Below are 72,089 nucleotides of genomic sequence, written 5' to 3'. Positions count from 1 at the left end.
AAAAAATACATGTACATGGTTTAAACAGTCAACTAATTTTGTAAGTTTATTCTTATGCTTACTTTTTTTTTACAAATGACAAAGTCCCTCACTTCTAGTTTTATCCTTTCAGCCACTCTGAGTCTGTAATAACTACAGGCCTCTAAATAACATATCTTATTTATATTTATTTATTTATTTATTTATTTATTTATTTATTTATTTAATGGCTGCATTGGGTCTTCGTTGCTGCACACAGGCTTTCTCTAGTTGCAGCAAGCAGGGTCTACTCTTAGTTGCAGTGCGGGGGCTCCTCACTGCAGTGGCTTCTCCTGTTGCAGAGCACAGGCTATAGGCGCATAGGCTTCAGTAGTTGTGGCACACGGGCTCAATAGTTGTGCCTTGAAGGCTCTAGAGCACAGGCTTGGTAGTTGTGGCACATGGGCTTAGCTGCTCTGCGGCATGTGGGATCTTCCTGATGCAGGGATCGAACCCATGTCCCCTGGATTGACAGGCGGATTCTTATCCACTGCGCCACCTAGGAGGTCCCTAAATAATATATCTTTATTGCTACATCTCACTTTTTGTATTATTTTATTTGCTTCTTCAAAAATATTTGTTCATTGCATGAAATCCAGGCTTTGTTTGTTGTTTTCTCTTTTTACTCTGCTGTCTGTAATTGAAACATATAGGGAAAGCTTTGTAAATATATTATACAGTATAGGTATTGGTGGTGTCATGGCTCATTAAAAGATTTAGTTATATTTTAAATGATTCAGTATTAAAAACATACACATGTAACCCCATGCTCATATTTTGAGGGTGTCACTATGACATACACTCACACAAACAAACACTACATGGAAGCAACTGCACTGTGATTTTGTAGAAGTATCTCCATGGGGCATATTTAAATACATTTTCCCAAACATTTCTTGAGTCACCCATGTGTGTTAGTGACTGGAGAGGTACTAAAAGCTATCCCACAGGTGAAGACAAAACCCTCCCCTTGTAAAATAACCTGAAAGGATGGGGCAAGGAACAGACAACTAAGCGATCAGTTGGAAATGCAGTGCTTTATGAAGTGAAGTGACAGAACCACAGGGAGCTTTCTGAGAGTAAGTGGGGCTTCTTAACTGGGCAGGGTGAGCTGTGCTATGACTGGTCCTGGAAAGATGAATTCAGTAGCTTCAGGTTCCGCATTCGCTGATACGGAGGGCTACATATAAGAAAGGAGCATCTGTGGATTTTGGCCTCTGAGGGAATTCTGGGACCAACCCCCACAGTTCAGCCAGGACAGAGAAAAGGAAGGGATTTTGGGTTGATAAAGCCTAGGCAGAATTTTCGTGGAGATCCAAGTGGAGAGGGGAGAGCCCTTGGGAGGTAGATCAGAGGCAGGAGCCAGAGCCCAATGCTTGCAGCCTCTCAGATAGGCTCCCTTTTAGCCAATGTTGCCTCTCCAGGGAGGCTGACTTCTTGCTGGTTTGGTCTGGCTCCAGGTTGTGCAGAATAGGAAACAAGTCTTAGAGTAATATTGGCAGGTTCTAACCAACATGCCATGCTGGGAAAACTAGTTTTGCTCTCTGAGACTGAGGTACTTAGAACACAGTTTTCAGGCTGTGCAAGGTAAGACATATAAAACAGAAACCAGAAGGAAGGAAGACTCCCCTTCCCTGCTCATCTGCTGTATGCAAGACACCAGGACGAAATCCTGTAGGTACATTATCTCCCTTTCTCTTTGCACAAACACGCAGGTATGCTCATGGCTCCCCATTTTACAGACGGGGACACTGAGGCTAACAAAATTTGATCAAGATCACGCAGCTAATTAAACGGGGTGGCACCGATATTTGGGGGTGTTCCAAGCTGAGATTGTTTGGGCTTAGTTAGTTCTGGGGTTCTGGGAGGGAATTTCAGTTTCTGCTGTAGTGCAGGAAGATTTAGTGCTTTCCTGACATATGAACTGGAGTCGATGCACGCGGGGGATGGCTAAACATTTAAGTCGTCTCCCACTATTAACTCTCTGGGCAAGGAAACACGCGTCTCCATTTATACTGCGAGCCTTGGCGGTCACGCCGAGGCGGCCCTGGAGTATGTGTGTCTCCGTGTCCGTGGCAGGAGGCCACACGCCATGCCTAGGTGCGCGTTAACATGACATAAATGTTAATGTCCTGTTCGAAAACCAAAGCCTGCGGGAGAGAGGAAATACCACCCCCGCCGTACCCAGGGCCCGTGTTTGGATACTGCAGTCTGTATTTTGACTCCAGAGTGTGATGACTAGGTAACTTTTCACAAGGATTTCATTTTTTCCCTGTCAAGCCACATTATTTTCAGGGTGACAATAACTTGGCTGCAAATGAGCTGAAACCATCAAGGTGATAAATGAGTTTCTGGGGCAGGGAGGCATCAGCCTGGCCCGCGCGTTGCAGGACCACACACCTCTGTCCTCTTCCACCTTCTTAGCAGAACAATGTGGCACAGATCTCCCCGTCTCTGCAGCCCCCAAGGCCCCTTCCCTCCAGACTCCTGCTTCTTAAGGCAATAGAGAACTGTGAGCACTTGACTTTGGAAAACATACCGTATTTCCCAGAGTTAGGGAAGCAGGGAGAAAGATTTGATGTTTTCCTCTGGCTGTTAGCAAGGGTCTGATTTATAAAACTGCCTTTGAGACAACCCCTCACTCAGTTTATTTTCTCTGTCAGCCAGGTCCGTCTCTGAAGTGGGGTATGCCCCTGGTCAGCTCAGTGGTCAGCCTGCTTTTTTGAATGGAAACTGAAGAGTTATGTCCGGAAGGGCCTGGTGAGCCGGTGTGCTGGATTTCTGGTCAAGAAAGATGATTTTCATTACTATTTTACCAGGGAAAGTAGGGGTTGGGGACGGGTTATGCCCAAGTTTTATATACATAATCTTATTTAAACTATTCTCATTTAATTTATTGAAATCAAAGCTGGATTAAGTGATTGACTAAAGGCTTCTCCCTGAGACTTAGCTGCCAGGCTTTGAGCCACGAGCTGTTGTACTCTGAAGCATCTTTCCCTGGCTCCTTCTTTATTTTTGTCCAGGCCTCCGTGGGTGATAACACCCATATCATCAGGAAGTACAGCAAAAAGTCAACACTCACTGTCTTGCATATTCAATAGCGAGGAAACGCTCAGGAGCAAGGCTTTGTGGTGATAAATGAGTGTAAAGCCTTTTAACAGTGTCTGGCTTGGCGCTATAAGCTTTCTCTTTGCTATTATTATATTGTTCATGGTATGTAAACTGTGGACTTTAGGTGATAATGGTGTGTCAGTGTAGGTCCATCAGTTGTAAAAAATGTACCCCTCTGGTGGGGGATGTTGGTAGTTGGGAAGCTATGGCTGTGTGGGGGGCAGGAGAGCAGATGGTTACTCAGTTTTGCTGTGAACCTACAACTGCTCTAAAAATAGTCTGTTAAAAATGTTGATAGTATTCAAAAGCAACATTGAACAGTATTACAGAGATTATATACATATATAAACCCATGAGTGCATACCTTCAACAAGCATTTGCTCTTTCCCTTCTGTGTTTTATCCACAATTGCACGCACTAGGGAGATTCAGTCTGAGAGATGCTGACATTGTAGTGACAATAGCAGAGAAGTAAATTAATAGTTATAACACACCCTGATAAGCACTAGGAGAGAAGTAAACATTCCGCCTCTTTTAACCTTTCTCTTCCCGGCTTTCTGTGAATTCACACAATAAAGGCTTACAAGACAAAAGCTAACCTGTTAGTTATTTGTTTTGATTTCTCTTCAATGCTGCACCTGTGACCTTAAAGCTCTAGGTGACTAACTTCGGCCACTGGGGAAGCTGAACTGGCTTGCCTTGACCTTTCATGACCTACCTTGAGGCTAAATCCAAGCCTGGGGGAACAGACATTGGTGTGGACAGAGCCCTTGTTCAGCTGTGTTTATCAAGAGAGGATCACAGGGGTGTCTTTCTGCAGTGCAACTTTCCTTCTGTGTGCTTCATTTTTCAAGATGCTTGAAATCATTGGTGCATTTATTGCTTTTACTCTAATCCATCTTTTAAAATATTGCATGTCTTAGTGTCGAGTGGTAGGAAGTGACTCTGCTCTAATAATTTTTTTACGGTAAATGAGAGTGGGAAACAAACTGTAATTAGTCACTGATATTTACCAAACTCACTCGGTGAGGGGAGCAAGCTGGATCAAAGTGGACGAGCTACCAGTTCTGACCCCAGGTTTCTGGAATGGAAAGGAGCAGAAGATTCAAAAGTCCAATTTTTTTTTTTTTTTAGCATTAGCAATTTTAAATCATTTTTTAGTTTTTAGTCTTTCTGTAATATAGGTTATATATAAGATGTGAATTTACTTTTTTAAAATTAATTTTATTGGAGTATAGTTGCTGTACAATATTGTGTCAGTTTCTGCTGTACAGCAAAGTGAAGCAGCTATACATACACATATATCCCCTCTTTTTTGGGTTTCCTTCCCATTTAGGTCCCCACAGAGCACTGAGTAGAGTTCCCTGTGCTATACGGCAGGTTCTCGTTAGTGATGAGATTGGGATTGACAAACATACAGGAAAGCCTACTTTCTGATTCAGCACTGGCTCCTAGGCCACAGTTTACAACTACTATTGATCTGTCCGTGGTCCTTAGTGTTGCCTTGGATATACCACTTGCTTTGACAAATCCTTATTTTCTTGACTGTAAAGTGAGAATATTAGCCTACATCAGTGGTCTTCAACCCTAGCTCACATTAGAACCCCCTAAGGGGCTTTTAGGAATGATGATTCTCAGGCCACCTCTCAGACAATTGAATTCAAACATTTGGGGGGCTGGGCTTGGTTATAGGCCTTGGTGGGTTTTGACCTGCTCCAGGGGACTTTCATATGCAACCTACATGAAGAAATGGTTGGAACAAGCATCCTAAAGGCCCTTCTACCTCTCAGAATCTCTGAATCGATAAAGTTTTTCAAAGGCTAACTCCACTTATAAGAATGATGTTTCCCTTGAGTAAATTTAAACAAATCAGTTTATCTTGAAGTTTTTTAATTTTTTAAAAATTTTATTTATTTATTTATTTATTGGCTGTGTTGGGTCTTTGTTACTATGTGCAGGCTTTCTCTAGTTGTGGCGAGCAGGGGCTACTCTTCATTGCGGTGTGCAGGCTTCGCAATGTGGTGGCTTCTCTTGTTGTGGAGCACAGGCTCTAGGCTTGCAGGCTTCAGCAGTTGTGGCATGTGGGGTCAATAGTTGCAGCTCATGGGCTCTAGAGTTCAGGCTCAATAGTTGTGGTGCACAGGCTTAGTTGCTTCGTGGCGTGTGGGATCTTCCCAGGCCAGGAATCGGACCTGTGTCCCCTGCATTGGCAGGCGGATTCTTAACCACTGCACCACCAGGGAAGTCCCTTAAACTTTTTAATTCATGTACACAGGTACAGATTGAGGTTGTGTTGTGTATGAGATCCTGTGGCAGCTACTGTTGGAAAAATGTTGATTCCCCAGGCTGACCACAGAGCTCCTGAATCAGAATCTAAAATCCAAAGCCCTGGAGCCAGACCAACTACATATTGTAGAGCCCAATGCAAAATGAACATGGGGACCCCTGGTTCAAATTATTAAGAAGTTTGAGATGGTGGCAGCGGAACATTAAACCAAATGCAGGGTCCTTCTGAGCATGGGACTTTGTGAGACTCCATGGATTAAACCCCCAGGAAGGTGGTCCAGCAGAGGAGTTTGTTGTCAAGAAATTCCCCAAGTCATTCTGATGATAGGTCTCCAGAGGTTTAGAAAACTCTGTGGTGAGGAATTAAAAGATACATAATTTGTATTCAATCCTAATGCTGTGGGGAGAACCGGCTAACACAAATCAATGGGCTAATCAGGCACCTCTGCAGGTAAGGGTCAGAGACTCACCTGAGATATCTTAAATTTCATTTTATTGGAAATGTTCAAGAGGAAATTGGATAGAAGCAACTCTTAGAAGGATAAGAAAATGCTAGTGTGAAAGTTCGATACTCCCTAAAACTGGCCCTGGGATGCCATTTGGGATTCAAAGAGCTCTATGAACTGGCCGTACTGGTTAGAATTCTCTTGCTTGCGAGAGACAGAAAACCCAACCCAACTCTAAGGAACACTGCATTGGCTCACATACCAGAAAAGGCCGTACGGAAGGCTGATTCCAAACACACTTGGCACAGGACTTGGTTCTCTCTGTTCTTGACTTGGCTTTGGTCTCCTTTTATTGGCTTCTTTCCGAGACAGATTCTCTCTTTGGTATTAAAATGCTGTTGCTGCCACTTGAGACTTTATGGCTGGGTGGTGAGGTGGGCAGCTTCCTTCCTCCAGACTCAAACTGGCTTCTCCTAGTTAGCAGTGACCCAAACTGTTCCCCATGCTAATTCCTCACTCGGTTAAGCTAGACGAGGGATGGGATGTATTAATTAGTATACCCCAGTAAGAGCCTGATGAGGGGAAGCTATTCTCCCTGTTTTCTAGATAAGGGAATTGAAGCAGAGAGGCTTATACTTGTCAAGGTCATAAAGCTGGTAAGAGTGAAGCCTGGACTTTAAACCTAGGTATCTAACATCAGGACCCACATTATTATCCACTTAGCTATCTTAAAATTTCTGATGAAACAGACACTTTGCTTTTCATGGTTTCTTCTTATTCATAAACTTAGCGATCTCATAATTTTAGCACATCTGTCGCCTCACATGACTTATTCTCTACCCTCTGATATTTTGGTGGAATACCAATGCCAACTCTGTAACGTTTTGTTTTTCCTGTTTCAGATTCCTTATTGAAATAATATAATTGACCTGATTTGACTTTGTTTGAGCTGAGCTTTAAATGCTGGGCCTCTTCATCAGCTGCTGGCCAGCTTATTATGGGGGGTTGGAGTCTTCTCCTGGTCTAGCGCCCTTTGTCAGATGAAGCTGTTCATGATGACATAAGATATAGGCTGTGTCTCCTTCCCTTCCTCCTTGCCTACCATTTCTCCACTCCCAGCTGGAGTTCAGGGCATGGCTATTTCCTTTGAAAGCAGATACTAATGTATGATGTACACACATGTGTGCTGAAAAGTATGTTAGGGGACAAAGTAAAACCATGGTCTAAAGCTGGTCCAAACACAACAGTATGAAGATTCAAGAAGGGAGAGGTCTCATCTGGCATGCTCTTTGGAGATGTAGCCATAGGGTAGGTCTTGAAAATGAGTAGGGAAGGTGAATCAGGTAAAAGAGACTTTAGGAACAGGGCCAGAGGGTAAACAGCTTGGTGTGTGATTGTTATAGACATTGGGATTTGTCACTTCTCCACTAAAGAGACTATATTGAACAAGCACTATATGCCCAAGGAGATAGATGATAGATAGGTGGTAGATAGATAGATAGATAGATAGATAGATAGATAGATAGATAACCTCACACTTCTAGAAGCTGACAATTTAGTTAGAAAAGGAGGGAGAGTTATTGTGTACAGACTGCTTACTGCTATGGGTGGGGCAGAATGGGCTTTACATTAGTTCTGAAGTCCTACAATTTAAGCTCAAGCACTCCTTGTAACAACTTCTTTGTCTTTCCCCAAGGACATTTGGCCAGTCCCCCTCCGGTCAGTTCAGGCCCTCTGAGAAGCAGATACCGTGATGGAATTCAATTTGCAAGATTTTTATTGAGGGAACATTGAGAGGAATAAGGGGAGAGGGCGGAGGAGAAAGTTGAGGACCTTAAGATCATGGTGCAGGTCTGACACTTGTGAAAAGAAAGAGAGAATGAATTGGGAAGGCAGAGCTTCAGGTTGAAGGGAAGTCTTGAGCAGACACAGCACACCAGAGCAGTCCTGCACTCAGCAGGAATGCCGGATCCAACACAGCCTGAGGAGGGTGTGACCTCGCTCTGAACATCATAAGTGATCCTGAAGTCGTGGGAGCTGGAGGCGGTCAGCAAACTATGTTCCTCGTGGCAGCTTCTCTCTTAAAAAGAGATCTCCACGGCCCACCCCATGGCTGTCCTGCACCTTCAAAACAATAACTCGTACTTAGATTATATGCCATAATAGTTTAATTATTAATACATTTAGTCCTTTTTGCATGCCTGCCTAAATATTGTTTATATCTTTCAGCTTACTAAATTTATCTCCTGGAGTACAAACACCATGTATTATTATTCATTTCTGATATTTCAGCATCTAGCAAAAATACAGTAGATTTAAAGTAGATATTCAGTAAATACTCAGAAATGAACGAATACGTGATCCAGTCAATGAATCAATAAAGGACTTTGAGTAAAGACATTAAATGATTGAAGCCGATCTTTTCAAAGGTTATCCCACTGTTGCCATAGTTTTAGTGATGCGTGGAAAGACTATGGACTCTCACATCTGACAATCTTAGACTTGAATCATATTTCAAACTGCTTATTAAGTTTGTGTCTTTGGCCAAGTGACCTGGCTTTTTCTGAGTCTCAGTTTTCTCATGTATAAAATGAAAATAGCACTTAACCTCGTGCTTTTGGTGGGTGTTCAAAGAGATGATGCCCATAAATGGCTGGTACAGAGCCTGGCATCCAAGAGAATGTCTATTAGTGTTGCTTGCTTATTTCCTTTCTTTCTAAGATCGAATCACTCAGTTGCCCACTGGAGAGAATGAATGTATTTGCCTGCTCTTCATTACGAGGAGAAAGGCAGCAAGCGGTAAAACCAACAGTGACTTCCGTAGTCCAATATTTGATATAATAATAACCTGATGGAGTATTTGCTGGATATACTGTCTTTTAATCCTCTTAATAGCCTCCAAATAACTGATGTAACAAAGTATGCAGTAGTGCTATTCCCATTTTACAGAGGGGAAAACTGAGGTTTAGGAGGTTAAATAAATAGCCTTAAGCTACATTTCAGTGAGTGCAAAATTTTAGGATTCTGATCCAAGTCTGTGCTGAGTCTGAGCTCCTAACCAGGACACTGGCTCTCTAGTGATGCACAAGCAGTTAGAAGACCCTGAGGATGACCCCTGACCCAGAGTTCTCTAAGGGTGCTCCTATGATCCCAAGAAGCTGCTTGAGGAGGCTCTAACACAGATAGCAGGATACCAGGCAATACCATCCAACGAGAGGAGGGACAGGAATGTGCCTACATGTTCCCCTTTTGTTAGGGTGTTCTGCCCTCTGCTGGTTGCTTTTAATCCCTTTATACACTTGGGTCATTAAAAATGCCAAGTAATCACCTTTTTAGTTAGGTCTCCTTGGTGGTAATCAAATTATTTTAAATAAGAATACTTCATAATTTGTGTTTATAGTTTATAAATATGTGACAATTTTGCAGGGAAATGTGTGTGCTCACCCACAAAATTATAAAGCATAACACAATGCCTGTCCCACAATAGATGATAAGTAAATACTGCATACATGAATGACTCAAAACTCACATGCAGGAAAAACCCAAAGCAGTGAAAGAGTTGGATTCATTATCAAATTAAAGCGATAGGAAAAATGAATGGCATAGCTACAAGGGAAACTTAATAGTGTGGTGCAGGGAAGAATAACTACTGTTAATACCACCACTTTTCAATTAAGGAAACAAAGGCACAGAAAGGTTACATATCTGGATCAAGGTCTCAGCCAAATGAGTAGCCAGGTAACTGAATTCAACTTGGCTTCCAGCGAAAATCAACACAGCCCTGCCCTCAGGCTCTAGGCTGATAAAGACCTTGACCCCAAAGCCTAAAATGAGTAGTGGGGTCATTGATGGTCCAGAAAGTATGAAAAGGAAGTGAGAGTGTGTGCTTCCTCAAGAGTAACCATGTACAAGTGTAGATGGGGGTGAGGAGCTGCAGGAAAGAGAGCTATATGAAGTCACCCTGTCACTCTGACACACGGTTTATAAATATTGTTTCACGTAAGTCTCAGAAATACCAGAAGGGGTAGAGTTTTCTGCACCAGCTTCAGATGAAGAAACCAAAGCTCAGAAAGTGCTCCTAGGTTGAAACTTGATGGTCACTTTTGTCTCAGAAACTGAGAAGTGGTGGTCCCCCTTATGCCAGACTTGGGAGCCAATAACAAAAGCATCTGAAAAAAGGCAGCAGCCACAACTCTGAGATGGTGAGCTTGCTGGATTCTAGGACCAGATCTAACTCAGCACTCCGCAAAGCTTGAGGTGTGCACAAAAACCTGGATTTTTGGCTGAAACGCCAGCTTGGACTCATTAGGTCTGGATGGAGGCTTGTGGCTGTGCTGCTCTTACGATCTCCCAGGTGACACCGATTCTGCTGGCTCACAGACCACACTTTAGTAGCGAGACCCTAAGCACTCAGCCTGGCATCTGGCAAAAAGTTGATGCTCCCCATTTCTTGAATGAATGAATGAATGGATGAATGAATCAGTTGATCAATCAGCTAATGCTGACATTTCAGCAATTATAATAAAAATCAGGAGCCAACAATCTGTGTCTTCTTTCAAACCTGAATTTGTTTAGTTAACAAACGATTGCTTTCTCTTATTTTGGCCTCTGGATAGTCACACTGAGATCTTTTCATCTGCTTTCTAGTTAATAAAAGTCATTGGCATGGTGACAGGAGGCACTGCTTCCCAGGCTGAGATATGTTAGAGGCAACACTTGTAAGTAAGGATATCTTGAAATATTGCTGAGAAATTCTGACACTTGGCCTTTAGGAATTTTCTCACTCATTTTTCTGCTTTCCTCCCTTCCTCTTTGCTTTCTTTCTAATATAAATGAATGTGAAACATCTGGATTTTTGTGATTTCTATTGTCTCTTGTTTCCCATCTCCATACATGGCACTCCAGGGGACAGGATTGCTCTTCTGAATGCAGCAGACCTGTTTCTCCACCCCTCATCCCACCCAAAACCCAAACACAGAGAAATTACTCTGGAAGCGATTCTGGCAATTTCCCCACTCAATGTCAACTAGCCCACTATTTCTGCATTGGGTGTGCAAATTCATCACCCACATCAGCAAAACCGGGAGGCCGTCCGTGGGTGCAGGGACCTGATGAGCATTTTATTACCTTCAACACAGCGCTTCCTGGCCTGCCTGGTTAGCATTTTGGTGAACACTGCTTGGCGCTAATGAGATCATCCCAAACCTCTTTGCTCTCTAGCTCCTCTGGGGAAAACAAAAAAGTGCTGGAGGAAGGGGAACGAGGGCCCTGTCCGGACAGATGGCATCTGCTTTTCTGAATTTTCATATTTGTGCCATATCTTTTGGATTCTAAGAGGCTCAGAGAAGCTAGGGAAATGTCTCAATGCCATATTGAGGATGTTTTCCTCTAATTTCAAATATTAAAGGGAAAAATGGGTATATATACATACACACATATGTGTATAAAATGCCACATATATACAATCAGTTTAATAAAACCAATGTTCTGATTGAGTGCTTTGAATCACGGTCGACAATAACAGTGAAATTGGCAGCCCTTCCATACTTCTGATCAGTTACAAAGGGGAATTGGGTCCTTCTCTCTATAATAACAACAATAATACTTTCTATATCACAGTATTTATTAACATAAAATAGTATAGAATTATATATTATTATTTATTAATAATAATGATTACATTATTCTAAAAGTTATTTTAAAGGTTATAAAGCCATGGTATTACAGCAATTTGAGGAAGGAAAAGAAAAAGAAAAATCATTCCCACTCCTGTCATTTTAACACAATCGTAGTGAGTGTTAAATTTTATTTTCTTCCTACCATTTCATTATGCATATCCTATTTCACAGGTGTGCATAGAGTAACTTTGTAATTTTGTGTCCTCATTTTTTTCACTTACCATTTTCACATACCATTATAAGCATATTTCTATATTATGATCTGATATTTATGCTGATTAATTTTAATAGCTTTGTGATGTTTTACTAAGTAAGTATAAACAGTTTACTAGCAAATCTACTCTCTGGTGTCTTTCATTAATATTCAAAAGTTTTCAAAGGTAGAGAAATACCTCTGAAATAGGGCCTAGACTTCCGCTCTGAGATTTAAAAGTGTTCTCTTGTACATAGTTTAAAACCGCAGGTAGGCCAGAGTGAAAAGAGGATGTTAGTTGACTCGGATTCTTTAACTGGCTCAACCAGTCATACTGCTTTCCACATTCTGCCTCATGTTAATCTTCAGTGTCTATGAAATCAGTGACACCTATTTCTCTTACCTTAAAGTGCTGTGGTGCGGACCCCAAACGGGGAAGCACATTTAGATCTTGAAAGCACATATACAACGTATCACAATGTCATTTGGTTATTGTCATTTTATGCTATTTCTGTAAGGCTCTTGCAATGCCCTTCATCTTGAAAAGGCAGGAAAGCCTAGGCAGCTACTGGAAAGTACCATTATCAACAACAAAATTCAAAAGCAAGCAAACAAACAACTTGGCTAGCTGGGTCCCAAAAGAATGTCAGCATAAGCTATGGTGGGCTTTGACTGCAACTTTTGGGGCTGCACAAAGGTCACCTTCTCTTGGACCCTCAGATACTCTCTGCCCCAGAGTCCAGCTTTCCCTCTCAGTCACATTATCACTTGCACTCCATGATCCTTTTCTAGTTGGGGTCCTGTCTCTCTTTATCATAGGCTTGAGTGTCATTTAATTGCATTTCTCTTTCTTCTGGTTTAGGCTAGAGAAGACTTCAGATGCGTGAAGGCTGTGTAGAAAGTGAAGGCAAGCCAAGCTACATGGCGTTAGAAGCAATCACTTGTACAATTAAAGAATCAGATTTTTACACTGCTGATAAATTCTGACATTATTATGTGCAAAATATCACTCTGTTTCTCTCTGATCTCAGCAAGTATGAGAGAGTCAGAAATAAAATCTATCTTACCACTTAGACATAACCACAAACCACCAGGCTCAATTAAGTGTGACATACCAGTGAATACTGTTATACCAAGAGCCACAAAGGGATAAAACTTAGTGAAAAAACCATCGATGAAAGTAATATACACGACTATTTGATCACAAAAATAACAGCAAGGTGGTTACGGTGTAATAGCATGTTGTGTTACATCTTTCTTCTGCAAATGCACACAGCACAATCTGGAGCATCAAAGGAAGAATTAACACAAATGGAACACTGCCACTCACAACTGGTTTCTCCCAGTAAGACATTATTCCTTTTTTTCCACTTGTTGACTTTCAAGATTATTTTGCCAACGTTTTCAGAGAATTACTTGTCTCACAAATGCCTTCCAGTAAGTCAAGTCTCTTTTCTTTCTTTTTTCCCATTCATACAGATTCATAGGCCAGCTGTCACTTTTGTTACTTTTGGCCCCAGGTACAGAGATAATAAAGCTCCTTGCATCTCCACGTGCTCCTCTTATCCCCAGCCTGCCTTGCAGTTAGTTTGGGCCATGTGACCATTTTTGACCAATGGACTGAGAATAGAAGTGACTGTTAAAACCTCCTCCATCCCTTTTCTCCCCCTGCTGCAGCAACTTGTGTGTGTGTGTGTGTGTGGAGGGGGGGGGGGTCATGCTTTCCTGTCAGAGATTTCAGATTGAAAGAAGTATAACATAAGAAACAGCTGTTGAATCCACATCCAACTGTGATACAAGTGAAAAATAAACTTTTAATGTATTAAGTCACTGAGATTTTATAACTTCTCTGTTGCAGAAGTTAGCATTAATTAACCCGACTAATATAGCTTTGCAACAAAGCAGGTTCAAATGCCCAAATGGTTTGGGTAAGAGACACAGCTGCATATCTTGCCAGTATTTCACACATCTCATTAGAGAACTGTGCCTGCTGCATAGATAATTTAAATTCAGAGCTCAATTATTTTCAGGAGATTGTTTTTGTACCATGAATTTTCTTCAGTGGCCATAATTATCTCTTTGCCTCTTCTTAGAATGTTTTAGTCCTGTATGTGGTCATCTTTACCAGGCTGTTAGAGTCTGAATAACTGACACTATGTGATTAGTTTTTATCTCCAATGTGACATGAGCTATTAAAATGTTCTGACAATATGTGGTTGGTGCCAAATATATGGCTTATAAATGAATGAATGAATACGTACACTCATTTCAATATCTATCTCATTTTCTGAAATGGCAATTTAATGATTAATGTTGCTGTAAGATACATAGCCAAGCATTACTGAGGCTGATGTACAATCGGAAGAGAAGAGGCTGCAGAATCATAAGTTCTGAGTCTAAATCTCACCTCTACAAGACCAGCTGCAATACTTTCTACAGGATTTCTCTCCTCTATCAGCCTGTTCTCCACTCCCCCAGAAGAGAAAATGAGGAGATATTTCATCGGGTTGTTGTGAAAATTAAATGTATGAAAGTACCTGAGATCTCATAAGATACACAGTAAAGTAATTTCTCAGTAAACACTAGTTATTCTCAATAAACATTATATTCTTAAGCTGAATCACAGCCTGGTCTAAGAGATTAAAAAAAACAACGATCCTCCAGTTCAGATGACTTATGGCATATGACCGCCAGATGGCACCATTGAGTCAATAGCAAAGATTTTCCTGGAAGGGGAGAAAATGTCAATTCTGAAAGTCTAAAAATGTATATTTATCCAGTGTGATCACAACACAGATAGTTGCTAAATATTATGAGATCTGCGCTGTATGTTTTCATTTTTATTGCTTTCTAATATTTAGAAAATACTTAGAAAATAACTCACCATTGGCACATTATCCCCATCCCCATCACCATCATCACCATCATCATTATTATGAGTAATGGAAATGGAGACGCACTTTATTTTTTTAGTCCAGGGATGTTTGTCAGAGAATTATCAGGCTTTCACAAAGGGAAAAAGAAAGTTTCAAATTCCTTTTCTGGAGGACACATAGATATTTCCAGAGCAGAAGAAAGGTCCTTCTCATAAAGACTGCTCCCTGAATGGCAGGAAGGAGAGTGAACCCCGCTCCTCTGGGCAGCTGAAATAGATGGTGAGTGGATATAGTCCTAAGGCATGGCTGTCATTTGTCCTGAACTCTGGGTCTTCCCAAGAGGGGACTTTCTCTTAGTCCCTTGGAAACTCTCTCCCCTCAAAGCCCCAGGCTCTGGACTCCCCTGCCCCACAGATTCTGTTCCACCTCCTCCATCTCCTTGCCCATTGATCCAGGTTGACAATCATTTAGTTCCATCTGCCTCTCTGCCCTGTGAGCTAGTGAGGGCTTCAGATACCTGTGGGCTGAGGAGGAAAAGGAGGAGTGTGTCACTTCATTTAAAAAAATTGAAATATTTTAAACATTTAGAAAAGTATGAAACACGACATCTGTTTACTCACCAAATGTTATCTTTCCAACCATTTATTGCAGCTCTTTAAAAAAACACTACAGACAGCTAAAATTTCCACCCACCATCCTATTTTCTTCTTTCTCTCTACATCGAGAACTATTACCAGGGATTTGGTAAGTGTCTTGTAATGCACATATTGATTTTTTGGCTATTTATTTATATAATGGCTATCAGGGTAATTCTGTACTGTGCACCTATTATTTTTTCTGCTTTGGAAAGGTAGGGAATGAGACAGGCAGAGGTAGAATCATTCAGTATTCCCTTACCCTTCCTCCCTCCCTGTACCCAGAGACCTATGCTGTGTCTGTCTGACCCCATCTTCCTTTCCTATTCTCATTTCTCAGAATGCTGCATGGAAAGGTGCATGCGATTTAATCTCACAGGGCATACATGTAGTCCCAGCTCTGCTATGAGTGCACTGGAAGACCTTGGCCAAATGGCATCATTTCTCTGAGCTGCATCAAGTTATCTATATACAATGTCTGAAACGTAACACTGTTTTCATGGGGATCATTAATTTAGTCTATAATCACATATGGTAGATTTTTATTGCAATTGATGTATTTCTAGTGCTTGGCATTAGAAATGCAAACTCAAATAAAATAGTATCTCTAGAAAAAAAATCCCCTTCTTGAGTGGAAAACAGGGATATTAAAAACAATGACTATCCAATGTGATCAGTATTATAATTGAGGTGTTTATTGATTGCTGTGGGAGCCCAGAAGAGGAAAATGTTAGTTGTGACCTTAGGCATCAAAGAGAGCTTTATTATTGTGGTTGTTTGGCTTTGATTTTGATTATTTTAAGGTGACAAACTGAGTTGTGCGACACAGATACAATACACTGGGGGAAAAAAGGAGAGTGGAATCAATGTGTATATGGCACTGATTAATGGCTGGCCCCAAACATACCCAATCTCATTTCCTTTCTCATCTATCCATTTGTATCTTTTCCCTTTCTTTATCCAGTGCTTATGCTGTGCTTGGTATTCAGAAAATGACATTTTATCCCTGTTTTTCAGATAAGGAAGCTGAGACTCAGAGAAAGAAGACAAAACATCCAAGATCACAGGCCATGTAAGGACTACAAGCAAGTCCCCACACCCTCTCAAGGCACCTCCAGGGTCAGGAGGGGTGAGTAGGGATGGGGGCTTGGAGGTGTGGGCTCAACCTGCACTCCCTCTCTGAGTCAAAGTTATTTGGGGACAGCTCATCCAAGTAAAACAAGATGCTGTTGGCCATCTTGGCCAGCATCTCATGGTGTGCCTCCTCCCTCCTCCCTGATGCTGTCAGCTACCCTGGCTTCTCAGAGCCCACCTCTTTTGATATTTCTATACCTCCTCCCACAGGCTCTCAGCCTCCCCAGAGGCCCACACCTTGCAGGTGGCTACACCCAGGGTCCACCTTAATCCATGTTACTTTCCTTTACACCTTTCACAGCTATTCTCATGGTTTCAGCCCCAACCTCTACACCAAGCACTAGAGCCAGCTTTCCAGCTCTCATCATCAGGTCAAAACTAGAGATTCTTAATTAGAGAAACCTTTCCTGAATGTTAGGGAGTGAAGTCTCAATGTCATATCCTTCATAATGCTAATTATAATGTTAAATTATCTAACTTGATGTGGTTATTTGTTTAAGAGCTTTCTTCTAAGTTTAGCTTGAAACTGCATATCCATTGCCCAGCACACATCTGTGCAAGTAAGTGCTTAATAAAGGTTTGTTGAAACACTCACAGGGAAAGAAAAGCAAGTTCCCAGATACTCATCTTTAGTTTATACCATATCACTTTTGTGAACTCTTAGCCCATGCATCTGACTTGCCACTTAATGCCGGACAGACTCTGCACACGCACAGGAGGAAGGCTTACATCGAAACCTGCCTTCCCCTATATTCTCTCAATGGCTAAATGCCTTTGGGCCCTCTGGTCCACTTGGATGACCACCAGCCTGGATTTCTCGTTCATCAGAGATTTACTTCTCTCTCTCTCCCTTTCCTCCTGCATTCAAATAATCACCCATTCAAGCTGACTGGCCTACTAAAATTTTGCAAATCTCTCCCCTTCCTTTCATCAAATCTATACAATTACGAAACTACTTCAAATCCCCCATTATCTCATCAGTATCACTTGCAATAGCCTTTATTTAAAGCTACTGTTTTGAGCTTGGTTTCCCAAACTTCATACTTCTCTGTATCACCTTCAGAACCCTTTTTGATATAGTTGTCCTAGCTTCATCACAATTCCACCGTTATTTATGTTATTAAAAATAGACTTGGATCTTCTTTTTAAACTTAGCTAAATGTTTGCTAAGCAGTAACATAAATGAGAACAGTTTTCATATACTAGTCATCATTTTTCTACTATGTAATAAACATATAACAATTAACATTAAAAATATGAAGTGCCACCTAAAGTCATGTCACTTTTTACATCCTTGTGGAGCACGTGACATATTCCCCCAATGCTGACTTGGTCCTTACTGTGTCCTGTTCATGTTGTAAGGGCTTGCCCCACTGTATCTAAGTGAACATCCCACGTCCTAGTTAATTGAGTCATTAAGTATGATTATCTCTACTTTACAGAATAGAACACGGCAGGTTAGGGAAGTTAAGTAGTACGCCCAGAGGTAACTAAGGGACCTGGATAAGAAGGCAGTTCTGGGTGACGGGTCCTTCTTTGACTCAGCACACTGCTGTCCCTACTTTGGCTTTTGGCCATGTTCTGTTCAGTCCTGAATACTCAGATCTCGTGTCACACCCTTCAGGGTCACCCTATCGCTTACAGAAAAAAGCCCGTATACCGTAGCACAATAGATCAGACCTCATAAGCACGGTGCTTTGCTACCTGTCCTGTCTCACCTTTCACTTTGCCCTACCTGTGCTCTCTGCTCCAGGAAGTCTCACCTGCTGGCCGGAGCTCACACCCCCCTGGGTGAGTTTTAGCTTCTAGCCTCTCTTGATGCTGTCCGCTAGGATTGGAAGGCTACTCTCTCCATGGCTGTGCCCATCCCTATCTGCCCTTTCTTACCTCTTCTCCTCTGTTAACACTTATATGCAACCTCACCTTGTTGATGATGCCCTCCTGAGAGCTCCTTCTCCAGTTCCCAGGGCGGGGTGTGTATCTCTCCTAACACTGCCTGCCTCTGCATGTCACCTCACCACAGTATATTACAACTGCCTGCTGTGTTTCCAGTTTCCTCCCAAAAGGCGATGTCCCCTGCAGGGAAGACCTGTGTGTGTTTGTTTACTCACCTCTGTGCCCGGCAAACTAAATCTAAAACGTCTAGGGTCAATGTATCAGAAAGAAATACATGAACCAATTCTAATTAATGAACATTTTCATGAGAATAGGTACTCAGCTCCACCCTTGTATTAGCTGCCCACCTAAGATAAGTATTTGTTGAAATATAATATGGAAACATCTATTGCACTTAGGACATTCTCCTGTTATTCTGATCTAATTTAAAACTAGATTCTTTTTTGAAGAACTTTAGTTGGCTTTCAGAGACAATATTAAACCATAACGTCATCTGGTCGTCTTTTTTTGTACAAAGGGGGCACTCTTTAGGCCTCTGTAGTTTGTCTCTTTAAGAACCTGACTGTTCAGCTTTCAAAGAAGCGGGCCTTCTCTTTCTGTTGATGAAGAGATTGCGCCTGAAAGCACCTTCCCGAATTCTGACTGCTCTGCTTTTGGATTCTTGCCCAGTGCTTGATAACTCTTTTTAATTAGCCCCCTGGTGATCTTCCCTCTCTCCAAAAATACCATTTTGTTGCAGAGAGACAAGGACAATCTCTTTTCCCCGAGAGATAATCCTGGATCCCCACTCCAGAATCAGATGACTGTTGTAATGGGTTTCAGAGGCTCTTGTTATTGAGACGTGTATGTAAACCAGCACTGTCCATCTCTGCACAGTGACTGCCTTTCACTGTCTGGTGACATGTGTGCGTCACACGTTCTTTACTATGAATCAGGTTAGTTTTGCAATTATTTTGATCATCAATTCATCCTCTGTGCCTTTTTTTTTCCCCCAGTAGATTTGTGTTTCCTCCACTAAATGAAGTGTTACCCAGAACTGAGATTTAGCAAATGTCGATTCCACTTTAGCTTCACTTAAAGCATCAAACTACCTCTGTCAAAACTAGTTCCTTCTGCTGAATGGGGCGAAGAGGGCATCATTTCATTCTTATTTCTGTGAAAAGAAATAGCAACTGAGCTAGAATTGAGCTTGTTGTGTAAATTTCTCTCCTACTGAGAAGCTTGTTCAGGAGGAGACAGGACTGAGCTCCCTCACCTTCGCATTTTCCGCGCTTGCACTCCCTGGGCTGTTTAAGTATTTGCTGAGATGAATGAAAACAAAGTGGTGGGTTTTTTGTCCCCAGATTTTCCCATCTTTGACAGAGGGACCTTCATAAACAAAGATCTGACCCATTGGCTGGGCCTGATGGTGGAAACCCCCTGGGACCTGGCATTGTGTACTGCTCCATTTTCATCCGTTCTTGCTCCTTACTTGGCATCTGAATCCTTTGGAACCCATACAGGGCTGCTCGAGGCCCACCTCCCAGCCCATCGTGCCCACCTTCCAACTCTGCTCTGGGTTCTGAGTATGACTTGTGTTTATCATATCCTCAGACGTCACAGATCTTACTGCCAAATGGCCAAGTGTTATAACCACTTGGCAACAGACCTTCGAGGGGTGAGAGGGATCTAATTTCTCTTATTCCAAGTCTCATTCTGGTGCCTCGTAATGGAATATGGCACAGAGTAGGTGCCGAGTCAGTCAAGTATCTATTAAACGCACGAGGAGTGAATGGAGAGGTCCACAGTCTTTTTACAATGCCCTCCCTGGGCCTCCTACCTGCGCCTCTCCATCTGCCAACTCAAACTCTTGCTCTGCTATTCAGCTCAGATACATATTGCTGTGGCAGCCTTCTCAGATCAACCCCCTGACCTTGGGTGAGTTTCCATCTCTGTGACCCTGTAATGCCTTTGCAGACAGTCCTCATTGCCTTTCACACCACATTGTGTGACTGTGTGTGTCTAAAGGTGGAGGTTTTAACTGAATCATTTTAGTTTTCCTGACTTTTGGGGCTTTACTATAGGAGGCACTGATGATCTATTGATTGAATAGATGGCCAAGATAATATGTAATGGTTTGCACAATATAATATCCTGTGAAAGTAGGAAGTCAGCCCAAATAACAGGGATCAATTGAAACACTGCTATCTGTCTGGGGAGATGAAACTCAGAAGGAAAGAAACAACACAACTCAAGGAACAGATCATAGATCTGCTGGCCCTTGGGGTCTAGGAAATGCTTTTGCGAGGCCTCCATTGATTCCCAGAGACCTGCTGGGACTCAGGTGATAATTAACAATGTGCAGACAAAGACAACAAGGGAAATGAAGCGTCTTTAAATATATTCAAAGCCAGATGTCTTCAGTAGCGATATTGGCAAGTAATTCCCCAGAAGAGATGACAGCTACTGTTAAAGGGTGCTGGGATAAGGAAGTGAACAAAAAGCTTATGTTTTAGTTAAAGAAGGCTTCACAACATCTGACTGCAAGCTATTGTTCCTGAAAAACATTGACATTTATAATATCTGATTATTTTGGTGTTCTGGAGACTGATTTCAATGCCTGTGTGTGGCGGTTCCCACACCAACAATCAATTCTCCAGACACCAGCTAGCGTCCTGCAATTCAACTCAATTTTGACACTATCTCCCTGTAAATAGCATCAGATCCCATACGTTAAGGGCTCAGTCCTACAAGTCTGCCCACACCCCCCACTTCAGATGTTAGTTTCTAGCCCAGATTGTTACCTGTGCTTCTGTTCCACTGGCTGTGAATCAAGGGTTCCCAAAACCGTCTCCTCAGGGTGGATTAATTTGCTAGAAAGGCTCACAGGAATCAAAGGAATATTTTCCTTACTAGATCACCAGTTTATTATATGATGGTGAGTCAAAAATTATCCGCACTCCGGTTGTATTAAAACTTCTGTTGGCCGCACTGTCTTATCAGTGCTTTTCGTTCAAGGCTACTGTCTCCCCAGTCACTGCTGTGCAGGTGTGAGTGTGTTACATCAGTTCATTTGTAACTGAGGTGTGAGCAAAAATGGATGCCCCACTCGTGATTTGCACAAAAGAAGAGCAGCGTGCAGTGATTCATTTTTTTTGTGGTCTGAGGTTGTGCGTGTCTGCGAAAACTTTGTTTTGAGGTGTTAAAGCATCCTCCCTATAGTCCTGATCTTGCTCCATCAGACTTTCATCTGTTTGGTCCTTTGAAAGCAGCCCTATGTGGATGCAGTTTCACTTTTTTTTCCTTTTTAATAAATTTATTTATTTATTTATTGGCTGTATTGGGTCTTCATTGCTGCACATGGGGTTTCTCTAGTTGTGGTGAGCGGGGACTACTCTTCATTGTGGTGCGTGGGCTTCTCATTGTGGTGGCTTCTCTTGTTGTGGAGCACAGGCTCTAGGTGCAAGGGCTTCAGTAGCTGTGGCACGCAGGCTCAATAGTTGTGGCTTATGGGCTCTAGAGCACAGGCTCAGTAGTTGAGGCACATAGGCTTAGTTGCTCCATGGCATGTGGTATCTTCCTGGGGCAGGGATCAAACCCATGTCCCCTGCATTAGCAGGCGGATTCTTAACCACTGCTCCACCTAGGAAGTCTGAAGATTCACTTCTGATGAAGAAGTGAAGATAGCGGTGCATTCTTGGCTCGAGGCTCAGCCTAAAACATTTTTTTAATGAGGGAATGTGAAAGCTTGTGGACAGATGGCCAAAGTGTATTGAAAAGAAAGGAGATTGTGTCAAAAAATGATGTATTTGTCTTTTCTAAAAGTTAATTAAAATAAATTCTACAGCCAGAGTGCGGATAATTTTTGACTCATCATTGTAAATGGATATAACTCAAGAGCAGCCAGATGGAGGAGATGCACAGGGCAAGGTATGAGGAAGGGCGTGAAGCTCACATGTCCTCTCCAGGTGCACCACTCTCCTAGCACCACCATACACTCATCAACCCAGAAGCTCTCCAAACCCTGCCCTTTTAGGTTTTGACGGAGCATTCATTACATAGCCATGATTGAATAAATCATTTGCAATTAACAACTGATTGAACTCCCACCTTCTCTCCTTTCCCTGGAGGTTGGGGGAGGAAGCTACTGAAAGTTCCAACCCTTTAATCACGTGGTTGGTTCCCCTGGCAAACAACCCCCATCCTTAAGTTACCAAAAGGCTTTCCTTATTTCTCTTATAAGAAATTCCAAGTATTTTAGGAGCTCTGTGTGAGAAACAAGGTCAAAGAATAAATATTATTCTTATCATAAATCACAGTATCACACTGACTATGGTATTCATAATTCCAAGAGCTTTAAAAGGTGTTCCTTTATCATTGTTTTATAGATGAGAAAATTAGACTTAATGGCTGAGATTGTTAATTTTGCCTATTTTGCTCTAGAAACATGGAATGCATGGCAATATAAGGTAGTGGTTAAGGGCATGCACTTGAAGTCAGGTTAACCTCAATTGCAATCGATTTTCTGCCCACAAGTGACTGTGTCACTTTAATCAAGTTATTTCATGTCTCTAATCCTCATTTTTTTTTCCCTACAAAACAAGACATGGTGTGGTGCCTTCCTCATGGAGTTGTTGAAAGAATGAAATGAGCTAATGGAAGTAAAGCACAATACAGCTAGCTACTATTTTGATGGAAAAAATGATAGATAAGAGTTCTTCAAACTTGTTTTGAAAGAGATAATGGGAAATCTTCAAACCCTTATTGAGATATTTGTCCAGATCATTTGCCTGTGCAGGAATGTGCATGCCTGTCCCCTGTGCTAGCTTTATGGTGAGTTTGTGGTTTTTCTGCTCCCACAGTCCCTGACCCCTGACCCCTGCTGGTCACCTGACTCCCAGCCCATCTTACTTAACATTCACAGCTAATCAAGGGGTTTAAGGGAAGGACGGGAAGGGAGGAGAGGGAAAATGTATTTTCATATTTACCTTTTTAACACTTTTTCAAAGTGCTAGGGAAAAGCCCAGTTCTGTTTTCTGTAGCCTAGCTTTGTGCCATTGTTTTAATACCTGCTATACACACAATTCATTCGCTGTTAAACTTAGTACAGAGATCACTGAAGTAGAGCCTTGCTTCAGTATCTGTAACTTGATCAAGGTTTCCTGATAATAAATGTTAGATTTAGGATTCATCCAGGAATGTCATTATGTGTCTCAGGTTATCACTAATTAATTCATCCTAAATCAGTTAAGAGATACCTACCATATGCCAGGTACTTTACAAGGCCCTTCAGGACAGGATGTCACCCCAAGCTTAAATATTTATAGTCCAGTAAGTCACATCAAAGGAGTTATAATGTAATAGGAGCTCAGAATGGGGACATTTCCAGATGTGGGGTTCAGGTGTCTTTCCATCCCTACAACCCAATACATAGCTGTGAAATTGAATGGAAATAGTGTTCCTAATCATGTAATATTGCAGTATCTTATATTGAGTTTCATCCAATAGACATGGTGTAGGCACATGAGTCAAATGAAGCTCGAATAACCAAACTTACAGGTTTAGCTCTACTTACAAACAAGTTAAGTTATAGGAGGCTGAAAATTGAAAGTTTCAAAAACAAAGTTCTCAGTTCATAAATTCAACAGTAATCCTTACACAAGACTTCACTAAATACTAGTGTTGGTGAAGTGTTGTTGGCAAACTTCAACTCTGCTCTCTGAAGACCCCAAACAGAAAGAGACATACCTTGACTCTCCAACAACAAGAAGAAAAAATGGGTAAACTTTTGGATAATTTGAAATTGCAGTGGCCATTCTGGAGAAATTTTGTTTTAAATAAGTCGACCTTAAGGGCCACTCTTAAATAGAGAGGATCTCAGACATCTCAGAGATACTGAATTGCATTCTTTGGTATGCGGAAGCTACTAAAAGACAAAATGACTCCAATAAATAGCTCTAAAAGGATTATTACAGCAGGCAAAAGAAAAAAAAAGGGCTTTAGCCATCTCAGTAGGTAGTTGGCAACCTTAATTTATTCTGTTTATATATGACTTGGATCCAACTATTCTTTTATAAATTGGTGAGTTTTGCATTATTGTACCTATCTTATGGCTTAAAGATCTGTTTGCATCTGTCTATATGTTTGTGTATGCATCTACACACGTATGTTATAGATGTGAGTTATTTTTCCACGTCTGGATGGTAAAATTAATTTATAAAGAGCTCTATGTAGTTGGTTTAAAAGCAAGTACTTGTAAAGATTGGTTAGTCTAAAACTTATAGAAACAAACCCAAATGTTTTTCAAGTTCACATGAGCTAGGATAATCTTTGGTAAATAAAAACTAGTTGAATTTGTTGGTTTAATTAAAACAGGCATGGCTTCAGAGTTATCAGCATTAAATATAATGTAGAGAAACAACTTTTAGTCTACCTGGGCTTATTAGTCAGATGAGTTCATGTTAACTCACAGAATTTGTCAGCAGAAAAATTAGCTTGGGATGATGGCTGACCTTATCTAAGGTCTCATGAAGTTTTCATGAGTGATATAAACATAATTATTGGGAATTAGTGATAAATATAAATGAAATAAGGGTTTTTAGGTGAACCCTTTAGCAAATTTTGTTTTATGGTGTGTGTAGTTAAAACATTTTCCACATCTCTTTGGTAACTTGAAGCTTAGAGTTTTGCTAGTTTAATTAAATGATGGGAAATTCTTGAATGTATAGATAATTTCCAAATATGATAAAATACTTAAACATTCATTACTGAACATAGGTTATCTACTTTGGATTTCTTATTACTAAGGCACTAGATATTTGGGTCTATTAGTGAATATGTCTTGACACATTGAGAAATTGCACTGTGAGGAAGTACAAGCTTCTGGAAATTATGGAATGTCTGTTTAATTTTACACAGAATGCTAGTGTAAGACATTCTACAATTGTTTACTTCCTAAACTTTCACTAGAAATTAAAGCTTTGAGATTTAAAGATTCTAATATATATAATTAAAATACTAGAAATAATAAGGAAGATATCTCCGTATGCAAGGAAAATAGAACGTGTTTTTGGTTAAGAAAAATTATGAGGAATAAAGATGCATTTCTGTTAAGGGAAATGAGAGTAACTTTGTCTAAACTAGAACTTCTGGTTATTTCAGAATGAGAAGGAAGGAAGTGAAGGACAAACTTAATACAGTATATACAGAAAGAGAGAGAGAGAGAGGGAAAGAGAATTTACCTTGTGTAATCAAGCTGGCTAAAACTGAATTGTTATATAAATGTTTTTTGAAAAGTAAGCTTTAACATCAATGGTGTACTTATATAAAACTAAAACTTAACTTTCCTTCACTTGCTAGAAAAACAAAGTTTTATTGGACTGTTGGTCTGTTCCTGATAAGAAATTGTAAAGGTTTTTCTAAGTAATTTGCCTAGAAAGCAAAGATCTGTGTTTTAGAAAAATAATTTCCTTTTTTAATGTTGTACCAATCAGGTCTTTGATTATTTTAAGAAAACTGAATCTTTTCAATAGTAAGAACTAAGTATTGCTAACAAGTATATAACCTTCTGTACTTTCTTTGAAATCTTTTATTAACACTTTGGTCAGAGAAGTAATTAAGTCTTGTTTCATAATAAATCTGTGTCCTATTTAGTCAAGTGTTTTGAAATCTTTTGATATTTTTGACAAACTTTCCAAATTCTGAATAAATTCTTTATGACTATGAATTAACTTTGCAATCTTAAAGAGGGCCCTTGGAACTTTTCAAAAGATGTGTTCTCTTGCCTTATAAAAAGAGAGACGTTACACTAATTAGGCTTCTTTGGACTAAATTACATGGGAAGTGTTGCCAAATAAGTGACAATAAAACTTCTTAGGTTATATTGTGTAGGTGAATGTCATTAATATAAGTTGTTTTAGAAATTGTATAAAATTCCTAAAAATCTGATATGTCCTGATATAGTGTTATCACTTGTAATTTTAGTTAGAATCTTGGGTATTACAGAAAAAAATAAATTCCCTTGCCAATTCCATTGCAGTGAATTCTCATTAGATCTTTGACAATTGGCAACTAGTAAATTGGCAACTAGTAAATGACCTTCTTCCTAATAATCTGTTACCTTTGGAGATTGCTGTCATCAAAATTGAGGCTTTCATTAAACAGACTGAATGTATCAAGGGAATGCCCTAGCTTAGTATCACATGAGGACAGAAGCAACAGAATCTATAGAGATTGTGGCACATGTGCATGAAGTCCATTTTGCTTATGCAAAAAAAAAAAACAAAAAACCCTCTTACTGTCAGACTTTTGCCATCCTGATGTTCTTGTAACTTTGCAATAGTCTACTCCCGAATTAGAGAAATTAAGATGGGTAAACAATGGCTGTCAATTAAAGAGCCAATGCTGCTTGGTTTTTCCAGCTCCCTGGAAAATTCCATTTTTTCACAGTCTCTAGTGATTGAGACATCCACTTCACTGGGCAAATTATATAAGCCTTAATGAAAACCTTGCAGACTTGGAATTATCACTGTCTCTCTCACTCTCAATCATCAGTCAAGACTACTGGTATACATCTCTCTGCTGATACCTTGCTGTCTATTGTTAGTATGACCAGCTACTATAAGTCTGTAATTTCTTATTCTTAAGACTATTATCAACAGTTAAAGAGGTTTCCCTCAATCCCAATTCAGAAGATCCTATTGGTCACAATCTAGAGCCTGGTGACTGGTATTCTGACAATGTCATAAGAGGAAGCCCTCAGCTCCATTGGAAGGGACCTTACCAAATGGTCCTGACCACTGACACTGCTGCAGAACTAGAAGGCATTGAACCTTCATGCACATCTCACAGCTAAAGAAAGCTTCACTTGATATCTGGTCTTATACAGACACTGGAGACTTCTGAAGCAAATTGATGAGAAAGAGAAACAGCTGACATTGATATAAACTGCTTCTGCCTAAGATGCCAGATCAAGGCTTCCAACTTTGGCTAAGCATGAAACCCTTTCTTCTTTTCCTTCTTTCCTTTACTTTGGCATTGGCCTGGAAAGATAACACCCTCATTTGTATCTACCAGGCCATTGCTAAGGGGAATAGCTCCTGTTTTGTATGATTATTTTTAAGTTTTTAACTTGTTGCTTGTTAAATCTTTAAAACAAACTAACAAAAACCTATACACTATAAGGTGGTGCTGGAGCAAAGCATGAAGATGATTGCCAATGTTTATGACCTTGCTAAGATATAGACTTCCTAAATCTCCTTATTATGCAAAGGTGATCTCAATAGTTTCCCAATTTGTGCACTTTTCCTCTGATGTGGGCATGGCACCCAGGAAACGTCCTTAACACTGAGGAACAAAAGACACTGAATTTAGAAAATCTGACTTTTGATCAGTCATGCTTTCAAGAAAAGATCTTGATCAAATAGGATATGTGAAAATAAATAAAGGAAACCTCATTTATATTGGAGTTGGGAAGTAGAAGGGGGAGCTCTTAAGCCCAACCACTTACTGTTGTCTGCAGACCCCAAAAAGGAAGAGATGTACCTTGCATCTCTAACAGGAAGATACTACTTTACTATCTCAGCAGGAAAAAGGAAGATTCCCTCCTTGCCTGGCAACAGCTGAGCCAATGAGAAACTGTTGCAACTCAGCCAATGAAAAGTCACTACACTTCTGAACTCCCAGTTTCCACCAATGGACTCTGTTTATAACTCCCCTCTCAACTTCCCCTTTTCCTCTATAAACAAAAGTTCCTCTGCTTTGTTTTTCCAGACTTGCCCATAGCTTTTGCTATAAAATTCTTGTCCTGAATTTCAGTTCTCTGCTATTCCTGAATAAACTCATATTGCTGGTAAAATAACTAGTCGTTTTGCTTTTAAGGTCAACAAAGTTCACAAGTAAAAAGACCGTAACTAGTAAATTTATAAATGAAGAGCTTCTTGTCTTTAATCTTATAAAGAGTGGTAAAAACCTGAAACTCAAGCTTCAGATTTCCTGTTTCACAATGCATATACCTATGGTCTTTGTGCCTTAAATTAAAACAATGACTTTAAGTCAACAATTATCCCTAATAATTACTGAGTGAAATTGAGTCATAGATTTTCAGAGCTGTGAGGTAGTATTGATGGTGATGGTGATACTGATAATGATGGTGAAATTAATTATAATAGGAGCTAATAATTATTGAGCATATGCTAAATCAAGGCATCAGGCTACCGTAGGTACATACACCATTTCATACAATCCTTACAAAAATCCAAATAGCATCCTAGTTTCAGATGAGGAAGCTGAAGCTTTGAGACTTTCCAATCATCAAAAAATAGCAAGCAGCACATCTGGGACTTGACCCCAGGTGCATTTGGGTTCAAAGCCAAGCCCCCAATAGCACAGGGTCTCAGCTTCATTAACTAAATCTCTTTTGTTTCACAGTTGTAATTAAAAACAAAGAGGTTATATCTTATGCCTGAGGTCAGTTAATGAGTGACAAAAGATGACAGAAACATAAATATTTCAACTCTAAGGTCCTACTTGGGGGGATTTTTTTAACAGTTTATCAGACACAATTTCAGTGTAATTCTCAGTCCAAATGCTTTCCCTCTTACCATCATTAAGTTAGTAAAATCCATTCCACGGCTCATTCTCATTCTTCAAGCCCCAGTTTAAATATTTCTCTATCAGTCATGACAGGCTAGGTTACTCTATGGTCAAAGAGTCTTAGTGGCTGAAAGCAACAAAGCCTTACTTCCTGGTCACGCACCACGCCCATCAAGGGGGAGCTCAGGGCTGTGCTCTGAGCACCGGTGCTGCAGGACACAGACTGATAAGTAACCTGTGATCTGGGAGGTGCCTGGTCTCCATGCAGAAGGAAAGAGATTGCTGAGCACTGGAACCAGCGTTCAGTCCTGTGTCCACTCATAACCCTTTAGCTGTAAATAATGGCATGGTCCCAGCCAACCACAAGGGGGCCGGGAAGAGGGGCCTCACTATTTGTTTGGAAGGCAGAGAGCCAGAAATACTCTCTGAATATCCTTGAGGACCTCCACAGTGTCTTCCTCAGACCCCCGCCTGCTTATTCTCAGCAGCGGCTGCATTCCTCCACGTAAGCCCACAGCTCTTTGATTATACTTCTGTCAGGTTCTGGCACTAGTTCTTCCTTTCCTCACTGTTGCTTGTCCTTGAGTCCTTCCTTATCCTGTGCTGGTTTCCTTAACCCCAACAGCAAGCTTGTAGGTAGTGCCTTTGAAAGGCTTTCTTTACTTACCACTTTGAGTGAGATCTCTTTCTTTCCGCATCCTGAGTGTCCCCAAACCAGTCAGCTCAAGTCTAAGCTTAGATCCATCCTACTGCTCCTTCCCAAAAGGAATTGATCTCCATAATGAAATTTTCACTCTCTCCTTAATGCACTGCAACAGGTTTTCTGCCTATTCTGCTCTCTCACGGTGGTTCTTTCTAAAGTTACAAGTACTCTTCAAATGACAAAGTAAATGGATGATATAATTTTCATATCTCATTTGAATTCTCTTTCAACCTGCAGAGGTAGGAGCAGAGCAGAGCAACAAGTCTGCTGCCTAAAAGCAGAAACCCAAATAAAGACATAGATACTAGGGTTCACTTGACATTTGGGGCATTAGGATTAGGGTAGGGGTTGGACCTAGCACCAGGGAGGAAACACCACACTCACAAAACTTTGCCTGACCCTTTTTCTCCCCTTGGTCATCTTCGTATATTGATGGGGATACAAGGAGCTGGATGATAACTGAGAAGCTGGCTTTTCACTGCCTTGAAGAACAATTCTCCCCCAAAACGTTCACAACTGTTCTTAGAATCTGTAAGCACTTTACACATCTTTGTCCTCAGGGTTGGGTCACCATTCCTGACTTGGGGACAATAGGATAGCCTCATTCAATGCACTATCATACCTTTTATTTTAATTGTCTATCACTATATAAGAATGACTCAAAACTTAGTGCCTTAAAACAACAAACTTTTTTTTTTTTATATTTTATGATGTTGTGACTCAGGAATTCAAACAAAGCTCAGCTAGGGATTCTTCCATGATGTGCCAGGGCTGGCTTGTTTTAGTTCACTAGAGCCAATTGCTAAATATTCAGGAATTTTGTAAACTCTGTGGCTAAACTTTTAATATCTTGAAACCAGCCATGGTGGAGATATTTACATCACAGAAATCAGAAAACACTGAAATCTTTAAAAAAATTTTTCCCCCAGAGGGCCAGTTAACCCACATCCCACTGCTTCCTTGATAGTGGTCAGTATTCAGCTGGTGATGGACTGGCCTGGAGGATGTAAGAAGACTGGCATATGTCTGGCACCTTAGTGGAGATGGCTAGAAGGTTCAGCTGAGACTGTCAATCAGAGCACCTACCTGTGGCTGCTTCAGCATCATAGTCTCAGGGTGGTTAGTCATTTTATGTGGCCACTCAAGGCTCTTGGAGCCAGTGTTGCAAGAGCCCAGACAGAAGCTGCAACACTTTTTGTGACTAGCTTCACATGCCACATTAATTTGTCAATCAAGTTACTATGTCACATCCAAATCCAAAGGGATTAGACTTCATCTCTCAATGGAGGAAGTAGTTATGAGCTAGTAGTCATCTTAGACATCTTTCCTAGATGGTAGACACACACCCAAATAAATATAATTGCCTTATTAATATCTCAGCCTCAATGTTTTATGGGCATCACTAACTCATCATGTTCAAAACTGAATTCCTATCCTTTCCCCTTATACTAGTCAGAATAAATCCTGCTAGCTGCTATAACAAACAAATCCTGGAAAGTTAAGTGCTCACCCTGTGCAATGTGGTCATGCGTGGGCCACTTCTCTATGCAGGCATTCAGGGACCTAGGCTCTTTGAATGTTATGGCTCTGCTATCTTTCACAGGTGGCTTCAATTCTTCCAGTTTCCTCTTAATCCATGTTGGTTGCAGAAAGGAAAGGAGCTTGAAGATCACTTGGGAGTTTTCAGGGCCTTGACCCTTTCTCCCCACACTTAAGACCAAATTTATCTTCTTCCTAAGGGAGACAATTCAAATCCCCATTTAGAAATTGCATCAATTTCAAAGCCCAGGTCTATGGGTAATGTGTAGTCCTTTTCATCAGACCAGATAGTACTGATGTAGCAAAACTGGAATAAAACTTCCATTTGGGCAGGGAAAAGGAGCTCCTGGATTATACTAATTCATGTCCAATTCTTGCTGAACATAAATTTTGAAAGTTTTCTATCTTGAGGGAGGGGAGAAGTTTTGACTTGAGATTCCATTCTGCCCTCTAGTAGGTGCTTTCCTGCCCATTATACTCTAAGATCACTGGTCCCACATTTTAGGGGGTTCCTTCACATATATAATTTCTGAGGGCCACATCTGAAAGGGTAAGGAGAGTATTGCCTTCATGTACTGCATCTTCAGCTTCATTCCTACTCATGAAAGATTGGTGATTATACAGTAATTTCAAGTCCTGAACAAAGTCTTTTTTCCCCTCCTATTATTATTTTATTCCAGTTTCATGTTTTCTTTGGAAAAACACTTTGCTTACGAGTTGTGTAAGCTTCTGATTTATTTCTTGTTAGTCAGTCTCATGCATCCATTACCATACCCAAAGTTCTTTCCTAAGCCGTGATTCTCGAGTCTGATTTATTTCTTTGCTTCTTCTCTGCGAGACCTCCTTCTTCCTCTAGCAGAGGGTAACTCTTACCTTGAGGTATTCTGAAACAATATTTGGGAAGGCTACATCCTTATTCAGGTCTTTGCCATAGCGCTGAGTCCTTCTATTCAAATGAGAAGATGTACTGTGTCTTTCACACAAAGGTTTTGAAAATGGCATCTTTTACACTTGAAACCTAGGAATAGTTAGCTTTTCCAACCTGAACAACTCTGAATTTCTGGACTTTGGCATTCTGATTATTTTCTGCTTGCCAACCAGCCAATTCTTTCCTGAGGTATTTTTTTCCTTTTATTTAATCCTTGCCAAATGCACCTAATACCAACTAACACACACTAGTAAAATCTGTTTATGGCCTCTTTTTCAGCTCAAGGGGAACATGATCTGTTGCCCCAGATATCACATCAACTTGACCAAGTGATTTGCTACTGTATAGCCTGGATATCTAGCCTTCCAGTGACCACTCTGTCACCTGCTAATCAACTGCTTCCTTATCATCTGCCAATCAACTAAGGAAATGACACCCAAGTTAAGTTTACTTTGTTTTGTTTAGTTTTGGCTGTTTGTTTGGTTTTGTTTTTACAGCAGCTCCCTACTTCAAGGTACCAATTTCTGATCTAGTCAGGGTAGGCTACCTTCTGTGAGAAATAACAACATATCTCACTGGCTTAACATTGCAGAGGACTGTTCCTCACCCATGTGATGGTCTAATATGTGCACGGGGGTTTTTCTTTCAGCAGTATCTCACAATCCCAGGCCACTTCTCTTCTGTGGCTCCAAGATCACCCTGGAGGCCCCAGTTGGCAGACAGAGGAAGGAACATGGAGGTTCATATGGGAGACTTTAGGGGCTGGGACTGGAAGTGCTCATATTTCATTATGCCCATGTTTCATCGGCTAGAACTTAACCACATAAGTCTACAATGCAATCTTCCTATGGGACTAGGAGAAAAAGTAAACAGATTTGCTAAATATATAGGATTGTCTCAATCACAGTCCCCAAATGGGTCCCTTTCTATATTGTGTATCTAGTTGAATAATAACATCATCATACTTGGCCCCAAGACGAAGGCCCAGGAGTAAGTCTTCCATATGGACTTCACTAAGTTCTATCCCCTTGTTATCTCTCTCCATCGTGTCCTTTTTTCTACTGTGACAACTACTGTCTTAGCGTAGACATTCATTTTGTGCCCCATGGGAAATTTTTTAGTCACCACCTACCTGGTCTGCCTACCTCCCTTCGAGACTTTGCCAGCATAAGGCCCACACTCTTGCTAGACTTATTTTAGTGAAGGAAAAATCTGACCATCTTTCTCCAGGGCTTTAAATTTTTCAGTTGCTCCCAGTGTCTTTTAGGATAAGCATTACATTTCTTAAAAACACAAAGCACCCTTAATGCCTCTGTCTGCACATCTAGTTTTAGTTTTACCTTAAAACACTTTTCTTTCCTCACACTTTGCTCCAGCCAACACCAACCACTTTTTTAAATAATTTTTTTAAAATTTTGAGATAATTGTAGATTCACATGCAGTTGTCAGGAATAAATACCCCAATCATTTTTCACTCCTGAAATCTATCATGCCTCTACATCTCCCACAAGCCTCTACAGAAAATTTTCTGACTCTTGCCGACAATTTAATTCTTGTTTCACTCTCCACTTCAAAGGGAATTCTTATTCCTTCACCCATCAGTGTTGCCTTCCTACCTACTGTGTACATATACTCACATTTGCACACAACTTGCAAAGTGTGTGTGCTGGACAGTCTACTTAGCATATAGGCAGGGACCATTTATTTTTTTAATTTCATAACCCTTAGTTATGGTTCAGGTCTTGACCCACAGAAGGTACTCAGCAAATGACTGTGGATTATTGCTTGCCAAAATTCATAATGGCTAAGCATTCAGGCTCTGGATTCTCTCTAATTGGTATTTGCACAGTGAAGGGTAAACTCAGCATCTGAGATGTTCAAACTGCACATTCCAAAGAAAAGATTGGCCCTTAACAGGCTTCTTGAAGATAACTTCTAAGCCCTTGGAAAATCCTGCCTGATAGGAGTGTCTTCTTATTCCTGGAGCCTTGAGCTACTCCAGATAGTTTATGCTAACAGTTTTATTTATGATGGGGGCCTTGGGCCAAGCTGAATCAGTTTCGTATCTGGAGGAATTAGAGACTGAGACACTAAGGTCAAATGGGTGTCCATGCCTACATGACTGACCACAACAGAAACCCTGGGCACCAGGGCTCAGGTGAACCTCCTTGGTTGCCAATACTCTATACACATTGGCACGCTTGGTTGTAGGGAGAATTAAATGCTGTCTGTACCACTCCACCGGGAGAGGACAACTGGATGATTGATTATACCTGGACTCTCCTGAACTCTGTTCTACTTGCTGGGTTTTTTTTGTTTGTTTGTTTTGTTGTTGTTTTTTTCATTTGTTTCTTTTAAATTGGGATATGATTACTTTACAATATCATGCTAGTTTCTGCTGTACAAAGAAGTGGATCAGCTATATGGATGCATATATCCCCTCCCTCTGGGACAGCCCTCTCCCACATCTCACCCATCTAGGTCATCACAGAGCACCAAGCTGAGCTCCCTGTGCTATACAACAGGTTCCCACTAGCTATCTGGTTTTACACGTGGAAGCTTTGATGACCTTAATCTCTATCTTTTTGCCGTAATAAACTATAACTGTGATCATAACAACTTTTCAGATCTCTGAGGGTCCCTCTAGCAAACTGTTGAACTAAGAGTGGCATGGCACAGAATCTGGTTTCAAAACTAATTAGCTATGACCGTGGACAGATAACTCAAACTCTATAGGCTTTAGTTTTAGGATGTGGTATGTGGGATAATAATAATAGTGCTTGTCTCATTGGAATCTTGTGAGGATTCAATATTGCATGTAAAGCATTGGACTTATATACAGTGATCAAGAAATACTAGCTGTTCTCACTGTCATAATTATCATACCTTGAGAATTTTCATGTTATTACATATTTTACAGTTTTTGTAAATATCGTCCTAAAATATCTGTATACTCTTCCATTAAAAGTAACATCATGGTTTATTTAGCCTCTCCTTTTTCATAGAACTTTTTAAGTATTTTCTAATTTTTTTATTATAAATAACATGGTACTGAGTCTACACAGTATGATTTCTATATTTAAGATTATGTCCTCAAGACATATTCCAGAGACAAAATTCCTGGGTCAAAAGATTAAACATATTAACGTTTCTTGATGCATGCTGAGAGACTGCTTTCCAAAATATTTGTACTATTTTGCGCTTTTAAAAGCAAAGTAAAATTTTGTCCATTTTCTTAGAGCCATGAAGGCATAGGAAAGAAATGATTTCTTTGGATCAAGCATCTCAGAGAAACCAATCATCCTAATGTGACCATAAATTCCCTGAGAATAAACTGCAAAAAAAATAATTTTTGCTCTTTCTGGTTCTGGAAATGGAAGGTGCCTGTTTGCACAGACTGCAATTAAGTATATTCTCCATTCACTCATCTATGCATAAGGTGAGAATCCACCTAACAAATGCATCGTAATGTAGAAAAAAATAACTTCTATTAGCAAATCTGCATCTATTAGAGAGGATTAAGAGGGAAGAAAAACATTTTTACCTTTAGATTCACAGAAGGAATTAATTCATTAGGCAGAATTATGCTAATTATATTCATGGGTAATGTGATAGTCTTGTCATTCGTGTTTGTACAAATCTAAGGCAGGAAATGAATATTTTTCCAGAGGTGAATTTTAATTTTAGCTTCTCCAAGTGTATCACTGCCATTACTGCATTTTCACCTTTCCTATACACCTCTTATAATAAAATGAGGGTGACAGGCCAAATGAAACTTGTAGCAACATACTAAACTTGTATCTTTGTGTCTTTGTATTGCAACTTTCTTAATGATTCAGCTCTCACTGATTACTGGCACTTAAGAATACAGCTTAGACATTTTGAGAACTTCAGTTGGAAGGGGAAAGCAGATGTATTGCTGAATGTCTTGAAATCACAAAATGGCACCCTGGCCACTTATGGATGCTCTTAATAAGTGGAAGACTTCGAAAGTTCATTTTGCCCTCTCCCTTAACACTTAGCAACAAAGGATACCTGTTGTAAGCATACTGTTGGCCTCTCTAAGGTGAGGGCTTCTAGGGGTGCAGTACAGAGGCTGTGTCCACCAAATGAAACCAGAAACCTGTGAGTTTATTTATCTACCTCCCCAAACATTAAACCGATCACTGATCCTTTAAACTACCCTGTCCCCAACTACTTGCATTACATGCTGCCTGTGTTCAGATTGTTCCTCCTGCCCATGTGGTCCTCTTCCTATCCCTGAACAGCCAAGTTCTAAACATGCTTTCAGACTCAGCTGAAATGTGTCTTCCCAAGATTCTTTTTTCTCTCTCCCTTCTGGAATATTCCATTTGCTCAGCACATTCAGGCTTGTGTCATAGTAATTTCTATAATTGTCCACTCTCCTCTATTAACTATCAAATTATCAAGAAAAGGAATTTTATCGGATTTGCCTTTATATTTCCAACAAAGACTCGGGCACAGTAGTTGTTAAAGGGGAGACCGCTGAATGAATAAATGAGCACTAATAGATACAACTAAGGGCTATTGTGTAAATACGCCCCATAGTAAGAAAATATTCTGGTTTTAGGGACATTCATTCCTTCTTAATTAAATACACTATATATATATATATTTGTATTTGTTGAACACCCGCTATGTCCTAGGTACTGCTCAAATCCTGGCTCTTCTTCTAATAAGCTGTATAATTTTTAGAGAAAATACTTAACCTTTCTGAGTCTGTTTCCTTCTTCCATAAAGTGGAGACAATAGTCTTTAACTTGCAAGCGTTTTGTGAACATTGGATAGGAAAAGTTACATAAAGCTCTCAGCATAGTATTTGCTTAACAATTTATATCTGCCCGCTTCCTTGCCCATTCCTCTGACAAGAAATATAAACCAGTCAGAAAACAAAATCCTTTTCCTAGTTAGCACTATGTGGTTTCCTATGCCTCAGATGAAAACACAACAAAACAAACCAGAAGTAAGGAAATTATTTCTCAATAAGAGTCTAGTCTTAAATTCTGGAATGTATGAAGACTGTTTCTAATACCAGAACATGTAACAATATATCCTGATAGTTCTACCATGTAACATGTCCCAGCAATCCTGTGAGTTGGAAGGGACTTAATCCTAGTTGTTCTAATGTGGCAACTGAGGCTCAGAGGAGTCAAGTGACTTCCTCATAGCTACACAGGCAGGAAGCACCAGAGTGAGACGGTTACCCCCTCCCCTGACTCCCACAAGGTCAGGATCTCTGAAACCCCTGTCCCTCAGAGGTGCGACTGCCTGAACATGCATGTCAGCAGAGACTTCTCTCATCAGTGGCCTCTACCTATCATTTTTCCCAGCGGCTCAATTTCCAGCAGGTCTCTCCTTTTCGAGCGCCCAGCCTCCTGCCCCTGGAATCCTGCAAGCCAGGCTTGGTAAATATGTCACGAAGGCAGTGTGTCATAAATTCATCTGCCTTCCCCAGCTCTGTCATGATGCTACCGGAACCCTGCAAACACAACCCAGGTAGACGCTGGTGAGCCGTAATGGGAAAACAAATGAGCCTGCTTTCAATGAGCTGGAACCTTCTGCCTGAGTTAATGTTTCAGTGGATTTGTTTGCTTCCTGCAGCTGGCTAAGCAGTTTTGGTGACTGGGACAACAGTTTCCACAGATTTGTTTTTACCCCTCATCAGGTTTGACATGCAGCCGTTCTGTTGTACAATTTCCATGCTGGAAGTGCTTTGTGATGTGTTTTAAAGAGTGTGCCCTGATCGCGGCTCTGAAAATGAGCTGCGGACACCTGAAATAGCTTCAGAAAGGAGCTCCACATACTCTTTACCTGTTTCCAAATTGGGGCAGTACAATAACCTAGGCTGGTTCCATCAATATTCTTTTCAAGGAGAAAATGCACTGGAAGAACTCTGGCCTGGGAGCCTGGGGAACTGGGCTTCCATTCTTCTGATAGGAAGTTACTAGGTAACCACAGACAATTCACTTAAGCTACTAAAATTTGCCTGACCATAAGAATCACTTGGGACAAAAATTGCTTATAAAAAAATACAGATTCTTGAGCTTGTCCTCAGATTATTGCATCAGAACCTCCAAGGGATAAACCTAGGGTCCTATATTTTTAATAAGTGTTTCAAGTGGTACTTGCAATCAGTTTTTTTTTTTTTAGTGGGGAATACTGGTCTCCAAGACCTTGCTCTCCCCTGATATCTCATATTTAGTAATATATGGAAGTGCTTCTGTGCTAGGGTCCATAATCCATCTGCTTCAGATTACCTGGAGACTTTGCTAAAAATGCAAATTCCCAAGCTCTGTTGAAGATATGCTGAATCAGGATCCTTGAGAGTACGACTCATGTACTTTTTTAAAAAAATAATTAATTAATTAATTGGCTGTGTTGGGTCTTTGCTGCTGCATGTGGGCTTTCTCTAGTTGTGGTGAGCAGGGGCTACTCTTTGTTGTGGTGGGAGGGTTTCTCATGGCAGTGCCTTATCTTGTTGCCGAGCGTGCGCTCTAGGCTCACGGGCTTCAGTAGCTGCAGCACCTGAGCTCAGTAGTTGTGGCACACGGGCTTAGTTGCTCCCAGGCATGTGGGATCTTCCTGGGGCAGGGATCGAACCCATGTTCCCTGCATTGGCAGGCGGATTCTTAACCACTGCGCCACCTGGGAAGTCCACGACTCATGTACTTTTATGAGGGTGCTCCAAGTGATTTTATCCGCACCCAAATTCGGAAACCAGTGATAAAATTTCTTTATACAGTTGATTATGTTTGGAGATATTATCACCATCCTTACGGCAGTTGCAAGGACTGCAGTATTTAGCATAGTTTCTGTCATGGGTGAGTCCTTAATAAACGTTAGCTATAAACACGATGAAGTGTTTAGTGCTTTTCGTCGGCAGAAATTTCACCTTCTTCTCTTGATTTCCACAACATACCAGGAGGGGGCCAGGTGGCTGGTCAATATGTTCTTATTGATCTAAGCTGCTTTAGTGTTTCCAAAGTTTATGTTTTTAGTCTCTGTTCCTTCTCACGTCTATTTTTGTACCGGAAGAATCTCAGGGGAGTGAGAACTGCACCTTAACTAGAGCTATTCTGGTCACCATCAAATGTCACATTTGGAAGGTTCCTATGGGGCTGCTTATGCAGCAGCACCTTTAGAGATGAGCAGGGTGGTTATTATTAGTCTCATTTCATGTACCAAAAAAAAAAAAAAGACAAAACAGAAATAGTGACCTTGTACAAGGTTACTCTGTTGGTGGAAAAGTCGAAACCAGAGCTTGTGATTACAGGATCATCACTAAAATCATCTCTGTTTCCTAAAACTTCATTTATCCTGCTCTTGTCATCATTCTTTGTGCTCACCTCCTCCCCTTTTGTGATGCCAATGTTCCATATGTGCCCTATCTTCAACTAACGTGTGATAAATCAATCATGGTGCCAGGCACAAAGGAAGTTGGTTCCTTTGGTTGTGATTACTTTTGACCAAAGAACAATATGCCTAGGAGGTGCCTGACCCCAACTTGTAACATGATGGTGGAAATTCAAACACCATGGACTGAACAGGTGAAAGAGTTTCAGGTAGAAAGTTCTTCCTGTGTTCCCTCAAATCGTAATTCTGAGGGCAGCTTCCTCCTCAGTCCGTGTCTAAGACTGCTACTGACAACAGGATTATAGCACTGTCATTTTCTGTGATAAGAGATCCCCAACTTTTAGGATGTTAATATTATCTAGAGAAAAGCACAGATTCCATGAATAATTGAATATCTTGATATTCACTTGAGATGAATACTCCTTTCTAGGTACCAATGTGGGGATGATACTGGACTCTACCAGGATAAAGGTCACATGGGGAGATCTGATCCAGCTCAGAGACCAGTATTTTGAGATCAGGCTTGCCAACTTGACCAGCGGTCTCTAGATAGAAAGGTCCACTCATTGGCTGAATTGATGCAACTTTATTCCAGTGTTTCATGAGAGCAGAATGTGATATTTTCACACATTCTTCTCTGGGGCATTATTGAAACAACACATAAGACACTGATCAGCTTAAACTGGTTTTGCTTCTTACTTAAAACAGGTTGTTAATTAATCAAACCTGGAGTTATTTTACAGAGACAGCACTGCACACATACAAGATGGGAACCCATGTCTCCAGGATGACCCCAGAACCAAGAGCCTTCGGTCTATAGAACTCAAAGAATAGAAATGTTGCTACTGGAGCCTTTTACAAAGCAAGGAAGTCCTTCAATAAGGAAAATCTGGCTTCCAGAAGTTGATTACCATATATGGTCTGATTTGAGACTAGCCAATCAGCTTTTTATTCCAACCCCTTAAATTTCACTTGAACCCTGGATCAGGGAGACATATTTGAGAACCTAGCCTCCTTTCTCCTTGCTTGTCAACCTCAAAATAAAGCTGTTTCTTTCCTCAAAAGCCTGTGCCGTGGCATTAGCTTCTATGTGTTTCCAGTAGCAAAACCCTACTTGGTGACATTATTTCTACTTGGAATTTTGCAGTATTATTTAATTTACCCTTTGCATTTACCTGTGTAAATGAATTGCTATTCAGCTGCTTAGCACTCAGATTAATTAAAACATATTTCCTCATTGCACCAGATAAACTAGGCTCAATCTTTTTCTCACTAGTACTAGTAATCCCTTGAGGGGATGCCCCCTCCCCTCAACACACACATTGACTCTATTATTTTTGTTTCAAGTTGTTTTCTAGAAGTTATCGTCTCTGTTGTACAGAGTGATATACTGAAAACAAACCAGGTATTAAACATGGGAATTCAACTGTTTTTAACACGTAAAAATATAGAGACTGCAGATGGCCAGTGGTGGTTGATTTAATCTTCCCAGCTTCCAAATTTATGTATTTGTATGTGCTCCATGCTGTGCTCTGTGAGGCAACTAATATTATTTTATCTCCCACACTATCTGTTCTTTGACACGTCTCATTCTGCATGCAGACCCAGGGCTGTAGTTAGCAGATAAATTATACTCTTCTTTGTTAAAAACCCAAAGTAAGCAATAGTTGCATGAGCCCTGACTGCTGTTCTCAAGATGCAGTCAGAATCTTTGCATATTCTAAAGGAATGTTCTAAGGAATGTTGTAGTGCTGTCTCTTCACTCTGTGGTGGAGGATACTGCAAATTTAGATAGACTAGGTTTGGAGGGCCAGTGGGATTTCCCCAAGAAGCCTCCAGGGAGAGAGCTATTTAGGAGATGAGATAGTCCAGGTGTAAATGCTGTGTGTGCAGACTAATCAGTGTCAGAGAGGAGATTATTTTGCACATAGCAAGGATTATGCTGATCATTGTGCTGGCTTTTGTACTTCTTGGTTATTGGCACATACTGGCTCTGGTTGTAACTCATTAATATTTGTGTAACTCCTCAAAAAATTCCAGCGATGATCTGAAGACACATATTGAATGAGAAAAGGAAGGTGTTATTGTACTTGTGATGCAGGAGAAGTACAATTTAAAAATGACTCTACACAAAAGAAAGGAAAATTTTAAAAGCATCTGCTTTGTGTTCTGAATGAAGAGCTAGAGAATATTAACTCTGAGAGAAGACTTTAAAAAATGCAGGAGCAAGAACACCCTGCGTTAAAAAGAAAGGTGGTGCATAAGCAGGCTGGGTGGAAAAGAAAGCTGAGTAAGCGAAAGAAAACTTGAACATAAATACCGAGTAGCTGAATTTGAACTGGCATTGGGGACGGCAAGGATAAGAACTGATAATACAGAAAACAAAATAATCATTTTTGGATAGTAAAGTTGGCTAGAGGAAAATGGAAAGGAGATGAAAATCATAACTGAGAAAGTGATACACGCAGAAGTCAATAATCAAGGTGCAACGTACAAATAAGCAAACATATGACCTGAACAAATGGAGGAGGGTAAGAGTCAAGGAATAAGTAAACTTTCCTGTACACAGAATGCTCACGTTTATTGATCAAAACCTTTGCTGAATATCAGGAAAAAATTAAGCAGACACCTGAAAAAATTTGTTGGATTTTTTCCAACACTTTGTTATAAAAATTTCTAACAAAAAATTGATCAAACTTTACAATGAACACAAAATATGTCCTCTTGATTCTATCACTAGAATTTTACTATATTTGTTTACCACATATCTATGCGTTTATCTCCCTATTCAAACATCATCTCATTTTCGGTGCATATCAATGTAAATTGCAAGTATTTTTGTACTATTCCCCTAAATACTTCAGAATGAATATCATTAATAATGTATAATAATAGTGTTTAATATATTTGCTTAGAGTGTTTTTGTCTTTACATATATGGTTTATCTTCAAGAAAATGAACAAATGTTACTATACCTTCACTGATTTTTGAAGAGGGACATTCATTTTCTTCCCCATATAAATACCTAGCTGTTCCAGTACTATTTGCTAAAATGTTTTTCTTTTACCCATTTGATTGCTTTAGCACTTTTTCCAGAAATCAAAGTGATTCATATATCTGGGTCTATTTCTGGGTTTCATATAATGTAACATTGATACATTTGTCAATGTATATGCCAATATCACACTTTTTTATTGAGATAGAATTGACATATAACATGATGTTAGTTTCAAGTGTACAATATAATGATTCAATATTTGTATATATTGCAAATTGATCATCCTCATGTCTTGTTGACATCCATCACCACACAGTTACAATTTTTTTCCTTGTGATGAGAACTTTTAAGATGTACTTTCTTAGCAGCTTTCAGATATACAGTACACTATTACTAACTATAGCCATTATGTTTGTACATTACATTTGGAGACTTAGTCATCCTGTGTAACTGCAACTTTGTAACCTTTGACCAGACCAGCTTCTCTTTATTTACCCCACTCTCAATCCTAACCCCTGGTTACTATTATTCTACTCTCAGTTTTTATGAGCTCAACATTTTGTTTTTACACAGATTTCACATGTAAGTGAAACCACACAGTATTTGGCTTTCTCTGTCTGGCTTATTTTACTTAGCAAAATGTCCTCCAGCTTCATCTCTGCTGTCACAAATGGCAAGATTTCTTTCTTCCTCATGGATGAATAATATATATCACATCTTCTTTATCCATTCATCTGTCAACGGACATCTGGCTGTTTCCATATCTTGGCCATTGTGAATAATGCTGTAACGAACATGGGAGTGCAGATAGCAGGTATGTCTTAGAGACAATGATTTCATTTCCTTTGAATGTGTACACAGAAGTGAGTTGTTGAATCATGCGGTAGTTCTAGTTTTAATTTTTTAAGAAGCTTCCATACTGTTTTCCATAATGGCTGTGCCAATTTATATTCCCACCAACAGTGCACAAAATTTCCCTTTCTCCACATCCTAGCTAACAATTATCTTTTTTTTTTTTTAATACAACCATTTGAACAGTTGTAAGGTGATACCTTGTTATGCTTTTGATTTGCATTTCCTTGAACATCTTTTCATGTACCTTGACCATTTGTATGTCTTCTCTTGAGAAATGTCTATTCACATCCTTTTCCCATTTTAAATCAGGTTATTTGTTTTCTTGCTACTGAGTTGTTTGAGTTCCTTCTATATTTTGGATGTTAACACCTTACCAGATATTTGGTTTGCAAATATTCTCTCTCATTCCATTGATTGTTTTTTCACTCTGCTGAATATTTCCTTTGAAGAAGCTTTTTATTTTGGTGCAATTCTATTTTTCTATTTTTGTTTTTGTTGCATGTGCTTTTGGGGTCATATCAAAAAAAAAAAAATCATTGCACAGATCAATGTCAAGAAACTTTTTCTCTATGTTTTCTTCTAACAGTTTTATGGTCCCAGGTCTTACGTTTAAGTCTTTAGTCTACTTTCATTTGTTTTTTGTATGTAGAATGAAATAAGGTTCCGATTTCATTCTTTTGCATGTGGAAAACCAGTTTTATCAGCACCATTTATTGAAACTACTATCCTTTCCCCATTGTGTATCCTTGGCCCTTTTTCAAGGATCAATTGACTATAAATTTATGGATTTATTTCTGGAAGAAAATCATGAAAAATAGTCAAAATTACAAAATCAAAAATAGTTTAAAGGAACTGATGTTATGTATTGAAATGTTTATTAGTTAGGTCATAAATGTAAATGCAAATTATAGCAATGCAATATAAAAATAAGATCAAAATGAATTTATTAAAAAAGATTTATTAAATAGTGTCTAAAATAATTTGTTAATTCATAATTTAAAATAAAATTAATGATGTCAAAATTACTTTCAGTTCCTTAACTCCACGTTATATTAACAATGACTGGACTGGGTACTGAGATAATTTCTTTCTGGACTTGCTATCAGAAAAATAAACACTGAAGGACTTTTAAGAGCTAAGCTTATCCACTAGCAGAAGTAAAAACAGGCTGTGTACTTTTGAAATCACTACAAGAAGCACAAATGAACAAAGGCAAGAGAAAATACAGATTCTATAAAACCCAGAAAAATATAATTTTTAATGTTGATGTGGTTATTTCCTGGTGGTATGGGGGAAAATAGTTATTTGGGATTCTTATTTTTCTTGTATCTTTTTGTATTTTTTAAATTCTTGCCTTTGAGCATGTGTTCCATTAGTAATTGAAATAAAAATTTTAAATTCTATTTAAAAACACTTGGAAAAATCTTAAACATGTAATAATTCATGTTTTGAAGCAACTCGGCACCACAGCTTGAGTCACTTTTCAAGTTAAAAATTATTTTTATAGGAAGTATTTCATTTAATACTGCGGAAAAATGTACACCGTGCTTCACAATTGCCCCTGGAGAATTCACTGTAAACCTCTTGGTGTTTCTTTTATTTATTTTTGTTGCTGTTTTACAGCATAAACATCATACCTAATTGAATACCAAAAGCATAACATCCTTTTAATTCATTTGAAAATGCAAATCTCCTAAGCATCAAAAAATAAAATTCTTCAGATATATACAATTAATTCAATGACTTGGGGAAAATATATGAATATTCATATATAAATGCAGAATTCAAAGAAATGCAATGTTAGTGACTACATATTTGTGTTTCCCCCCATCCCCACCCCGCCACCGATTCCTGTGTTAGCATCCTAACCCCAAGATGAGAGTATTCAGAGGTGGGGTCCAGAGTTGATGAGAGCAGAGCCCTCATGGATGGAAAGGAATGTTAACACCCTTATGAAAGAGACCTCAGAGAGATTCCTCCCTCCTTCTGCCATGTGAAGACACAAGAAAAGACTATAAACTAGGAAGTACGTTCTCACCAGACAGCGAGTCTGCCCACACCTTAATCTTGGACTTGCCAGCTTCCAGAGCTGTCAGAACTAAATTTATGTTTTTTATAAACCACCCAATCTATGGTATTATATTATAACAGTCTGAATGAGCTAACACATGCATTGAGAATCATCTCTTTAGAATCTTGGTTTCAACTTCAGCCCAAATTGGGATGGCAATTTTTGAAAGCAGAACCCAGTTACCAGGGAGCCAAATCTACCTTGTTAAAAACTGAAAGTGAGGGATAGTCACATGAGCCCTGACTGCTGTTCTCAATATGCAGTTAGAATCTTTTTCCAAAAAAAGTCCCAGTGCTGTCTTTTTTACCCTCTGGTAGACGACTGCTGAAAATTTAGATAAGCTTTAGGAGCAAAAGGGAAAGCTGCTTCTTTGACAATGTAATAAGTAAAATAAGTAAAGTGAACTGAAGGACATGCACTTTATTGGATGATATTTGGGGCACATTGGACAATGCCATAGGAAAACGTGGCATTGGCCCTCACTGTGACGGGAACCAGATTGTTTTGGGGGATGAGACCAGGTAAAAGAGGGTTTCTCAATATTTTGCATTGGATCCAAGGTTTCCTTGAAGTAATTCAGGTAGACTGCTTTGGAGGGAACAGGATAGACACCAATGAGAATATTCTGAACTGGCGGGAAAGAAGTTAATGGGGAGGTGGGGTTAGGAGTTCTTGATAATGGAGGATAAAAGTCAATGTCAAAAACATGTTTGGGGGGCTTCCTAGGTGGCTCAGTGGTTGAGAATCTGCCTGCCAATGCAGGGGAAACGGGTTCCATCCCTGCTCCAGGAAGATCCCACATGCTGCGGCGCAACTAAGCCCATGCGCCACAACTGCTGAGCCTGCCCTTTAGAGCCCGTGATCCACAACTACTGAGCCCATGTGCTGCAACTACTGAAGCCCACGCGCCTAGAGCCCAAGCTCCGCAACAAGAAAAGCCACGGAACTTGGTGTACCCCCCCCAAAAAAAAATAAATAAAAAAAAGAAAAGAAAAGAAAAGAAAAGAAAAGCCACGGCAACGAGGAGCCCGCGCACTGCAAGGAAGAGTAGCCCCCACTCACCGCAGCGAAAAAGAAAGCCCGCACACAGCAAAAAAAGACCCAACACAGACAATAAAATAATAAATAAATAAATAAATTTATATTAAAAAAAAACATGTTTAGGGGAAACATTGCCCCTTCTCTCCTGTATCTCTATATCATAGCACAGAAGAAGGAACTTTTGGCAATCCATCTGCCTTACAGGGAAGGCTGCGGGAGATGTATTACTTCTCTCTGTTCCCTGAGGCAAGAGGCGTCAGTAGCCTTGGCTGCACTGGAATGGACTTCAATAGGGAATAGAGACAGGGAGGAAAGGCCATGCTTCTGCTTTCTCATCTCTCATACCAGCCTGAACTCCGACTTAGTGTATGTCCACGCTTTCTTGGCTTCTTGCTTAGTCTTGCATTTATTTTTCCTCTGTCTGTTACACTGATCAGCCCTCTGTCAGAACATCCGGAGGGTCTGCAGTTTGGTAATAGTTCACTCCTGTGGAAGCTACCTACACAATACACCCAGAGGCTTCAGAGCCGGGTCCTGTTACAGGCTTGTCCTCTGATAAAGTGTAACAGGATCTATACATTTGGGAGTGATTAAATTCTTGTTACACCATTAATAAACATGAGACCTTGAACTCTACTTGACAGTGATTCTTATCTTTTCTTATTGGTTAGCGTTTCACTGGGGAACTGGGGTAAGCTCAGCTTGTTTCCATCCCAAATTTCCAACATACTTTTTAATAGAGTATTGATAGCCCTTTTTTATAAAACCATTTATTTATTTATTTTAATTATTTATTGGCTGTGTTGGGTCTTCATTGCTGCATGCAGGCTTTCTCTAGTTGTGGAGAGCAGGGGCTACTCTTCATTGCAGTGTGCAGGCTTCTTATTGCAGTGGCTTCCCTTGTTGAGGATCACAGGCTCTAGGCATGTGGCCTTCAGTAGTTGCAGTGCATGGGCTCAGTAGCTGTGGTTCACAGGCTCAGTTGCTCCATGGCATGTGGGATCTTCCCGGACCAGGGCTTTAGCCAGCGTCCCCTGCATTGGCAGGCAAACTGTTAACCACTGCGCTACCAGGGAAGCCCAATCCTAATTTAATTTAAATGTTTGGATTCCCAGGAGTTAAATTGCTGGTGCTTTTCCCTATTTGCTGTCCTCAAGAGATCTAATCCAGTGCTATCCAGTCGCACTTTCTGTGATGACGGAAATGTTCTGTTTTGTTCGATATGGCAGCCACTGTCTATGTGAGACAAATGAAATATAAATTAATTAAATTAAATAAAATGTAAATTTCTGCTCCTAATCTCTAGCAGGTCTGTTTCAACTGCTCTGTAGCCACATATGGCTAGTGGCTACAATATTAGAAACCATGAAATTCAATGCCCACAGCTTCTTCCAATACTGATAATATTTAATTTTATTTCTGAGAACCCAATCCATATCTTCATTCCTCTGTACTAAATTGCCTCCCAGGCATTTTTCTCCTGGAGTTCACAGGACCCTCAATCCTACATTTCAAGATCTAACTCATTTCATGGGTGGCTAGTTATTTCAGGCCAGGTTTTAAATTGAGATGATTCTCCTTCTAATTTCCTAAAATCAGTAATTTATCAAAACTCATTTTTTTCTCTTAACTCCCTTCCTGAATTCTGTCTCTGCTACACGTTCTTGCTCTCACTGTCCTGATACTTATTTTAGTTCCTCAAAATATCTTGTCCCTAATTCCTTGAAAAAAAAAATCTAACTTGAGTCCTTCCTCATGGTTTCGCTCCTATTCAGGCAATGTGCTCCATGGTTAATCATTCCCTCATGGTACATATTCTGAAAAGCAGATCCAGACCTCTCGCAGTAGTCTTTCTGAATAAAGTCCCTCTTTACACAAGTCTGAATTTACTTCTATTGACATCAGATACACAGGTTATTTGATATTCAGCAACAGGAGCTACAAATATGAGACCCTTTTAATCCCTACAATGAAGGTTGATTGCAAGATCCTGAGACAGGAAGCATCTAAGGTCCCAAGATACTGGTGGAGACCAGAGTGGAGACCAGGGAGCAAGTGAGGTGAGTATACAGCAATTTACTTTATAATTGTGATCCTCAGAAAGCCCTGGGGACTTTTATCAAAGCCCCTACCCGAGATTACTGAATCCAAATCTTCAGGATGGGGGGGCAGGAATGTGCATTATTAAAGAACTTCCCAAGTAATTTATATTCACAATCAGTTACAGGAAACTTTAAAACTTTCACTCTTTCATTTGAATCCTCTTTATTGAATCTGCCAGTGTTTCAAATTATGCATTTCAATATGAACAGAATTGAGTTTTGCAATTTAAAATTTTAATCCCTAAACATTTAAAACCAGGCATTAATTTCCAGCTCTTGCCCCCCCCCCCCCCTTCTTGGAATGTGACCTTTATTTTAATAGTAATAAATTTTATGAAGCATGTTTCATTTCCCTGACTTACTATAATGTAGCTAAATTCATGTCGGAAATGATTAGGCTGTGGCTGCATATTAAATCCTTAATAAACACACGCAAGTGAAATTACTGGGTTCTCTTAAGCCAACCAGTTAAAAAATGTAGATAATGGAAATAAAATTTCCAGCCAAATATCTCCTTATTATGACTCCACGGAGTCTGTCATCACCATACAAAATCCAGACACAGATAAAAGGAAGATGATTTTAAAAATGCAGGCCATGTCTTCACTGAATCAGGTTAATTGTTAGATACCTGGTGGCAAATGAGCAGTTTGAAAGATTTTCTTTCTGAATAGATTGGTTGTTTTGGCACATTATAGATGCAGCCTCAGGCTACCTAAAATGAGTGATGAATTCCAGTATATGCTTTGGCCACAGATTTATTTTTTCCTTATTCCATATCACTTGCCAACATGGTAGGCAGTGAAATACAGTGGGGAAAATATGAAGCCAAATAACACAACAAAATACTGGAACACCTCTTGGGGTCAATTTTGAATCCATAAAGTGGCTGTTAATAATTTCCAATATTCACTCCAAAGAATACTAGTAATCAGTATGGTATTTCTGAGTCGCCTCTAGACTAGATAGAGAGGGACAAAAGTGAAACACAAAAAAATGTTTGTGGAGACATATTTCCTCCTAGGAAGATGAAGTCTAGAAATGCAATCCCAAATAATTATACAGAGGAGATACAGCAGTAAAATGATGGAGCATGATCTATATACCAGACATTTTACATCAATCCTTTCCTTTTAATTCTCATAACATCCTGCAGAAAAGCTGCTATGACTGTCATTTTGCAGATGAGGAAACTGAGGTTTAGAGACCCTAAGAAACTTGCCCATAACTACACATTTGGGTTGCAGGGCTCAGACAGCCCAGCCAGGATCATAAGACTCCAAAGTCCAGACATTACATTCAGTTCCAGTATTTTCTAAAATAAAGTGGTGCACTTTTGGTTGCTTTGTTTTCTCATTTAAACTCGGTAACAATCTTGTGGGAATGGGAAGGATAATTTTTATATTCCCTTAACAGAAAAGGAAACAAATAAAAATCTTTTACTCGTCCCTGCTACTTCTCTAAGAAGGAAACTTTTATGCTGAATTTGTTTTTATTACCCTCAAGCTTACACATTCCAGATATGTTGTATATGTCTCATCATCATCACACTATTGTACTAGCCTGCCTCAAAAGGGAGCAGAATTTGGAATTAAAAGACCTGAGTGGCCATGTACCTGAAACTAATACAACATTGTAAATCAACTATAATTCAATAACATATATATATATATGAAACAGACTTGCATGTGAATCTCAGTTCTGCCTCATACTATATTTTGTTTAGCACTGTTTGGTTTCTCTCTGAGATTCAGGAGTGCATTTCATGGTTCCTGGTGCACTGTGAGTGCCTTAAAAATGCACATCTTAAACTACATGACAGGGACCTTGATAAGGCTCAAATTGGCTGTGGTTCACAGTGATGAGACCTGGAGCTGCAGCGTTGACTGAGTTCTAATACCTGGTGGGGGACGGCTGGAAGAACCTCTGTTTAGCCAAGGTTGTGGTAGAAGCTGTGTCCTAGCAAGGACTGTCTCTTCTGAATTGTTTTTTTCTGAGGCAATGTTTTATTTTGACATGCCTTTGGACCTATCCATTAAAGCTTCTTCACTCCGGGTACTGACCTGGCTACTCTATCCATCACTTTTGTTGACAGACCAGCACTGGCTTCTTCTGACAGGAAGAGCTTGGCACTGCTTTTACCTTCATACCTGGCTGGGGCTCTTGGCTTTGGAGTTTTTATTAAAGAAAAAAAAAAGTTTTTATTAAAAAAAAAAAGTTCAGTAAAATTTGTTCTATCACCATGGCAATATTTTGAACCAAATATTCAATGTAAAGGTATGTTACTTCTTTAACTGGTTAATTTGAGAAGAATTTTATCCAGAACATTTTAAGCATGAAATCTCATCTAGCTATTTATCATATAAATAATATTTTTGAAATTATTTTTTTCATGCTAGATTATAAACAGTAATAATTAATGAAAATAACTGACATGCATTAGAAGCCTACTGTGTTCTAGTTACTGTGCTTAGGATATAGTTTCCTAGCACTACCACAATAAAGTTCCACAGACTGGGTGGCTTAAACAACAGAAATATGTTTTCTCACAGTTCTGGAGGCTAGATGATCAAGATATTGACAGGGTTGGTTTTTTTCTGAGGCTTCCCTCCTTGCCTTATTGATGGCCATCTCCTCCCTGTGTCTTCAGGTGGTCTTTCTTTTGAATGTGTCTGTGTCCTAATCTCTTCTTATAAGCACACAAATTAGATTGGCTTAGGGCCCACCCTAACAACTTCATTTTCACTTAATTACCTCCTTAAAGACCTTACAAATACAGACGCAGTTAGAAGTGCTAGGCATTAGGAATTCAACATCAGAATTTTGGGGGAACACAATTCAACACATAACAGTCATTTACATGAATTATTTTATATAATTAATTGTGAATTTTGCATAATTATTCACATTTTAGAATGAGAGCAAAGATGTTGCGTATCCTTCCCAAGGTCAAAGAGCTGACAGGTGACAGAACTAGGATTTAAAGCTAGGTCTGGGCAACTTCAAAGCTCTTAATAACTAGTCTAGTGCCTTTTCTATCCTCTGCCATATCTTCTTTCCAGGTGTCCTATCTGCCATATATTATTACTTATATCTCTCTGAGGATGGGCACTAGCTGACTCATTGTAATTTTTGCTACAGGCCAATAGCACAGCTTCTTGCCCAAGTGATGTTAAATTTTGCCCAAAGAGTGGAGATCTCCTTTCAGGCACTATGCAGCAGCTGTCTTGACTAGTTTGATAGAATGTGGTGCAAGTGACGGTTAGGAGTGTGTTCTGTTTAATTTCACAGAATTTTAAGTAGTTTTGTGTGAGATACCACTTTCTTGCTTAAAAGATGTTGGGTTGTGGAGTGGCTCCACATCTTAGTCACTTCTGGATGCTATAACAAAAATACCATAGACTGGGTGGCTTTAAACAACAGACGTGTTTCTCACAGTTCTGGAGGTGGAAGTCCAAGATGAAGGTGCAGGCAGATATGATGGCTGGTGAGGGCTCTCTTCCTGGTTTGCAGGTGGCTGTCTTCTCACTGTATCCTCACATGGCCTAAAGAGAGAGGAAGCAAGCTCTCTCATGCCTCTTCTTATAAGAGCACTAATCTCATCATGAGGGCTCTACCCGCGTGACCTAATTGCCACCCCAAGGCCCCACTTCCAAATATTATCACATTGGGTTTAGGGTTTCAACATGCGACTTTTGGGTGAACACAAAATCCAGTCCATAGCATTCATGAAGAAAGAATGCCTTTTACAGACATGTGATATCACACTTCCACATGGGCTGTCTTATCTGATTTCATTACAAAACCTTGTGATGTAGGAAACACCAGTGTCTGTATGACTTTGTCAGTTTGCACTATTTCCCCTTCAAAGTCTCTCAATGCAGGGGTCAGACCAGGCTTGAAAGTGGTCATAGGAGAAGACAGAAGATGGTAGGACTAGGATTTAAAAACTAGTAGTGATGAGCCAGATTAATTGGGGGCGGGGGAGGCAGAGAAGAGCTGCAAAGAACAGCGGGAAAGCAAGTGGAAGAATTGACTACAGAACTTATGGAAGAAGAGCCTTCAAAAGTATCTTTTGGCCACAGTCACAGATACATTTCAGTTGTGTGGGATTCTGTTGACTTTCATTGAGACTAATTTTAAAGTCATAAATCACAACCTCAGAAAGAACTCTATCAGGGAAGATAAGATAAATGTGCACATACCTATAATACAGATAAACATACAATTAAACTATAATGAGTATTTAAGTTGTTTTCTGTAGAAATGTTTTAATAGTTTTCTGCTTCTCCATCAGAAGAGGCATCAATTTTATCTAAAATGATCAATTACGACAGTGAGATTTGACTGAATCTGGAAGGATATTAAAGGAAGGTTATGAATTCAAGAGTGAGAAGAGACAGGAGGAGTGTGAACTGACTGGTAGACATAATGTGCATAAGAAAATGACAAACTGTAAAGAAATATGAAAGATAAAGCAGTAATTAAATAGTAATAGGAGAACTGGCTATAGATATGATTTGGTCCCAGGTTATGATGAAATATGGGAGGGACTTCCTTGACAGATTAAAGGATTAGGGCTTTATTCACCAGGCAGTGGGGTTATTTGCCTTTCACAAGACAAAATGTCTTTGCTCTGGAGATTTTGGAATGAAGCCACTGTCATCCATCTTCACCTTTTAAAATGTTCACATCAGAATTTGGTCCCAAAGCAATTGGACCAAATTTTTATTTTAAAAGGAAAAACTCTCTCTTTCGATTACTCTCAAGTGATTAAAAAAGTGCCTTTACTTAACTATTTAACAAGCACTTGTAGGGAATCAAACTGAATTCGAAAAGCCAGAATGCATACAAAGCTGTTCATAGCAATATTAGCTCTAACAGTGAAAAATTAGAAACAATTTCAATTTTTCTTTTTAGAGGAATCACTGAATAAATTGGCATATCTATAAAATGGACTAAAATGCAACATTCTAAAAATTTTGATGATGTAAAATTGGAAGGAGTCACAACGAAATATTAACAATGGTTATCCTGTTATATAGGTTTCTTGGAAGTAAAAAGAAAAGTTTATAAATTTATCTATTTTCTAAGTTTCACAAATTGATCACATTTTTTAGACAGTCAGAACAAAAATTAAAATTAATCTGAAATCAATTCCAGGCAATGGTTTCCAATAATATGGTAGCATCTTAGGAATAATCAATAACAAGCAAGGGGATGGACTTTGAAGGAAACAAATATTACCTGCAAAGCACATTCTAGTCACCTGACACTCTAGTCCCTTAAGCAGTTTTTAACTTATTTTGTCTCCAAAACTTTGTGAAAAAGAGCAGCCCTATCTTCTGGGAGGAGGTGCCGGGGCACCCATATACCCTTCTGATTGGAGGCCTATGTGCCAAACTGATTCATCTTTATACCATCAGAGTCTAGTACTGGGCTTGACATATTGTAGACATTGAGGCATATTTGTTGATTGTGTGAAAAATCTGATCAAAAGATTTGTTCCTTTCACAAATGGTATACTGTTAATCTGAGAATTTTGCCTGTATTTGTTTCGAGGATTTTCCCAAATCACAACTCAATGTATCATAAATATTTGCATTATATAGAATGCATTTTGCTGAAATTTCCTTTATGGAGTGAGTGTACCCTATCTATTCTTACTGGCTTCGTGACCATGGGTAAGTCACTTATCTTTTCTGATCTTGATTTTATCAGTTAAAATTGAAAATAAATGTGGGGCAACTTCCTTGGTGGTGCAGTGGTTAGGAACCTCCCTGCCAATGCAGGGGACACGAGTTCAGTTCCCCATCCGGGAAGATCCCACATACTGTGGAGCAACCAAGCCCACAAGCCGCAACTACTGAGCCTGTGCCCTAGAGCCTGTGAGCCACAACTACCAAGCCTGGATGATGCAACTACTGAATCCCATGTGCCTAGAGCCCATGCTCCCCAACCAGAAAAGCCACTGCAATAAGAAGCCTGAGCACCACAACAAAGGGTAGCCCCCACTCGCCACAACTAGAAGAAACCCTGTGCACAACAAAAAAGACCCAATGAAGACAAAAAAAAAAAAAAAGGGGGGGGGGCGGAGGTGGAATAGCTAGCACCGAAACAATATAACTAGCAAATACATGTTGTTTGAGCTTGAGTTGACTGCTTCTTGGTAAACATGATTGAATGCAGGCATTTCGGAGGAATCATGAGCCTTTCAGAAGAGACGTTTAGCATTCATTATAGCAACTAGAAATGGTGAAGGATGTGGATATGTTTATGCGAAGACCTGGCCACTCTTAATGTCAGAAAATGTCATGGTTGTTTGCAAAACCCACCTACTACCTCTCAAACATTCCACCATGGTAGAAAGTAGCACACTAGCTTTGAGGGTCAGGTAATCTAAAATATAAAAAAATATTTTTAAGGTTGGATAATTCATAATCATTCCAAAAATTGCTAGTGAATGAACAGTGAAATCTTGATAAATTTACAAAGCGATTTTCTCAACATATTCTTCAAATATTTCATCATTCACTTGACGCTCTGAAAGGCAGCTAAAAGAGAGATCAAGGTATATGTGCCCAGAGGCCACAGTGAGGCACTATTAATTCTATTAATGCCCCAAGAAAGGATCCCCAGACACTCAGGCCATAAAAAAGCTAGTCAAATTTCTTCTAATAAAAATTAACATTAAATTAAAAAAAAAAAAAAGCTAGTCCTTTGTTTTAGGCTCTCAGAGGTTTATAGAGTCACTGCCATCTAGTGGACAGAGCAAAAATTTTTATTATACATCTAATTCTACAACTCATTTTTTTTAATTTGTAAAATATGATTAATCACATTTCTTAAAAGAAGAAAAGAAGGTAAATTTCTCTTAAGTGACTTACATGCATATGCATTTTGTAATGGAACTATATCTTTTAAAAACCTTCATATTACAGATGAGAACACTGGGGTTTATGGAGACAAAGTATCTTGCATAACACTACATGCCTTTAAGTGGCAGATTTGGGTTTCCTACCAATGTGGTTGACATTCAAACAATGAGAGAATAATATTTACTTCAAAACACCACACATGTGTTAATAGTAAATATAGAGAATTCAGTGGGCTCACTATCCAGAGCTGGAATTTCATTTTTGGCTCTGTGATCAGCTGTGTGATCTTGCCAAATTCATTTAATTTCTGTAATCTTTGATGTCATTGCTATATAAAAAATGAGTATTAAATAAGAACATGCATTTATATAAAGTCTAAAGGTTTGAACTTATTGTTACAATTGCAAGAATCTCTATTTTAGGTTCATGTTTTGTGTAAACACAAATAGAAATGCAATAGCAGAAGGCATGAGTGCATCAGGAGGTGAAATGCAGAGAGATAGGAATTGGATAGAGAATTTGACTCCTTTGACTCTGGTTAAGAATCCCCAAACCCAGCACTATTTTTTTTGCCAGAAGAATCCCCCAGATATGGAAATAAGGACTGATGTCCATGTACATTGGATATTAGAAGGCTTGCTGGACATCCCTCAGCACCTCCCACCCCCACAAGTAGATGTGCAGCTCTGTTTATGGCCATTGATGAGAGTCTAGGATTCTTTTGCAATATACAAAGTATATGGGGTGGGGGTTCAGCTTCATTTTAAAAAATATATATATATTTATTTATTTATTGGCTGTGTTGGGTCTTCGTTGCTGCACATGGGCTTTCTCTGGTTGCAGCAAGCAGGGGCTACTCTTCATTGTGGTGCACGGGCTCCTCATTGTGGTGGCTTCCCTTGTTGTGCACAGGCTCTAGGCACGTGGGCTTCAGTAGTTGCGGCACACAGGCTCAATAATTGTGGCACACGGGCTTAGTTGCTCTGCAGCACGTGGGATCTTCCTGGGGCAGGGCTTGAACCAGTGTCCCCTGCATTGACAGGTGGTTTCTTAACCACTGCACCACCTAGGAAGTCCCCATTTTTTAAGATTTTAAAGTTCTCATACTCTTAGGCATTATAGCTTTATCCCTCCTTTTTGTCTCTTCTTCAGACCACATTCCTTCAAAAAAGTATCACTGACTAGACAAAGATGTGTTCTAATTCAAGACTCTCAGAAAGTACCTCTTTAGACATTCCCTTGGCTAGGGGGTGAATGGAAAAAATTGATAAAAGGAATACTTTGAAATGATCTGTCACAACTAGTATTATAATAAATAGTTTTTGCAACACAGACATAAAGGATAAAGTAGATTAAAATTCAATAGGTAGGAACTAAATGCAAATTCACTGAGTTCAAATTCAATATCTTCCTTTTACTAGCTGTGTGACCTTGGACAAGTTGTATAGTCTATGCCTCAATTTCTTCATCTATAAAACAGAGTTAATAATAATACCTACTTGGTAAGTTTACTCTAAGGTCTAAATGCGTTAATATGTGTATGGTGCTTAGAACAGGGCCTGGCACTTAATAGATGTTATGTAAGAGCTAGTTATTTCCTTTTTGAGCTACCAAAATGTTGCAAGTATGTTGTTTTTCACCCTGTATTTTGAGTTCTCATTATGGTTGCTGTTTGCTCTTCTATTTTATCCCATTAAACTGTGACCTTCTATAACAGATTTGGCAATCGATAGCCGATGTTCCAATTCCATCCCATAGACTGATCTTTTACAATCCATGAGCTGAGCATAATTTTTATCTTTCTAAAGGCTTGTAAGAAAATAAAGAGTTATATGTGACAAAGACCGTACGTGGTCCACAGAAACTAAAATATTTAACATCTGGCTCCTAATAGGAAAATTTGCCAATTCTTAAAAAAGACAATATTTTATCCATTTTCATGCTTAATATATTTTTGGTACAGGGAGAAAAGACAAAGAACAGAAAAGAGGGAGGTACGTCCAAGCAGAATACCATGGAAACACTGTGTAAGCAGAAGTTACTTCTGACCATGCACATCAGGGAAGGTTTCAGGTAGTACTTCAAGATGGCAATGATCTCGACGAGAGCAGAAGGTTTGGTCAACTCAAAATGGATTAAAGATTTACATGTAAGACCTGAATCTATACAACCCTTAGAAAAGACATAAGGGAAAAGCTTCACGACTTGAGTCTAGGAAATGATTTCTTGTATCTAATACCAAATGCATATGCAATAAGAGCAAACATAGATAAGCAAGACGTAAAAGTAAACAGGTTCTGCACAGCAAAGGAAACAATTGACAATGAAAAAGCAACCTGTGGAAAAGGAGGAAATATTTGTGGGCCACATATCAGGTAAGGGGTTAATATTCAAAGTATAAAAGGAACTCAATAGCAAGAAAATAAATAATTTGATTTAAAAATTAGTGAAGGACATAAGTAGACATTTTATAAAAGTAGACATACAAATGGTCATCAGGTATATCAAAAGATCTCAACATCACTAATAGTTAGGGAAATGCAGTCAGAACCACAGTGAGATATCATTTCATAACCCTTAGGAGGGTTATTGTCAAAAAATTAAAAAATAACTATGGTCAAGGATGTGAAGAGATTGGAACTTTTGTATACTGTTGATAGAAATTTTACGGGAGACAGTATGGAGACTGCATAAAAATTTACTTTTTTTTATGATCCAGCAATCTCATTTTGGGGTTAATATCCAAAAAGAATTGAAATCAAGATTTCAAAGAGATATTAGCACTCCCTGGTTCATTGTAGCATTATTCACAACAGCCAAGATAAGGAAACAACCTAAATGTTCATCAATAGATGAATGGATAAAGAAAATGTATTGTGATATATACATGCAATGGAATATTATTGTCTTAAAAAATGAAAAGAATCCTGCCATACATGACAACATGGATGAACCTGGAGCGCATTAGGCTATGTGAAATTAGCCAGTCACAGAAGGACAAGCATTGCGTGATTCTGCTTAACAGAAAGTAGAATGGTGGTTGCCAGGGACTGAGGCGAGGGGCAAGTAGCATTTCAGTTCAACAGATATAAACTTTTGCTTAAATAAAATAAGAAAAAGTTCTGGGGATCTGCTGTAGGACATTTGTGCTTACAGTTAACAATACTGTATTTTGCACTTAAACATTGAAGAAGGCAGATCTCATGTTAGGTGTTCTCACCACAGCAGTTAAAAAAGAAGAACATGAAGGTTGGGTATATTAAAGTTTGGAACACAGAAACATTTCAAGAATGTTTCACATGTGTTATTGAAATAAACAGGGACAGTTTTATGAATGTAGTGAATCAAAGATACTCTCTGTATTCAACAAGGTTAAGTCCTGGGTGAGGAAGAAACTCCTTGTATCTCGTAACAGCCTTTGGGGTGGAAGTGGACTATTGTTCTCTTTTTAAGGAAGGGGAAGCTGAGGCTCAAAAGTATGATTCGCTCAAAGCCCCAAAGCTCAAAAATGTCAGGATAGAGACTAAAACAAATGCAGTCCACCACGCTATCTCCTCCCTCATCACCTGCCACACAGTTTATTTTCATCTATGATAGCTCGTAACCTCATCTGGTTCAGTTCTCTACCTCTGATTAGAAGGCTTGTTAAATAAGCTTGACTCAAGCTTAAAGGCTCAACCTCAATCCTGCCTTTGACCTAATGCTAGTGAGTAGAGCTTAGCCCTGCACCAAATTAGATGACTTGTGTTTTTGTTCCAGTCGTAACTTCCTTGTCCTGTTTCCTCATATAATTCCTCCCAACATTCATCCCTAAGAGCCTGCTTTGAATGACTACCCAGGACCCCAGATCCTCAACGGCTGACGTTTAAGTTTCCCTGTATTTTCCTGGTGCTAGAGTGCTGCTTGTGAATCCATTGCTTATGTTTGGAGCTTTTCCTTCTGCCAAATATTTTCTTACATCTGAATCTCTGCCTTAAGTCTATTGACAGAATTCATCTAACCCTTACTCCCTAAAAGCCAAAACAGTGCCTTTTCCCAGTCTTCTTGATGAACCTTGCCTTTGTTTTGCTATTGTCTATTCTGCCCTTAAGAGAACGTCTGTTATACCATTCCTCTTTGTCTCTGGTTTTGATCATCTTACTGAATCTAATCCTCACTAGTGGTGATGTAATACAGGATCAAGCAGACAAACAAACAAACAAGAATGGATGGTGTTTCTGATTGCATAAGTAAATCACTGTTAATGTTTAACATTATGTTGTATTTCCTTTGGTCTTGTGTGCAAGTGTGTGTATGATCATGCTATTGTTAGAAGGTCTCCAGCTTTTTTGGCTCACTGAATATCTTAGAATGTTTTTCATGGCATCTCCTAGGACAGATATCTAAGATTTCCACTTATTATGTAGTTGTTTCTAAACAACTTAAGTATTTGTACCCTCAAAGCTTATAGACATTTGAAAGAATACTAAACATACATGGAAATAAAATAACATTAAATATTTGCTTCTTAAATAGTTATAATTATTCACTGATGGGATAAAATAAGTGCACTTATCCAGCACTGCATGGCTATTTAATCCTTGGATTTAGACTGGATACTACCACCCTAATTTTCTGCTCCACACTGTTTACACAAGTACTTTTTAATCGTAGGAACTGTTGACAAAACAGTGTTGCAAAGACATGACATCATCAAAAGGAATGGAAGATAGACTACAGTTGAAAATATGAACCACCGTAAGCTAGTAGTTTTTGTAGCATCCAACAGATGTTGAATATAACTGTATTTCTCTCAAAATGTAAACTATCCTGAAGCACCACTGAGAGTTTGCTGTGGTGCCCCAGGGAATTTCTACACATAGCTTGGGGACCCTGGGTATATGGAGTTTTGAAATTTGCAATTTTTACTAGCATTGTATGTAACCAATTTCCTGTAACATTAAAAAACTTTCTAAAAAGCATTTTACTTTCTGAATTTGAACATGAAGCTTGTTCAGTGATGTAATTTTTTAAAGAGCCTACATTTTAATAGATGCCCTCTTCACTCTTTGTTGTATAATCTGCCAACATTTGTATGTATTTTTCTCATGAGATTGAGATCACATGGTTTATGAATGTTTGCACCATGCTTTTGTTCCTTTCATATAATATCATTCTTGTATTTCCAACTAAGATGAGGTAAGAGGGACTTCAGCCTCAGATTTTCCCCCAGCCTGAAATAGCTAACAAAATAAAGACAAAAATATAAAAAATAGTGGTTTTCAAGACATTGGAAATCAGGCAAAGAGGGAAAGGATAGTGATTGTTGAGAGATGGAGAACTTGAGTTGAACCCTATGATTTTCTAATTTCTTTCCTTGAGAGAATCTCCAGGCCATGGCTTAGGTGTGGGGGAATTGAGCCAGAGCTAAGAGCCCAGGGAAACAAAGGTGATTAGAGTTTGCTGGACAGAATGCCAAAGAGGAGAGAGCTGATGCATTCTGAAGATCCCATTAGACTATTCTGTGAAGGATCAGGGCATATGTGTGAGCAAATTATCCAGGGCTTCAGAAAGAAATATTCAAAAGGATAGTTGAGGACAGTGTCTGACACTCACACTAGACCAGAAATATTGCCTGTTCTTACCAGTCAGACTGGAAAATTCCATAATTCATGAGGCATTGTGTAGAACACTCAGGAAAGTCTTACCTCAGTAGCAGAAAATATAAACCCTCAATTAAGCACTTCCCCAGATGCACCCAACATGTCATAAAAGCAAACCCAAAATATCCAGTGTGTCCAAGTAACTTATCTGCATTACAACACAAAGCTCAAAATTATATATAGAACTATAATATAGAATCAATATAGTTGGATCTTGCTTTAAAAATTGCAATCTGACAATCTCTGCCTTTTAGTTGAAATGTTTAGAATATTTACATTTAATGTGATGATTGATGCAGTTAAGTTTAAATCTTTCATGTTACTACTTGCTTTCTATTTATCTCATTTCTTCTTTACTCCCTTTTAATTTTTCTGCCTTCACTTTTATGATTCCATTTGATCTCATTTGTTAGCTTATTCACTATAACAATTAGACCACCCATTTGTGCCAGAGGCTAGAAATGTATTCTTTCTTGGCATCCAGGTGGTGAGTGATATAGCTGTAAAATCCCACCTTAGCATCTGGTTTCATGAGTCATTACTGGAACTAACTGGCTCCAGTGGGTTTCTCAGGAAGCAAACTCTGAGTTGGAATTTAGCACCCATAATGTCTTTTAAGCAGTATCTTTAGGCTCAATACCTATAGAAAGGAGCTGAAAGAAACATGAGTGAACAGATGAAGATGCCATCATGAATTATCCTCAAATAAAATAAGATGATCGTGCCTTTATACTCCAACATGAATCAGTTATTGGATGAGGGCCAGTCCAGTAAGGGTTTTGAGGTTGGGGAAAGCAGTTCTTTGTAGGTGATGAAATCTCTTAAAAAGTTCACATATACACACTTGCCAACAGTATTCTCAGAAGCTGGATCAGCAAATTCCTCATTGAAGGAAGATTTGGGCAGCATATTACAGTACCTATTGCAATATTTCACTAGAATTTCTCAATCTATTCATCTATATCACTTAATTTCTCTTTCTTATTTTTTACCTATTTATTTCTCTAGACTACTTTCTTGGATAAGTTGTCTGACTGTCTTGTAATTTACTGCTTCTTTCAGATTACAGAAGTTTCTCAGAAGTGTTTGTAATGACTTTTTAAAGCCGTGGTTTAAAAATTTTCTAATAGATTCTTGATCTGTTAGAATTTGATGTATATTCACCTTTCTTTGCTTCCAATTTCTTGTAACTTTTTTGTTTGGATGGTTTATGTATTTTTAATCTCTTTGAGGCTTTTGAATATCTGTTTTTAAGTCCTTTGAAGATTGTGCTATTATTTCCATTTCCTGAGAAGTAATTATTTTCTTATTTTCTCTGATGATTGGCATCTGTGTCTCTAGTAAATTTTGAAATTTTACTTCAGCTTGAGGGGAGGGTTTCCTTAGGAATTTTGTTTAACTTTATCCTTACCTCTCTATGTAAAGGTTTTGTAATTGCCTCTGTCTTGTTCATTGGTTTCTCCAGTTGAGAATCAGATCTCTTATTGGTGACTTAGCTTTGTTTCACAGCATTGTGGTTAACTATTGGTCCTTAACAAACTACCCCAAAACAGTATCTTAAACAACAATCATTTATTTGCTCCTAATTCTGCAATTTCAACCTGACTGTGGCTTGCTTCTGCTCATGTGCTATAGGTCAGAGATATTAATTTGTATTCAGATGGGAGCCCTGCAGGGCCTTTCAGGTGGAACAACCAAGAAGGCCTCATTATATGTCTGGTGATGGTACAGGCCATCAGCTGGAGCACATTGGCTCTTCTCCAGGGGCCTGGAAAAAAATCCAGTAGTTTACACAAGTTTGCTTACATCATGGAAGAAGGAAGGCAAGGAGCTTCTGGTAGTCATCTTTAAAGAGAATCTACTATATATAGGAATGCAATGAATTTAACCACTAAGTTAGTACATTTTTAATAGTTTTCTGACTGTGGGACAGGTGCTTCACTTCCTGTTCAGGTTAATCTCTTTGAGGCTCTTGAATACAACTGTTTTTAAGTCCTTTGAAGACCCAGGCAAGCAATCCATTATCATCCCTTCTGCTGAACAGTAGGGTTAGCAGCCATCATATTTGTTCCTGGCTGGTTCAGCCCTCTCTTTCACACAATGACTCTATCTCTGGCTTTTTGCCATGTGGGAATGCTTTGAATCCTTGTTCCTCTTTGGGGGGCAGAGGAGAAAGTTCCTCACATTCTCCTATATTGACTAGAAGATCAAGAAGAATCTAATAATTTGAACATCCTAAACAGACTGCTTTAAGGTAATGAATCACCAGCCATTGATAGCATTCAGGTAGAACCATCTGAATATGTTTTGGAAATTCCTACATAGGGTAAAAGCTAGAGCCAAATAATCTTTTAGTTTTTTGTTTGTTTATCTCTCATGTTTTAATTTTGGCTTAACATCCAGTTTCTATTTTTCTCTATTCAGAAAAAAATAACATTAAATTGAAAAATATTAGAGTCAAGCCAGAACTTTGGGGGAAAATGTTTGGAAACTTTCCTATTTTCTCCTTCATGGGTGAGAACATTCTATAGAGATGTTTGTACTAGTTTGTGGTTGTCATGGGCTAAAGAGGTCCCATTTTGAATGAGCTCTCTGTTATATCTAGCTTGATTTGTGAAGGAATGTTCCTGTTATAAATGCACAACCCTCAATTTTTACTATAAGTAGGACAGACTTATAAAAGCACAAATCATCAAGCTCTTCAGTGTTTGTCGACATAAAGGCTCACTGTAGATAATTTCTCTGTACCTTCACCTATGTCTGGGAAATATGTCAAATCTCCTTTGACATGTGTGTGTTCTATTTAGAACCAAGTATACACTTCCAGCATTTCAATAACACTCTTTTCTCACTTGAGAATTTTAAATAGACTCATAAAGTATTAGAGGTAGGAAGGATTTTGGAGATCATTTAGTCTAATCCTTTTTTCTCACAGATGGGATTATTTTACTAGGATGGGAGGTTACCTAGAGGCTTTATGACAATGGTAGATGGTGAGGATGATGGTGATGGTGATAACTCTTTATTTCTGAGCACCTGATACATGCCAGACAGTGTGCTCAATGGTTAACAAAGATTAACTCTTAATACTCACCATAATCCTCTGAGGAGAACACTGCTAGCCCCATTTTACAGATGAAGAAACTGAGCCTTGAATAAAATAATTTACCTGAGGTTATAGTTATCTGGCAGCACTGAACTCAGTGAGATCTCACATGTAGTGGCAAAATGGTTCTACCAGCTGGTACTTTAAAAATCTGGAGACCCATGTATATTAAACACCATTGTAAAACCATGAGAAGACTATTAGCTTTGGGTCCAGAAAATGTTGGAATCAAAAGTCTATCTTGTTCATATTGTGTGATATTGATAAATTTACTTTTCTCAGCTTCAATTTCATCATTTTTCAAAAGATGAGGGTGAAAGTCCTTACCTTATTAGGCTGTTGAGATAACTAAAGATGACATAATGAATGTAAAGTGCTTAGAATTATATCTAATATACAATAGGCACTAAGAGTTGGTAAAATAGCACAGATAGTAAGTACATATACTACTATTATTGTCATCATTGGATATTCCACGCCTAAGCAGGTCCTCGCCTAAATGTTCCTGGTCCACCCAGCATTCACCATCTCCTTTTCTACTAGAATTCTCTCCATAGAATTTATCAACTTCCACCATGCCACTTACCTATTTGTTTATTATTTGTCTCCCTACACTAGCTTATCCAAATTAACTCTTATTTTGCTCACTGTTGTGTTTCTAGAACTACAATTTGCTCAATAAATATTGGTTGAATTGCTACTATTACTATTATTATTATTATTTACTTTTGTTATCCAGGAAGTAGTCTTCTCCCTTCAAAGAATACTCTGGTGGAGATCTATATCCTCCCCAAATTAATATTTTGAAATCCTATCTCCCAGGGCTTCAGAATGTGACTCTCATGAATACAGAATGTGACTATATTCTTTAAAGAGGGAATTATGTTAAAATCAGATCTTTAGGGTAGGCCCTAGCCCATCGACTACTGTCTTTACAGAAAAATTTGGACTTAGAGACACATTAAGGTAAAACCCTGTGAAGACACAGAGAAACAAGCCAATGACAAGCCATGGAGAGAGGACTCAGAAAGAAATAACCTTGATGACACCTTGGTCTTGCAAGTCTGGCCTCCAGAATTGAGAGAAAATAAATTTCTGTTGCTTAAGTCAGACAGTATGTTACACTATTTTGATAGCCCTGAAAGATAATACAGTCACTTTTCTCCAATACTGTTTGGAAATATGGGGTTTGTCTCCCGTACGCTTCTGAAGTATGTGCTCAAAAGCTGCTTTTATGAAATACATATTCTATTTTCCCCAACATTCTGCTCTGCAGCATCTAATTGCATTGTGGACATGGCAACACTATACTGCTATTGATCTGCTCCTAGATCCACCTAAAATTTGTAGATTTGAGACTCTCCTTATACATAACTTTTAGCAAAAGGATGGGTGTTGTGCAGGAGTCATTACTTAATTTTAGCTTTTATTTATTTCCCCATCCTTTCACTCCCTATTATCACAAGCCTGGCTGTGCATGTAAAGTAGACTTCTACTGAATGCTTGAGGCAGTATAGGGCGTTTATAATACAGCAACAATAACAAATTAAAATGGAATATTAGACATGTTTATTCTTGGAAATTCCCTTTCCTTCCTCCATCTGAAATTTCTCCTGAATCACCCTTCTCCTTAGGTTCATCTTCCTAGACCTTTCTTTCCTATCTGAGTTCTTTCTCTTTTTTATTTATTCTCCTGCCCCTTAGCTCCAATTTTCTGTGGTAGTTTTATGCATTTCAATTTAACTCTCTTTTCTTTTGTGATTTATTCCTAAATCTTGGCTTGCTTATTCTTTTGCTAAGAGGAACTTTGGTGTCAGTTAACATAACACTTGATTTTTATTATTTTGTTTTATTGCACTACTTTATTATTAATAAGCCAGCATGAACCCCCACCAGCAACAAAGCAGGAGTTTAACCGCCTCACCTCCTGTCTGAATCCCTGACTAATCTTTAATGTCTTATATTCCTGTAGAGTGTAGACCACTGTCACCCAAGTTGTGGTCTCAGCAGCAACAGCAGATCTTTAGAACTTACATAAAAGCAAATTCTCAGCCCCATCCAAGATCCACTGAGTCAGAAATTTGGGGGGTGGAACCCAGCACTCTGTGATTTATTTAACAAGCCCTCTAGGTAACTATAATGCATGCAGAATTTTGCCAAGTTCAACTCTCAGCTCTCCATTATGCTTTTGCAAACCTCATTTTGTCTGGCTATGAGCATTGTTGAAGGATAAGAATAATGTATGATGTTCATACACAGGGGCAGATCAAGGGTTTGATGAATTGAAAAGATTATAAAAATTGGGGGGATAAGTTTTAAAGTATTAAAAAGGATGAATACACAATTAGGTGTAAAGTGTTTAAGCAAAAGGACAAAAAGATCACAGCAAATGTCACATTTTAATAAGCTGACAAATATTGCCAATAACACAAAATCTAGGAAAATAACATAGCATTTCATTCATTAATTTCCTGACGTATCCCTTATAATACCTTTTCTTTCCTACACTTTTGTCTTCACATTTATCATCATTTTACGTTGCAAGAATTTGGTAATATAATTTGCATGGAGGATGTAAAAAGATAACGGTAAGTCTTATTTTTTTTTAATACCACGGTTGTTCTACATTTAGCATCACTATGAATAATAATTTAGAAGAATTTCAGCTTAACAACTTATTAGAGGTTTGCTGTATAAATATTTAGGATTGTTGTAAAATTTAGCAACACCTTTATTGAGTTTCTTTCATCTTTGAGCTGTTGCAAACGTGCTTACAGATTCCAGTATTACTATATATTCATGCCCTAGAAATGCAGGAATTCTCGTAAATTCTGTCATATTATTCCCATAAAAATTAAAAAATCATGGTGTATTTTTAATTTTAATTGTAAGTCATGTAAATTTGTGCTTTACTGAATATATTTTTTGAAGTAACAAATCTGTTTTGACTAGGAATGAATGAAAACTATCATCTACTTTATCTGATGATTGAAAGAATTTTCACAAACTAAATTCTGACTTTGTATTTCATGCATTTATCTTACATTACTTGTGTACACCTAGTTATGTACACCAAAAGAAACATTTTTCATGATATGAACCTTTGGTCTTAAGTTGCCATGTCACCAGTATGAGTGACTGAACCAGGGTGGCAGTGGTATTTCTGACATAATATTGATATAAATAGATCCAACTAATTAAAAAGTGATGAGTTCATTGATTTCCACTTATATGGAATCCAAAAATGCCCACAGTTAATTAAATTTATCCCATATAAAGAACAGTATGACAGAAGGGCAGTCGAAGTGCAATAGAAAGAGACATTTGTCTTAACCCATTGAGATTAAAAATATTTATTTTGAAAAAAATATATATAATCATGTGAACCCATGTACAAAGTCCCTCTCAGGATGTCTTAAGAAATCCATGCAAGTAAGGGACCCTAGAGCTAATTTTCTTCAGCTTTGTGGTAGACCTAAAGAAGAATAATTAGCCAGAAGGGAGGTAATTTCACATGCTGATGCTTAAGGTAGGAGGGCTGGAGAGATTCTTTGATCCTGATAGAAACAACAGTCCTAAAATGGGGTATGTTGGGAAAGAGGACTGAACTGAAAGTAAGGAGATGTGACTTCTAATGTGAATTGTGTAACAAGCTGGATAACACTGGGAAAATCACCACCCTCTATTTGCTTCAGGATTCTCACATGTGAAATGGGATTTTGACTGGGTTAAGTTCACAGATGTAAGAGATGTGGACATAAGAACTGAAAATATACACACTGGCATTACATGAGGAGAGCAGAGACTCCTGTAATAGATGAGGAAGCTATCTTAAAAGAAAGTCCCAAGGGTCCAAAAATAGGTAATATTATCTTACCATACAAAAGTATTTTCTTTAAAATACACAAAACACTCCAAGTTGGCCTCTTATACTCTAGTGCTCACAGGGATCCCAGTAAATTAGCATTTAGTCCCAACTTGTAGCAATGTTTTTGATGACCATAGACCAGTTATAACACCTTCTTGAGATTCAAATTTCCTATCTGTGAAATGAAAGTTCAGACCTGCTGACCCTCAAATTACTCTTTAAGAACTAGCTAGAAAATAACAATAGACCCAATAAAGTCTGTATTTCTATAGTTTTCATTCAGACTTCAGTATGTGTTGTCATGCATTGGTGTCAGAAAAGTAGTATGTTTGGGACTCCATGGGGAAAGGACAATGAATGCTATGCACTTGATACTTTTCCTAGACTCTGCTCTGTGTGTCCTGTCCCTTGGCTTAATTTTATATGTTTCTTTTCTCTATAATAAACTGTAACTGTGAGTATAACAGCTTCCAGTACATTACGTGAGTCTTTCTAATGAATTATAGAAACTGATGGTGGTTTGGAGAACCATGGAATTTGTAGTTGGTATCAGAAGTGAGGGTGGTCTTGTGTGGACTGTGTTGACTCTAACTTTGCAGTTGACTAAAACTTTTCGTAGCTTTGGGACTAGCTTTATTTAGAACATAGCTTGGGAAACTCCATGCCTGAGGGCATTGTCTAAAACAATGAAGGGCTTGGTGGAGAACAATTAAAAGGAGACTGATAGCTCCACAATCTGAGCAAAATAGCAGATCAGCCAGAATTTTAATAGAACTAAGAAAAGAGACCACTTAAGAAGGGCCTTCTGTGGTTCAGAATCTACAGCAGAGGGCAGAATGTCTGTGCGTATGTGTAGGCTGCACCTACTAAGGGAGTATTATTGCAAGTTGTGGGGCAAACTTGAAAGCATCTCCAAGCAACACACAGACCCTCATCAACACAAAACAGAAGAACCTCAATGACACCAGAACATTAAACACAACCTCTGACCATACGCTGAGTGAAAAAATAAGCTACTACGACCTGAGCATAGGTGATAGGGACCCAAACAAATACATAAAATCACACTTATTCCCAGGAGTCTGAAAGACTGTGTACACTCAAGGTTTCTCTATAAGGAATGATTGGTGAAAAAAACCAAGTTACTAGCCTCATCCTTAATATGGAGCGAAAATATTAATCCCTCAACTATGATAGTAATCTCAAAGCCACACACACATATAACAGAAAGTGTAAAATCGAACTTGCCTAGTGGGTTAAACAACCTTTAACCAATAAGTGGCTTATGCCAATCCAGCGGTGACTCCTCATATCCAGGATAAAATATAAAAACAAGGGAAAAATTTGAGTAGAGCTATCTGCGAATATACACTGTGAGGGAAGGAGACTTCGCAGAATGAGTAGAGTCAAATTGCTAAACAAACAAGTGACCAAGCAAACAACAGCAACAACCCCTGGTGAAGAGATAGAAGTCAATATCCAGAGTTTCTACAATATATTATCTAAAATGTATTCTTTAAAACAAAATTATGAGACATGTAAAAAAACAAGTGTGACCCAAGAAGAGAAAAAGAAAACAAGTAAAAAATTGCCTTTGAAGGAGCCATGTGGGCAGAATTAGTACACAAAGGCTTCAAAACAGCTATTATAAATATGTTCAAAGAGCAAAAAGAAACCATGCTTAAAAAATTAAATGAAAGTATTATGGCAATATCTTTTAAATAGACAATATCAATATAGAGATAGAAATTATTCAAAAGAAACAAATGGACATTTGGAGTTAAAAAATTACTGAAGCCAAGATGAAAAAAACATTGCTAAGAGGAGGCAATTACTAGAAGAGATTAAGAGATGATGTGAACTGGCAGAGAAAAGAAGCATCTAACTTGAATATATAGCAATAGATTATGCAATCTAAAGAAGAGAGAGAAAAGGAATGAAGAAAAGTGGACGAAGCCTCAGGAAAGTGTGAGTTGTCATTGCCTGTACCAACATACGTATAATGGGAATTTCAGGAGAAGAAAGAGAGAAGGGGGCAGAAAAAAATATTCAAATAATTGATGACTATAAACATCTACACATCTAAGAAGTTTAACGATTTCAAGTAGGATAAACAAAAAGACATTATCTGCACTCAGGAATATTTGTCAAAATGTGGAAACACAAAGACAAAGAGAAAAACCTTAAAAGCAGCAAAGGAAAAATGACTTATAATATACAAGAAAAAAAATGAGATTAATATCTGATTTCCCATCAGATATAATGGAGGACAGAAGGCAATGGAACAACATAGTCAAAGTGCTGGAAACATGCACATATACACAGAGGCACACACACATAGACACACACTCTTGTTAAACAGGAACCTTATATCTTCAAAACTGCCTTTTAAATATAGAGGTGAAATAAATTCCCAAATTAAACAACAACAACAACAAAAAAAGAGAATCCATTTCAAGAAGACTTGCCTTGCCAAAAATACTAAAAGAATTTCTCCAAGATTAATGCAAGTGAGATCAAATAGTAATTCTAACCCATTTGAAAAAAGAGCACCAGCAAAATTAACTATGTAGATAATTACAAAAGACAGTATAATTGCATATTTATTTTTATTTTCTTAACAGATTTAAAAAGCAATTGTATTAAATAATATTTGTATAAATGTGTCACTGGACATATATGGAAATGTAATATACTTGACAATAGCAGCAAAAAAGAGAGAGAGGTAGAAACAAAACTTCATTGAAATAAAGAAATTAAAGCAGGTGGTAACTGAAGACTGCAAGAAGAAATAAAGAGAACCTTCAGGGGAAAGTAAAAAAGTTGAAATAATGAACTCTTAAAACTATACTTGCTTGCCTTTCTTCTTTCCATCTCTTTTAAAGACATAGTATTACATAAGGTACTACTTAGAACAGTGTATTTATGGGTCTGTAACATAAATAGATATAACATGTATAACAATAATAGAACAAAAAAGGGGATAAATTGAGCTTTATAGGAGTAAATTTTCTATTTTTCACTTGACCTAAGTCAATACAAATCTGAAGTAGATTCTGATAATTTTAAGATATATATTGCAAATCCTAAGAGCAACCACTAAGAATGTAACTCAAAACCTAATTTAAAATAGTTAAAGAAATTAAAGTGTTACACCAGAAAATAGTGACTCAATTAAAAAAAAAGAAGATGAAGAAATAAAGGAACAAAAAAGAGACATAGAAAACAAAGTAAAATGGCAGATGTATTTCCAACCATATTAGTGATAACATTAAATATGAATTAATTAATGCAAGCAAAAGACAGAAATTACAAAAAAATCAGGTTATATGTCATGTTAATTAAAAGAGACAAATAGGTTCAAAGTAAAAAGACAGAAAGTGATATATCATGAAAAACAATAATAAAAAAGTGGTAGTATTTATATCAGACAAAATAGACTTTTAACAAAAAATATTAGTAGAGATAAAAAAGACATTTCACAATGATAAAAGGATTGTTCCGCAATAGAATTATAATAATTATAATAATCATAAACATATATGTACCTAAAAACAGAGCCCCCAACACACATGAAGAAAACACTGACATAATTGAAGGGAATATATAATTTAACAATAATAATAGGAGATTTTAATAACCCTCATTCAATAATGGACAAGACAACTAGGCACAGGATAAGGAAAAAAGTGAAAGACTTGAATAACACTATATCAAATAAATATAACAAACATCTGTATGGACCTCCATCCAATGCAACATAGTTACAACATAACATAGAACATTCTCCAGAATAGAACATATACAACCTCATTCAATTTAAAAGCATTAAAATCATACAGAGTATGTTTTCTGACCACAGTGGGATAAAATTAGAAATCAGTAACAGAATGGAATTTGAGAAATTCACAAATACTTTGGGAATTAACACAATCCTAAATAACCAATGGTTTAAAGAAGAAATCACAGGCAAAATAAGAAAATATCTTGAGATGAATGAAAAAATAACACATCAGAATTTATGGGATGCAGCTAAAGTAGTACTCAGAAGGAAATTTATAGCTATAAGTACCTACATTTTAAAGAAAATGATCTCAAATTTGAATTTTAAACTTTCACTTTAGGAAACTAGGAAAGAAA

Source organism: Hippopotamus amphibius, chromosome 13, assembly GCF_030028045.1.
Source record: "Hippopotamus amphibius kiboko isolate mHipAmp2 chromosome 13, mHipAmp2.hap2, whole genome shotgun sequence".
NCBI lineage: Eukaryota > Metazoa > Chordata > Mammalia > Artiodactyla > Hippopotamidae > Hippopotamus > Hippopotamus amphibius.
Note: the sequence above shows the minus strand (reverse complement) of the source record.